The following is a 72,089-nucleotide window of genomic DNA, read 5'->3' as shown; positions in this document are numbered from 1 at the left end:
GGCAAACAACATTTCACACAATCAATCCATGTGCATGAGCCTGAACTCAATTCCATCTCCCCATTCACCCACAATTCTCATTGAGCCATGGCAGCTCTGGTCTTTGTCAGGGCCATTTCACTACCTTTCCCTTTGACATCACAAGACATCATACATACTGTCTATGTGTGGTCCTCTGCACTTTCAAGGTCTGTTCATTTTCTCGGCTTAAGGCGCAGCCATGCACACACTGATCTTACCATTACCAATAAAAGTATTTTGCTTTGCTTGAAAAGGAAAGAAAATCACGAGATGAATTCGAAGTGTGCTGAAAGATGTGAAAACCTGCACTTGAAAAGATTTAAAGTAATGATATATTGATGTACTTCTACAGCTACTGTGTTGTACAACTCTCATAAATCAAAACATCAGATATGTTTTGCTCTGGGGGGGGGGGGGGGGGACTTCACGCTGCCTCTTATGCTGCCTCCCCATGACCTCGTCGTCCTGGTTGCAGTTTTACTGGACAACTGTACACAACATCATAACTGGCATCAGGGACAAGGATAATTAAAGTCCAACCGCCTTGACAAATGTACAAAAGGTTTATATAGTGAGGAAAACTCCCTCAAAGTGCAAAGTAGATGGAGAGCGAATTAATTTCAGGCTTCATAACCTTGTTGGACATTCCATGAACAAGGGGATTATTCCAAAGTAAAAAGGGAAAGCAAAGCAAGACGGCGTTTCTAAGAGGAGCTTAGAGCACAGCGGGATCATCGGGGCTGGCCACTGACCTTGAGCTGCCATTTGAGGGACAAGTCCATGATGCTACTTTTACAGCCAAACCCCCCTTCCCCTCTCCACCTCTGCCTGTAATTGCATGGCTTATAGTCATTTTCAGGCACAGGACATTTTATGACAGCCGTGGCTATGATTGTAGAGCAGGCCAGGGACGGCAGTAGAATGGCTGAATACGTGAAACAAGGCGCAAGCTGACCCTGAACCAGCAACCAGACTATTGGCTCAGCCATGTGAGGCAAGATCATGGCATGAGAGGTGCAAGTGTGGGTTAATCTCAGGTGTTGTGAGCAGGTTTTAATATAGATGGTCAGCAAGGATGCGATAGGGGATAATTGCTTCTGGGGATGTCACAGATGGTGCTGGTTGATCTGTTAACTATGGCCAAGCCAGAGGTCTGTCAAGGACATTTTTAGGTTTAGGATCTCCTTATCTCATCCTCACAATGTCAATCAGAACTAGTCTTGACATATGACTTTATGTCTAGTTCATACCATTTATTGTATTTTCTTTGCTGAGCATTGATACAATATAAATATACAGGACTGTCTCAGAAAATTAGAATATTGTGATAAAGTTCTTTATTTTCTGTAATGCAATTAAAAAAACAAAAGTGTCATGCATTCTGGATTCATTACAAATCAACTGAAATATTGCAAGCCTTTTATTCTTTTAATATTTAATATTTTTTTAATTGCATTACAGAAAATAAAGAACTTTATCACAATATTCTAATTTTCTGAGACAGTCCTGTATATATTTTGAAATGGCTGATAATTAAACCAACGGGGAAAAAAACATCTTGTTCAATAACAAATCTCATAGAATAGCGACACATTTGAATAGGGTTCCCATAATAATCGGATCGTTCTTTCTCTAATTGAATGATTATAAACAACAGTAATTCTAGACAATATATGATATATGATATGATATATAAAAATCACAGCAGCGGTGCACATCAGAACATTAATAAAAATAATTATAAAACACAAAACTAAATACTAAAAACTAAATACTAATACTAAATATACAGGGGGAAAACAAAGTAAAGTGCTGAGTAAAGTAAAGTGCCAAGTTTGCCAGGATCTCCAGCGATCTACTGCAGTTTGTTGTGCAGCCTGACAGCAGCAGGAAGGAAGGACTTGTGGTCCCTCTCCCTCAGACACCGGGGAGGAATCAGCCGGTGGCTGAAGGAGCTGTGCAGAGCTGCGAGAGTGTCCTGCATGGGGTGGGAGGCGTGGTTCATCAGGGACGAGAGCTTTGCCATCATCCTCCCATCCCCCACCACCTCCACAGTATCCAGAGGACACCCCAGCACGCTGTCCAAAAGCTGAAATTAACCTAGTCAAAAAAGAAGGTGCAGACTAAACTGTACAGACTAAATTGAGCGTATCTCTCAGATATCACATTAAAATATTTACCAAAGTTATCAGTCTCATATTGCCGGTAACACTTACACACGTATTGTGCATGATAGTTAACGTTGGCATACGGACAGTAACATCACAGCCACAAGAAAACTGTCTGTTGGAAGTTCTTCAGCGTGAAGAGTGTAAGTTAAGTGTAAGCTTAAGAGCAACGGTGTTATATGATGTGGAACTGTCGTATCATCTCGCCAGCCGGAGGATGATGGTGGAATTGATGATGAAGAAAGAATCGCTCGAGAGACACCGCACTTTAAGAGTATTTAGTTTATTCTCAAAGGTACAGGTCAGAAACAGACGTCCGGACCGTCTGGAGATTCTCAGGATGCCGAATTGAGAGAAGTCTGACATTCATGTCTTCAGCTTCTCGTTATATACCCAACAGGCAGGAGACACTCATTGATCCGGCCCTCGGGGTCCAATCAACAGACAGCCTCTCAGGCAGGTTTTTGTTTACACACCAGGTTGTTGTTTTGGACTTTCAGAGGTTCAACCCCAACTCGAGGCATGTCATATGATTCTTAATCCTTGAGCGCTGACTTGTAGTTTTCAGACACTCTGACATTAAAGAGGAGATGAAATTACACTACAGAACAATTAAAGTTATCAGACCATTAAATATATTGGAATTAATTCCCACGCATGTTTCTCAGAGTAATGACAGAAGAATTATGCTCTATCCCGATGTGTTTAAATAGAATCCTGTGAAGGTCGTTTTTGTCTAGAAACGTGAATAAAGTTTTTTTTATAAAATAGATTTATGACCTGACTTCTTGACACTAGCAGCTTATAATAGATAATTAAAACTGCCAATGCCAATAGTATTTACAATAATATGCAATACGTTATTTCATAATCATTTGAATTGTGTTTTTAATGAAAATAATCAAGATGGATGAAAGTTAAAACAAACTTTATACACAGACGCTGGTGAAAAATAGAGCCTTGCTGTCAAATACATTACTTAAAAAGAAAATGGTTGACATAATTGACAAGTCAGACTTTTAAATCTGCTCATCTATAAATAACATTTGATTTGTTTAATTTTTTGTGAATAAAGTTTTCATATTTGATATTTTACGGATACATTTTTAACATACATGAATATAACCTAGTTATACCAATTAACATCAAACACTAAAACGCTACAATTATTCAAACAACAAATTACATCGGGGACCCACTCAAATGACCAGTCCCTGGAACTTTCTTCATTGAAAACCAATCAACATCAGTGTAGTTTACTGGATCTCATCTGGAGGATCCATCCTGTATCAATACTGCTTTCCAGGGAGTCCTTGGAACTAAACAAGCACGCCCTTTGCATTCCACTACTTTGATATCGCAGTATTGCTCTATAAATTAGATATAATCGTTCATGTTATGGTGATTTATTTTTTCATTTTCTTTTGTCAATGATCATAATCCTTTTATCCAGTTTAGTAAATGATGCGACTTAACTGCAGTTCATCGACCATGATTTCTCTCAATTGTACATGATTTATATTTTAATTATGGCATGATATAACTTCAGTGAAAATCTATATATACGTGTATGCAGAAACACTTTGTTCCTGTCTAAAATAGTGTTATTGTTAAAGCTTTTTCACATACATTTTTCCAGATGCTATCATACCTACTCAAAGCTAAACCAAGAAGAGACAAGCATGCACACAGAAACAGAGACAGAAAGCAAGAGTGACAGCGAGCAGCAGCAGAATGATGAAGGTCTATGCTTGCCTCTCATCAGAGCTATTACAAGCGGCCGCCCTGTCAGAACTCGCCCCAGATGAGGTCTCTCTAGGCGGAGAGAGAGCTGTCATAACAGGACGCCTGGAGGGCCGTTGGATTGGACAGACAACTCTGAGAGGTGTTAGACGCACACACAGGATGCCTGTGAGAGGTCCTGGTTAGAGCCACCGAGTACAGATCTGTTGACAGACAGGCATCAGTCAGAGGCCTTTATCTTTCTCTCTCTCTCTGCCTTTCCCCCCTTTCTCTCTGGTTCTGTTCTTCCTCTGAGGGAGCCCGGGGAGGGAGCAAACACTGACAGTTTTACTTAAATATTTATGCTGACAGGAAAAAAAATACAAGAATGTTATCGCCAACAACACATGCTCTGTCTCAGCCACTCACATGAAACATTTGCTTCCTACATCCCCTCCACCTTCTCTCAGAGCTAATAAAAAAGGTGTGCGCACCAGTGAAAGGGTAGACAACCCCAAATGTATGTAGCTGCTTTCATTGGGGGCTGTGAATATTAACATGTCAAGGCAGGAATCAAGACTCAACATTTTAGAACACACCTCTTTTGATCCATCCTCCTACCCTGTGAAATGACCTGCACCGCGCTCCTCTTATGCCCTGTTTTTCACTCTTTGAGTCCATTTGGCTGTCCACTTACACAACACAGATGGGCTGGCGTTACAGTGCACTGGCCCCGGGGACATGTGTGCAAGAATGAGACAGCACTATAAACAAATGTCACATCTCATGTGATGCACATCCCATTAAAAAGGAGGCTGGACAGCTTCTCCAATCAACAGATCACCTTTTCAAACGGCCCTTTGTTCTCGACCCCCAGCAGCTGGCAGCAATTAGCTGCCAGGACAGGACGCAGTCGTCCAGCTTGCCCGTCGGTCCATGATGATGAAGCATGGGCGTGGAATCACAAGCACCAGAAGCTTTAAATTAGATCCGATAGGCTGTGGATTACTCCATAATCGTCATTCCCAAAGCAGGGCAACGAACATGTTTAAATTACGCTTCAGAGGGTTTTTCTGTACACCATCGTAGTACCATATAAGTCTTCATACACAACTGTTTTTTGCATTGTGAAGTTGGCACAGGAAAGGTGATGAGTTCAGTTTACCCAGTGGACTGCAAATCTCCCCTTGAAAAGTCTTGTTGCTGACAGCAATAATAAATTGCAATCTGACTAATCAATTGTATACCAGCTTGAACCCCTTAAGTCCTTAAGAATGAGAGGCTGGGGAAAATCAATTTGCAATTTACATCTGGCTGATGAGTGTTAAAAACACTGAGAAAAAGACAGCTCCGAGAATCCAAGTATAATTACATCCTAGCCAGTGCAGCGGTGTGGCCCGAACATCATTATGCCTTTGATAAGCAATGGCACTGATTAGAAACTCCCGTCATTCATGCGCACAGCTCACTACACTGCCAGGTGTCACACAGGGGAAATCATTTGTGTCGCATCAACACGCAGCAATTGTGTGATGACAACCTTTTAGTGGCCTGGCGCCCTAGAAACTTGGCTACCTGGAGGAAACAAATGGTGCCGATGGGAAGAGGACACCATTGAGGTTAAGGAGCATATTGAGCCGGGACGGTGTCTCAAGTGCCAGAGGCTGCTGCCATGTTGGGCTGAAATCAGATCTGTTGAAGTGTCAAGGGAGCACCGGACTGTGAGATTTTAATTTTATTCCCATGGACAGAACAGGATATGGAGTGCAGGAATTATTTCCATCCTCTGTCACTCACTTCTCTCAAAAACACACATGCAACACATAAAGAGGGTCCCAACACATTCATACAAAGAGCGCAGCTAGAGCCAGAACCGAAAGTCATAATGAAAAACAGAAGCAGAGGGAGGTGAATGAATAGCCGCGGATTGAACTATGTTTTGTTTTCCAGTGGAGACAGAGAGAAGAGGCAGAAAAAGGAGCAGACTCGAAGGGTTAAACGTTGGCAAAAAAGCGGGGAGGGGACAAAAGGTCTATTGTAAGGGCCAGAAGTGTCCCCGGAAAGGAGGGGAGAGAAAAGAAAGCCACCACTGGCTGGTCCCCGGTTCCCATTGTAGGTGAAGGGGAGTGCATCCACGCATGACAGATGTCCCTGGCCATTGTTTCCCCCTGCAGCCTCCTCTCTGCCTCCTGCTTCGGCGCTGGAATTCCATGAGACGGCCTCAGCCTGTGAGAGTCGCTCCACACGCCTCGACTCCCGCTCCACCTTCCCCACCGCCATCCTGGCGGTGTGCTGCGGGGGAATAAAGGTGGGGATGGGGCTACACTCCTCAGGAGAAGCTCACAGTGTGGTGCCAGGAAAGTTATCGTGACTCAACGCTGCAGTTCCCACAGGCCTGACACTGATGGTGCTGCACTGTCTAAGACGGGCGCGTACACAGACACGTAGTCATCACTGGATGCAGAGCAGCTGGATGTGTGCACACACACACAAACAAATTCACTTGTCCAAGTCACAAGGACCAGAACATGAAATCTGACATTCACAAACTTGGAAATCAAATTTTTTTTAAAGATCAATTGCATGTGTAATCTGAATGGCTTCAAAAAAATAGCAATCACATTTTATTTTGGCCCCAGGACTGTGACGCAAAAGCAATTACTAAAGTGTTAAGTGAAGCGCAGGTGAAAGCTTTTGCAACATAAAGAGTTGAGGTAAGCTGTTTTTACAAAGCACTGACGTTTTGCATTCCCCATTCAGCGGCCCACCATGTGGCAGACCTACAGAGGCGGCTTGTCGGGCTGTCAGTCACAGCAATAGTGTGCCAGTGGGAAGTGAGCGCAACAATGGCCGTGTCTGGTTAATGGGTGAGAGAAATCCAGACAATCCTTCATTTCTATACCTTACAACCACACTGTCTGTTTTCTGTCCTATTCTTCTCTTCGTAGGAACCACATTCGACCAACACTCGCTCACTCAGTCTCTAATCAGTTACCCTACCCCCGCTCTCCTGTTAACATTCATTTCAAACACACACACACTCCACACACATACACACACACACACACACACACACACCACACACTCGCATTCCAATGCTTAAGTATGACAATACCAGAGAGAGAGATCTCTAAACAGAGTGGAAAATCAGGTTGAAAGCAATGAATGTTTACCAGGTGGATCAATGGCTGGCTGTTAAATAATTTGGTGAATCATAACAGAGAGCTGAAGAGTAGCTGCTGCTCCAACACGCAGTAACTGCTCCACTGAACCTCAAGCTAAACACTGCATTGGTACAAAACTTCCAACTTTGCCACGAGTAGCAGAAACTTTCAGATCGTTATGATCAATGCAATTTAAGGCCGAGTCGTCGATATTTCAGCTAATAGAAAGCTATCCATAGAATGTTTTCTGACCATGCAATAAATAAAATAGTCCTGAATATTGTCTCTTTTTATTAAGAAACTAAGTACAAAATCATCAGCTATTCTGATAAATGTGAGTAAGTATGTGCTTTTTAACAATTACACAAAGTAAATTGGGTATCACAATATCTCTAGATGTTTCATCACAATATAATTACGTTAAAAGACAATGAATGATATTGAATTATAACGACACATATGAGCACAATAGTCTTCACCTATGACAGAGAGACACTGAACTGATTTAACACATCATAGTCAGTTTACAGGTTTTAGGGATTTATTCTGCATATGTGAAGTTGTATAAAGCATTTGGTGGCTCCAGAAAACACAATATGAAATCTGACGAATTGCCTCAAGTGATGTCTTAAACCCCCATGTCAGCCGGGGTTGAGCACTACATGTTTGAAGATGATAAATCTGTGGGTGTGGAGTTAGAAATAAGTCAGGTCATGAGACCTCTGTAATCCTCATCTCTGCTTGAGGCTAGACGCTACATTAGCCACTATTAGCATAACACACACAAATCTTCCACTGAACGTTTGCCAGTCGAGTTGTATTATGGGTTATGTGGTGCTGGGTTTTGACAATGAAGTTTCTCTATTAACTCTATAAACAGTGACATACAGTTTCAGTCTTCAGTATGTTTGTTCTTGTTTGATAGCACTAGCAGAGAGATGACAGGAAATAAGGGACGAGAGAGAGGAGGAGAAGCATGCAGCAAAGGTCCCCGGGCTGAACTTTAACCGGAGACACTCCAATATATTGTGCTGTGGAGATGCTGGTGGTTATACAATGAGATTGTGTGCTTTGTTGTTGGTTAATGTGTCTGAACAATTCCATGGTCAGGTATGTAAAAGACATGAAAATTACTCATTAACCTGTTGAAATGTATGAAAGTCAGACTTGCAGAATGTATTGCCGAATTCTAAAAGAGTGGATATTTCATATGGATCAGAAAACTCAATGCACACCAACTTAAAACACAAGCAAATAATATTAATACAATGTCACCACTTTGACAACACTATAAGTTGCATTCTTTTGCTTGTGCTTTCTTAACCCTTGTGTTGCCTTCGGGTCAATTTGACCCGATTCAATGTTTCACCCTCCTGTCGCCTTGGGGTCAATATGACCCGATTCAATGTTTAACCCTCCTGTTACCTTTATATTTCCTAACATATTTTACCCTTGAGGTCAATATGACCCCAGCTATTAAAATCTCCAGGAAATTATTAGAATTAATATTGTTTTCCAAGTTTAAGTGTGAGGTACTTTATGTTTGTTTGTTGACTCCCGAAAGAACACCGACATTAAACATTGAATCGGGTCAAATTGACCCGAAGGCGACAGGAGGGTTAAATATTGAATCGGGTCAAAATGACCCGAAGGCAACACAAGGGTTAAAAGCACACCCACCCTCCCACCCACTTCAGTCACGATTCAAAATCAACCCTCTCTTTCTTTTCATGTTAACAACTAGGGCAGAACTATGAATGGATTCCAGGATATACTGTCTGGAAATGTGTGCCATTATTCCCATATTTAAACACTATTACATACTTCCTCTTTCTCTATGATGGATAGCTTTCACTCAGCCTTTGAATGAAGTCCTTCAGAACAACAATATATACCTTTGACTTGGTTAGACAGACTAGTTCTGATTAAGCATCAACCCGACCCGTAGTCAGAGGTGACGTCTAAAGACAGACTACATTCAAGTATTTTACTTTAACACATTAATCTGTGTTTAATAGTTTTGTATGTACGTGACAGTGATTCTTCACCTCTACCCTAATTGCAAAAAACAGATCTGCTTGTGTCCGTCCTGTAGCTACGTTGTCTAACATTTTATCCCGGGGGCTTTTTTTCTTTTCTTTTTTAAAGCTCAACTATTTACCTTTAGCTGTCACATTTGGTTCCACATAAGTGCATAACTGAAACACTCTGTATAATATGCGGGATTGCAGGTTAATGTCAACGGAGAAGCAACATTAGTGTCCTACATGGTTCTCACCTCATCCTGTTAAAAGCCACGCCTGGTGTCACAGCTGAAATGCTCAGAGCCAAAACACAAGGGAAGGACCTGCCCACGAAGAGTATGTATTCTTCCTAACTACCCTCCATAACCTGGTGGGCCTGACCTTCAAACCAGTGGTGAAAAAACGCATGACATATGGCCTAGCCTGCCCGTCCACAGGACGACCCTGGATCGGGCCAGCAGACCCCTGGGTAAAGTCAAATGAATGCATGTAAACATTTAGCCCCCTGCGCACTGTGCCGTGATCCCCTGCATGGGCTTAGGTGACCCCAGTCAACATCAATCAGAGAGGACACAATGGGAAGAGGCACACGGAGCAAAAAAACGGGGTCAACCACACTTTAAATAAGCAGACATATATGGCATTGTGGAAGCAGATCGGTCCAGTTCTCCTGATCTTGGGGTAAACTGGGCACTCCGCAAGCGGCAATTATGAGGAACCCTCAATGCATGAGCTTTAGAGATGAGTGGATAATCTACTTGGGCGGATTTAAGACTAATCTGCCATTTCTGTTGTCCAAATCAAATCACAATAGGATACATATAGGGCTTATGAGCTGATATTATGATTTCAAAATATGGACAGCAGAAGGGCGACTCACAGAATGGCCAGGGGAGTTTAGCAGGGATTTGGCAGGAGTATGACATAACAACAAAATGAAGTGCTTTTTGAGAATTGCTATATATAGCCCAAATGGTCTACAAGAGCCCAGTACTGTCACAAATTCCCCACCTTCCTAGCTAAATTCATCCTGCTTACATGTTTAATTAACTCTCCTGTCATTCCAGATCCTGTCATCCTCACCTGATTGTCCCTCATTCCCTTCACCTGGTCCTCACGCCCTTCTCACCTGCAGCCCATCCCCTCATTAGTCCCTCATTCCCTTCACCTGGTCCTCACGCCCTTCTCACCTGCAGCCCATCCCCTCATTAGTCTCTCACTATTTAGCTCCCTCACTTCCACTTGTCCTCTGCCAGATTGTCTTGTGTGTCACCGCCAAACCTTCCAGCGTTATTAGAGTTTATTCCTGACCTTCCTGTTACGACCCTGTTTGCCTGTTAACCCGACTCAAGATTTTGCCTGCCCCTTTTTGGATTTGTTGCCCTGTTGGACTGACTACCTGGTTTTGACCCTGCCTGAAACATACAGTAAACTGCCTCCTCCTGCATTCCTGTGTTTGTCGTGCTTTTGGGTTCCAGTACCTGTAACCCTTACAAGTACAAAATATACTTTGAAAATCCATAACCTCTGTTTTACAGCTTAGCTAAACTCCGTCTCCCAGGAAAATACATAAGTAAACAGAGGAATGACAAGGGAATGACTGTTTTGACATCTGCAGAGACGGCATTAGACAGCACAGTGGAAATGCAAGAGTCACGTCTTCACCTCTGTAACATGCTGCAGTTATGTTGTCATGCTGAGGTTTCAATCCACCACTGCGGCAGAGCAACACGCCACAGAGCTACTGACAGCTAGCCAACACTAACTCCTGTGATCCTGTCTGACTGTCAGCGGGAGCAGGGACTCTGTGAAAGCAAGCGCTGCGTCTGTATGGATATCAACACATGAAATCATATGCATTCCCACACGTGTGAACAAAATGTACACAAACGGCACGTTAGATGTTGTGTGTCCTCTGATGCGAGTGGCTGTCAGTTCAAATCTCTCGCTCAGACAGCCCTGGCCCCTCATTTCATTACCACTCCTCTCTGCCAGACACTTACAATCCCATTACCTTCTACAACTCAGCTCAGGCCCGAGCCAGAGCCTCCCTACACAGACACAAACACATTGATCCAACATCTGAACCAGCAAATAGCAAGGGCAGACCCGAGACATCCCAGATTCACAACCACACAATCAATAGGAAAGGAAGTGCAAACGTCTTCAAAGCTAATTCAAACGAGTTATAACCACACACCTTTTCGAAGAGGATTTTACCTCTGTCTTTGAGTACTTCCAAAAGCGCAATAAAAATGTAATGCATTATTATTATTATTATTATGATGAACTGCCTAATGCAGAACATTTTATTTCTTATATTTTTGGAGTGAATGACACAGAATTAACTATTCTTACTCTTTCCCCACTCCCGTCATGACAGGCAGATGTTTTCAAACATTCAAATCATAAAAGACAATATAAAAATTAATTATCTTCAAATTCAGTGAGGTGAACATTCAGACTGTTCTGAAATACCATCCCTTAATCTTCGCCCAAAGGAAATGACATGAGGCGATGAAACGGTATGATGCGATGACTTGGTGTGTGAGGTTTGAGACCACAGTTGTCCACAAGCATTCTTCAAAACTGCTGTAAATAGACTTCCTCAGCTGCACCACCACCATATCCACTTGAGCTGACTGCTAACACCACACACTCCACCACCTGACTCCATGCTGCAGAGCGTTGTTGAGTATTTAAGTTAGATGGAAGAAATAAATCAAGTCCCTCCAGTTCCGGTCTAAGAAGGCACGAGACCATCCATTTCCATTTGCAGGGAAATTAAAGAAAGAGGACAAGAGATGGAGTAAATGAAAAGGGACAATAACATTTGGTGGGGGCGCAGTGCATGGAAACAGATAATGCACAGAGAGAAAATCCCCGACAAACGTTGTGCTGTGTTCTTGCAGGCTTCCTTACGTCTCTTCCTCCTCCCCACCCCCGCTGCCGGCCTTGCTTTCTCCATCAATCGAGGCCATGCCCCGAGTGCGCTCGCTGGAGCACAAGGCCCTTCAAGAATGGAGCCTATTCAACAGCCTGCCTCCAGATGCTCGCCAAAACAGTCCTTCAGGCTACAGCCGGCAGCAGAAAAGGGGAGAGAGCAGGAAAGGGAGATAGGAATCTGATAGCCTATCATTACCAGCCCAAATAAATGGAAGGAAAATCTCAGGCTAAACCACTGCTCTCAGTCGCGATGTTTATAGGTGAGAGCCTTATTGTTTTGTCTCCCGTGGCGTTTCAAAGACCTGCTTTGCCTCGCCAGAGAAGGTGTTTATTGTTGCAGATAAATCGTCTAATGTGTAGCATCCACTGTGATCCACAGACCCTCAAACCCCAAGTGAGGCATCATTCCATATATGAGCACTGCGTTTCTCTTCGATGTAAATTAATCTTACATCGTAACATACACCATGTTGATTCTTTGTCTTTTCTTTCAGATATTAAGAATAATGAGAAAAGGCAACTTTTTTGAATGATTGACTGTCTCTTTGTGTCTCGCGACTGTGGTTAGCATCTGAAACAATATTTTCCCAGGAAATTAACCTAATGAACAGGATCAAGCACAACATAACCCTAAACTCACTGGGACAGTCCGATGCGGCATCAAAGCTCTCCAACGCTCCTTTTATGTGATGTGATGTAAAGGAGTGCCCCTGTGTAAAAGAAAAGGCACGGATCGATGCAATATTAATGTATCAATCAGCACCAAGTTATTAAGCAGCAGCTGACAGAACATCAGTTCAGTCCATGTAAGCATGACCCTCGGCTATATGATCCCAGCACTGAACTCCCTATCTTCTGTTAGAGATAATATATATATTTATATATATATATATAAAACGAATATAGACTCAAACATTTATATCCCTCCTCTCCGGGGATAAAGCCGGAGGAGAATAGCAAGTGTGAGTTGAGAGGTCAGTGTGTGTATGTGTGTATTCCTGCAAGGATCCAGCACATTCCTTTTTAATACTACATGGCTGCACCATCCCAACATGCAACCAGCTTCTTTAACAGACCAAACGGACCAAATACTTGCCTCTTCCATCAGCGCCTTTATCTCATTATGTCAGGCATCTGAAAGTCTTTGTACCTTTTAGGCTGCAGATACAAGAGCAGTTTGGCACATGGGATTGATTGAAAAGTGGAAAGGATTGTCAAAAATATCCTCAATGGATACATTTGTTGGTTTCTTTTTAACAACAGTAAATGTAATGTTGAAATGTATCAATGTGTGTGTCTAATCCATCTGCAGCTACCTTCATAATGTGAAAATATAAATGACATAATTAAATAATAATTAGGATTTGCCAGGTTGTTACAATTGCTATGGTTTTATTCGAAAAAAGGGTTAAGCAACTCTACACTGGAGTCACTTTGAAAGGCTCCCCACCATGATGGGAGACCTCACTGCAGTGCTGTGATGACGTCTGACACCTAGTGGCCAATGCTTAGAAGTACGCCACATTTTAAGCAAGAATGGAAAATATCTATGATGTATTTCTATCAAATAAATAAAAAGGTGACTATCTTTCGCCATAATTTTATCTTGGGCGTGTAGCGTATTGCCACCATCTCCTGGTGTCGGTCACCAGACAGCAGTGCCGTGACTAGATCTGAACAACTGTTAATCATTTAACTTTAACAAGACCAAGTTGATAGTTGCAGTTGAATGGAAAACTAATTGAATGGAAAACTAAATCTTCAAGTTGAATAGTAAGTAAGTAAGTAAGTAAAAGTTTATTTATATAGCGCCCTTCGCAGTACGAATACACAGAGTGCTTTACAATAAAAACAGTAAAAACAGTACAACATCATCAATATCATCATGTTAAGAATAGCAGCAAGGTGCAGAAGCCAGTGCTACATTACAAATTGCGGGTGTATTACCTCCAGTACACAAGACTTTTGAGCAGTCACAAATGCAGTAGAAGAAACCAACAAACAGTAAATTAAACATAGAGAGCAGAAAACCGATAACACACAGAAACCTAACCCAGAAATGCCTGTTTGTAGAGATGTGTTTTTAGCTGATTTCTGAAGCTATTTTCGGACTGAGCTGCTCTCAACACCTGCGGAAGTGTGTTCCACAGGCGTGGGGCCACTGCAGCAAAGGACCGATCGCCTTTTGTTTTTAATCGTGTGCGCGGCACTGCCAGGAGCCCCTGGTCAGCTGACCGTAAGGACCGGCTGGGGGTGTGCTGTATGATGAGGTCATGTATATAACTGGGGGCGAGGCCGTGTATGGACTTAAAGGTAAAGAGAAGTACTTTGTACTGGATTGGTAACCAGTGTAGGGCAGCCAGTATAGGGGTAATGTGACACGATTTCTTTGACCTGGTGAGTAATCTGGCAGCTGCATTTTGAACCAGTTGGAGGCGGTTTATGGATGCCTGGTTTAGACAGGTGAACAGTGAGTTGCAATAATCCAGTCTGGAGGATACAAAGGCATGTATAGCCATTTCCATCTCAGAGTGGGCGATGATGGAACGCAATTTCGCGATGTTTCGCAGGTGGAAAAAGCAATTGCGACTCAGAGTCATGACGTGTTTATCCAGCAGCATTGCCTGGTCAAAATGAATACCGAGGTTTTTAATGGTTGGGTGGACATTATTTTTGAGAGGGCCCAGATGTTCTAGTACCCTAGCTGTGGTGCCATCGGAGGCGATGACCAACACCTCGGTCTTGGTTGCATTTAACTGCAGGAGGTTGTTAGCCATCCAACCCCCAATGGCGGCTAAACACTCCATCAGGATGCTGAGGACTGCATATGCTCCGGTTTAAAAGAGCAAAGCAGCTGGATGTCGTCAGCATAAAGGTGGTATGTGATGCCAGAGAATGTTCTGATCAGCTGACCCAATGGGATCAGGTATAGGGCAAAGAGTAACGGGGCCAGCACCGAGCCTTGTGGTACCCCGCAGTGCAGAGGGGCGGAGTCGGATTTATATGGACCAGCTGACACTGAGAAATGTCTCTCACTGAGGTAAGAGGCAAACCATTTTAGTGCTAGACCTGACACCCCAACCCAGTTCTTTAGCCTATCTAGGAGATTACTATGGTCGACTGTGTCAAAAGCTGCACTCAGGTCTAGCAGGACCAGAACAGAACTTTTGCCACAGTCGGAGGCCATCAAGATGTCATTAGATACTCCAAGAAGGGCAGACTCGGTGGAGTGTTTCTTACGGAAACCGGATTGAAACTTGTCACCAATGTTGTGTGTGGCCAGGTAGAGGTTAAGTTGGTTAGCTACAACTTTCTCCAGTACCTTTGAAATAAAAGGTAGCTTAGATATGGGCCTGTAGTTTAGGGGAGAGGAGGGGTCCAGGTTAGGCTTTTTGAGGAGAGGTTGGACAGCCGCCTGCTTAAAATAAGAAGGCACCACACCCGTGACCAGAGACATGTTTATAATTTTGACCAGACTGGGGGCAACAGAAGAGATAGCTTCTTTTAGCAGGGAGGTGGGCAGGATGTCTAGGGGACTAGAGGAGGTCTTCATGGTATTTACTACCTCCAACACCTCCTCCAGCTCAACAGGTGAGAAGTTGCTCATTGATGGTACGGAAACTGGACTGGGGACCGGGGGGCAGGGGGAGGGGGTGATGTTGACTCTAACATCTGCAATCTTGTTTACAAAAAACAACAGGAAGGTGTTACATTCCTTGTCTGAAGACACAGGAATCGATGGAAGAGGGCGAGCCACGATTTTGCTGATGGTGTTAAATAACACTTTGGGGTTGTTTTTGCTGGAGATAATGAGGTTTTTAAAGTAAGCAGCCCTAGTAGTTTCCACCAGAGTGTTAAAATCAGCTGTGAGATCTTTATAGAAGAGTCGATGGACTTCTAGGTTAGCAGCTCTCCACCGTCTCTCAGCTCTGCGCCGTTGTAGCCTGAGCGCATAGTCAGGTGTAGCAACTGCCCTCACAGGCTAACTCAGGATAACTATGAACATTGGAGAAAGTATATATTATCGAGGAAATTACCTTTCATCATGGCTCAAGTCACACAAACCAGAGATAATTTGCAAAGATCAAAAGTAGTACACATTAAAAAGATGTGGAAAGAATAACCCCATGGTATGCACTCAAGAAACCACAAGAAGTAGGTCATTTCAACTTTCTGAAACTTTTCTTTGGACTAAACTGTATTTTGTTTACAATTTCAAACACGTACCCAGTCAAACCAAACCATGATGAGATGCAATAGAATACAAAGTAAAAGCATACATATTATACAAACATTATACAGACTCTCTCTCTCTCTCTCTCCTTATGAATTCACGCCCCATTAATGCACATTACTAACTTTGCTTCTTCTCCGGAGTCTTTCTAGCCTCACAGGTTGGCCCTTGGTGGTATCTGGTCCTGCCTGACACCTACTATCAATAGTATTATTATTAGTTGCATTGCTATTAGTATTGCCAATACCCTTACTAATTATTATTCTACTATATCCACTTTTGCTGTTATTTTTGGTAGTTGTAACTTTTTCATCATGCCTACTACATTCATTACATGAATGCTTTCTGTCATATGACCATTCGGTCCATCCTGATCCTCCTCTGTTGCTCTCCCGAAGGTTTATCGTGTTCTCCCTGTAAATGTTTTGTTGGGGGGGATTCCTGAACCGATGTGAGGGTCAAAGGTCAGACGATGTCGTATGTGTACAGATTATAAAGCCTTCTGAGGCACACGTATCATGAGTGTGCGCTATACAAAACAAATTGAATTGAATTGCTTGTAGACTTGCGAAGGGAGTGCACGGTAAAGCATGGGAACAACGTGCGTTGGTTAGCCTGCCGACAGCGGTAGCCTACTTACGCTTCAGCTCGGTTGAGGGATGGTTTTGAGGGTCTGGAGAGCGGCAACATCACAATACAAGCACGTTCAGCTTTCTAATTGTTCACTGATCAACAGGACCGAACAGTGACTATTTTTTTGCTCCATCCCAATGCGCGCAGACCGGCGTCGGAGCTCTGCAGCGGAACAATCGATCGGCGTATTGAGCACCCCTGCATTCAAGCATTAAATAGCCGAGAGGTTTTTTCAGCGTGAGGAATTCGATGTGTGGCGGGAGTGCGTGAGATAAGACCGAAATGCGTGAGTCTCACGCTCAATGCGTGAGACTTGAGAGCCCTGCTCTTCATCGGGAATCATTTCATCAGGTCCCAGAGCGCGCGGCGCGGCGCGGTCCTCCGAGGACCAACACCATGTTTAGTTCACGATGAGAGTCAAAGTAAAGACTATCACATGTCTCATTGGATGAGATGGCACCAAAACATGTTTAAAAAGCATCAACGATATAACCACCGCTATACCGTCCCACGGTCTGTTGTCTTTTCCGGGTTTCTTTTGCACTCATCACCAATTATTCGTGTAAAACCTTCGTGACAAACTTATAAACTACAAGAGTTTACAATATGCAATTGTGAATGTAAACATTTGAAATGTAGGACATATTATAATTACTTTATAATCTCTGACTTGTTGTGTTAACCTGGTTGTTAATGTTGCTTATCGGGTAAAATATTGGTAACATGTGTCAATACACTTTTTCTTTAGAGACAATAAATGCCACACTGCCTGTTAGATAGGTAGGCCTACAGGTGAGCTGGTGCTGGTGAAGAAGAAATGGCCTCTGCTTTATTAACCTATTCCCCCTGTCAGGAAAAGGCCTGACTCAATGTATTCAGTATTTCAATGATAGGAAGAAAGAAATCAAACCATTCCTATTCTGATCTAAAATCGCACAAGGCCGCCTGCTGGTTTCTGTCACCAGCATCACAGGTGAGGCTGAGCGGAGGTTCTTACATTAGGCCGATCCCGGGCTTCCCTTGAGGAGCTTCATGTGTTGTCCTTTGTACCAGAATATCAAATAGTCAAATCACTGTGACATCTCCTCTTCTCAAAAGTTCATCCAAATATTAGTCTGAAGACACTGCAGCTGAATACCCTCAAAGGCCTTGGTTTAAACAAACAAAAAAAGTGAACAATATTTTAGGATTCATTGTGTTGACATTAGACAACAGAACAAAATGTCTTCACACCTGCTACCGTCTGAAGAAGGGAGAGTGACTCTGACATTTGAACTCTCCAGAGAGCACATATCAAACGTCATATGGTTCAGATCAGCTATGATTCACACCACCCTAATGAGGAAGAGTGTCATCAGATGTGGGAGGTGACCTACAGAAGATGTCACAGTGGTACACCTGCTGTCTTTATAAAATGACAGTACTTGCTGTTTACTCCACTCTCAGTCTGTCTTCACAGTGTAGAAGGGTTTGTCTGTGGCTTCATTAATAGTTCACTGCATGTGCGATTACAGCACTTCATCCAACACGTGTCACTGTCAAAGTTCCCGAAGGTGAGTTTTTATTTTCTTAAGAAATGCAATGTTTTCCTATTTGATTTAGGAGGCTAAACAGTGTGTTTGTGCTCTTGCTTATGTGTTGAGTAGGAGACCTGAGGATGAGCCTACACTTGTGGTATATGTTGGTCCTGTTTCTCTGTCCGAGCACGAAAGAGATGGTTGTCGACAAAACCAGACCAACAAGGTGTGTATTCAGTATCTTTCTGTATTGCTATATTGTAGTTGCTGACATGTTCAGACTTTTAGCAGCACCTTTTAGTATTTATATGATTTTGTAAACTAGAGACATTCTGTAGTAAATATTTGACAGAAAATGACAGCTCCAATACATTTACTGTGGCCATTGTTACTGGAAGAATAACTAAATCAATATACTCTTGTCATAGATATTTTGCCTGAAGTCTGTGAAATCTGTATATGTAATATGCGATGTCAGGTTTAGCGCTGACATCAACTGAAAAAAATAACTTAACTCATCAACACCACTTTTTTTAGATGGCATTCTTACCAGATGGAAAAAGGACGAAACCTCAAAAGGCATTCAGAAGGGACGTTCAGCAGCGACTTCACCCACTATCTTGATAAGATTAAGGCAAACGATTTTATTGAGTGGCTGGCGAGCAGAAAACGAGAAGGGTGAGCTGAAAAGCAACATTTATACCATTAGGTATACTATCAATCAGCTACACGTTTTGAGGAGCCACCTTACCAGTATAGTGCAGAGGGACTCAACATCTGCTTTTCCATTAAAGTAAAAAGTCAGTACTTTAGATGGGATGCATGTTTCTTTTTTTTTAACTTCATTTCCTTAATCTTTACCTGCAGGTGTCAAGAAGAACTGCTCTGCCTTGCAGCAGAAGTTTGAAACATGTGTTGAATGCTTGATCCTGCTTTACGTCATCCAGCAGCAAAAGAGAAGATGAATCCTCCGTAACATAGCAATTCTTCAGTTTTTATTCCATCTATTCTTAAATAAAAATGACATTTCACTCTTTGCTGTTCCCAAATAAGCAATAAAGTGAAGAAAAGTGATCAAGATGTAAACAAATTTTAAATCTAATCTTGCATGTTATTTAGAAATGCCCATCTACGGAAAAATGCAGTTCAGATACCGACACCTGGTTTTATTTATTTGTTTGCCTTATATTTAGATTTTATATGCAGTATGAACAAACTAAAATGCAAGATGAAAAAAAATGTACTTAAAATTATATAAATGTCTTTTTTATGATTATTCATGTTTTTGATGTTGTGATGCTCACAAATGTATTATAAAATGATTAAATGCTATTCAAATTAAATGAAAAGATGGGGCAGCATTTAGTAATCTGTATAGTAAAGGATACTTCATACATACAGGGGGCTGACCAGAGGTGGGTGCTGTTGTTCAGCAAATCAGAAGAACCCGCCAGCCAGTGTACAGTCCGTGTTTGGTTTCAGACGGAAAATGAAAAAACCACGTGATTTCCGTATTCCGTATTTGGAATGAAACAAAAAAAAACTAGAACGGGCACTCGGTAGAGCGCATACCTTCGCATATCACAAGATTGGGCATTGAATTATGAACATTTTGGCATTAGTTGCATGCCAATTGGACAAAAATGTATCGTGCTATGGTAAAAAAAAGATGTTGACCTTTCCATGACCTTGACCTTGACCTTTGACCCGATTGATCCCAAAATCTAATCAAATGGTCCCCGGATAATAACCAATCATCCCACCAAATTCCATGTGATTCAAGAAGATTTGACCTGTTGATGACCTTTGACCTTGACCTTTGACCCGATCGATCCCAAAATCTAATCAACTGGTCCCCGGATAATAAACAATCATCCCACCAAATGTCATGCGATTCGGTTCAATACTTTTTGAGTTCTGCGAAAGATTTTGACCTATTCATGACCTTTGACCCGATCGATCCCAAAATCTAATCAACTGGTCCCCGGATAATAAACAATCATCCCACCAAATTTCATGCGATTCGGTTCAATACTTTTTGAGTTTTGCGAATAACACGCATACAAATAAATAAATAAATACACGGCGATCAAAACATAACCTTCCGGCATTTTCAATGCGAAGGTAAAAACTAACAAAACGTACACGGACCGAGGTGGTATTCCGTTTTTCCGTTTTTGGTTTCAGACGGAAAACGAAAAAACCACGTGATTTCCGTATTCCGTATTTGGAATGAAACAAAAAAACAAACTAACAAAACGTACACGGACCCATCTCAGTGTGTCAGGCTGGTTGGGGAATCTAAAAAGAAAAAGGCAGTGTGTGGGTGTAAAGGCATCTGTTGGTTTATGTTTGCAGTGCAGACTGCATACATGCACTTTGTTCACACACATGTACGTCCTTGCACAATATGGTTATGCAATAAAGCAAGCAAAAAACACAGTAAGTAATGGAGTTCATGTTTACAAAAAAGGAGAGCTGATTTTAGGTAGGTGGAGAGAACCTGTGGGCCATTTCCGGTGTGGTGGTGGTAGTGGATAGGTCGGGGGGTTGCTTATGTGTCTCATTGATAAATGGAGGGAGGGGGGGGGCATGATTGAGAGCTCCCTCTTTTGGGCTTCAGATTGAGATCTGGGGAGGGAGAAAGGGAGGGAACACCAGCAGAGCACATGAACACAACCCTCTGATCTCAGAGAAGGGTTCAAAAGAGAGCAGATAGGAGGAAACCCCCTTTCACTGCTGGCTATTTGCACTTACTGTCTGACATTTACCAACAGGACTGCAGCAAAACGGGACGGAGCATCCGAGCGTTGTGTAGCGATGGACGAAGAGTCCTTGTGAATGATGTAAAGCTCTCACGAGCGATTAAAGGACTCTAATAATAGTCAGTGTCGCTATCGTGTGTATAAAAAGCCTTAAAAGCTAATACTGGCAACGGAAAACGGTGTCACGTTTCAGCGTTATATTTAGCCACGTTCAGATCTACCCAGAGAACCCACACGCTCTGTGGCGACACGCGCTTCAGAAGGAAGGGAGGTGTTGCCAGGTCCGCGGTTTTCCCGCGGAATTGGGCTACTTTTGAAGTGTTGCCGCGGGTTGAATTTTTTGTCCGCTGGTTCGGGTAGACCTATTTTGCATGCAAATTACATGAATATCTTTAAATAAAAATCCATATTTTAAATGAAATACTTTATTTATACCCAAATCCTACCAAACTGACTCCAGATCAGCACGTACACACATTTTATTTATGATAATATACTGTATCTAATTACACAAGGCCATTTTAGGACCTAGGTGAAATAACTGTTATGGGAAAACTGCTTTTAATGCTGGCATACTAAACATTTGGTGTTACTTTGTAGATGTGGCAGCTGTCCCCAATCTGGCCTCGGCTGCTGGCTGGTTGACAATCAGTCAGCTGCTCTGACTGATTGTCAACCAGCCAGCAGCCGGATATGCTGCTTGTATAAAAGGGCAGCAGAGCTGGAGGGACGGGAGAAGGGAGCAGAGGCACAGTGTTGCGGTCTGCTCGGTGTGTGTTTGGTTAAATAAAAGATGTCATCGAAAGAAACCTCTAGGTGCCTGGCTGATCCTTGGTGCTGGTGGGGGAAAGCCCGGGACCACCTGCAGCACCTGAGCATCTCCTCTGCAGTTGCACCGGCTGACCCACGCTCAGATGCCGTTAACGAGCCTAAATTGTGGTGTGATTAAAACAAATAAAAAATAACAATACTTTGAGCGTGGGAGCCGGTCTCCCAGGCAGCTGTGCATGGGCTCAAACTGATGGCGGCACTGGGCCAAACTGGGAGTGTGCCGCTCACTCAGCCTCGATTGCTGCATTAATTTATCTGCACTGCAGTGCTCCACCACCTTCCCATTCTCCTTTCTTTACCTCCCCTCCCGAGTCTCTCTCTCTCTCTCTCTCTCTCTCTACACCTCACGGCACTTTCACACTGAAGCATGGCAGCGAAACGATTTGGAGAGGGTGTCTCTAGTCAATAAGAAGCAGGTTCCTATTGTCGAGATGATAGAAAGCAGAAAGACACATAAATATCATACACAAGTGAAGTCAAAAGAAGTCCATGGGGCATGAGGGAGAAGGAGCTTTGGGAGAGAACATTGTGTAGTGAAACAAAAAGGGAAAGGCATGGTGGTCTATAGAGCATTTGTCTGAAAACAACTCCATGCATCATTTACACACAACTCCACTTACTCCAAAAAGGGTTTCTTATCCTATTTACCGAGAAGCACAAACAGATCAAAATGGCCCAACATGGCTATTCCAGTCCTGTTCTTGTGAGGTTGAGTGTGACAACATGTAATATCATACCTCCAGGCTATTCACTGTACAGTAGACCACACACAAGAACATCACAGTCCAGATGGACTGCATGATGATGGGGCTTTAGTCCATCTTCTGCCTGGGAGGAGGATGTTAACACGGGTCTCTGAACAAATTCAATAAGGCCATTACATTTGGAAGGCTGCCTTTCATGACCCTGTTACCACAGTGCTACTCAGTTCTATTTCACAGGATGTTTTGTAATCCACTTGTTTCCACATACAGAACCACAACAGTACAATAATCTGCACAATATGGTGACCACTCATTAAACGGTACACAATTAAATGTATATAAGTCGAAAGCAAGGTAGATATTGTAAATGGAAAACCAACAAACAGGTTGTAACTGGAAGGCTGCTTTATTGGTAATAAAAAGGTTTGTGCTCAAATGAAGACAATCTTTCATATTTATCTTACCAAGAGTCCAAGTGGTAGTGCAACACACCATCATGTTTTACTGTATATCCTCTTTTATCATGGTGTCAAATGAAAACAACAGTTTGAAAAGCAATTTTCAATTTTTCAGCAAAAAGAATAAAAGCCCATAATAAATCATGCTAAAAAAAGAATGAGTCCTAATAATCAAATATAAAAAAATAAATTTCAGATGGAGTCAGAAACATTGAAGAACAAGAACAGAAATATAGAAGGCAAGCTGCTTTTTCACAAGCCAAGTGGGTGACACACATAGCACTAAGAACAGGACATTTTTGAGTTAGCTGATTTTCTGTTAACATCACACACTGTTGAATATCAAGACCAAGTGGGGTGTCTGGATGATCCTCCGGCAGTATTTCTAACTCGACATCCCTGATAAATGTTGTGCTCGCCCCCAAACCTCCACGTTCCACAGTTTGGACAGTTTAGTGCCTTTCATTTTTTCTCAGTGTGAAATTGACATCCAAATTGGCAGAAAAAGCAGAAAAAAAGGCACATGACAGTGAGTGGAACACTGGAAACAAACTATTCAACAAAAGAAACGTGAGGACGAGAAGCAAGTACGTGGTTCTGTGCATGTTGCGCTGTAATGGCACTGGTGTGTGGGAGTGGGAAGAAGGCCCTGGGGGTAGGAACCGTCTCAAGGAAGAGTTCACTGGTAAAGTTGATGGGCAATGAGGAGTCAACTGTGTGTGTGTTTCTGTCCGTGATTGTGGGTGTGTCCTGTATACTCAGTGAAGGTGAGAGATATGACAGTCAGTGAGAAATGTGCTGGTAACATTGTCCTTTCATCATGATCAGGCTACAATCCATGGCAAGCAGTTCCAGTAACTTCAGACATAAGCTATTCCCAAACATAGAAGAATGCTGGAAACAACCACTTTTAGACATCCACTGAACGTGTTACACATAAATCAAATGTGACAAACAGTGTCCTTCTGTTTCATGTATATACATATAGACATATATGTATGTATATATTTTTTGTATTATATAATATCTATATTTCATTAAATTTTCATCAACAAAGTGAAAAGTGTCTCAAAAAATCCAAAAGGTAACAAATGTGACAAAGGGCATAGCTGGGAGCCATTCTATATTATTGTTATTATTCTTTTTGTTTTTATTATTAGTCGTAACAATTTTAAAATTCCTTATTTACAAAAAAACACAACAAAGCATGCCTATAAAATAAAATAATATAATACAATATTTATAGTTTCTCTCAAAAAGTTCATTCTTTTTCAGCAATTGTGCCATTTACATCATTGCCTGCACTGTACATATATATGTTTTTTGTGTTTTCTTTTTGCCTTTTTTTTTGGTGTGAATGTATCATTGAAAAACATTACATCCAAGATGAACATGGACAAATTGTCATTGACATAACTCACTCCTCCTGTGGTTCTCATTGGGAATGTATTTGGTTTCAGTGTGCAGCAGCCAAACTTTAGAGACCTCATATTGTAAACAGATCTCAGTTATTGTTACAGACAGGGGCTTCTGGTACAGGCAGTGTTAAACACACCAAATGGCATTATTGGTGTGACGAAGGATGGAAGATGTATGTCTAGTCATCCACTTATAAATAGGACCATCACTCCTGTGTAGAAAAACATTTGCAGGAACACCTAAGGAGGCAGTTGTGTCTCGTCTACCACTTGACCTTAAGCCTCAGGTTTTTTTATGAAAAACACCCACAGAGCTTACTATACAACGTAGCTGTGTCGATGTGAGGCCTGCTGATGGATAATCTTGGCATGTGTTTGGATTTCTCCCTTCATCTCCGGCTAATCATTTTTGAAGCGGGTGACAGTACTTGAAAGCCTGCAAGTATGTGAAAAGATGTTGCGAGTCTGGGTCCAACACCACACAGTGTTTAAGAGGTCCCACAAAAGCACAATGATACACTGACAAACATGGGACTTCCAGCACTCCGACTTTAGCGCTGTTCTCTTCTTCTCCTCTTCTGTTTCCTGTTGTCATGGCAGTCAGTCTAAAACCCTGAAGGGAGGGGCTCTACCTTTCTATTGGTCCACATTTGAGTTATTCATCATCTAACCACCTCCCTGAAATATCAGAAAAAAATCCCTTTGATTCCACAGTCCACACCACAAGCCCTTCGTAGCCATCCTTCCATACATGCTAGGCACGACAAGGCATGTCCATGTGACACTTCTCTGCTAACTCTGCTGTTGCAGATGGTCAGTGTCTCTCTCACTGATCAAATCCTTTTCTGAGGCCGATTGCATCACAAGTATATCAGAGAAAGACTTCAAGGCTTTTTGTCTAAAGCTGGCAACTGAAATGGTCTGAAAAACACTACCTAAAACATCATTCACTGGGAAATTCTGATGTGGGTCTGACAGAGTATAAAAGAGGAATTTAAAATGAATGAATCATCTATCTAAATACAGTTAGGTTTTTCCACTAGCCACTAACAAATCAACAAAAATAGTATCAAAACAAACAAAAAAAACACATTTCTGTCCTTTCTCATAGAACTACAGCAGAAGAGGGGCTACCTATTGACACTTGAGCACACTAGACCCTCACTGGTGCCAGTTATAGATTCCTTGGCGTGAAACATCACCTGCTCTCATTGACGAAACAGGGACCACAGAGAAGTAAGGAAAGTGACTGTATGACGGATGTAAACAAAGAGGTATAAGCCCCAGATTTGGAACAGGGTAACTGTCGTGGCCCTCCAAATCTGTGCATCCTCATTGTGAGGATATCCTGCTTCCTACTCATACACTCCACACTTTCTAAACTAGATTCAGAGCAGCAAAAAAAAACGTATCTAGTTTGTGTTGTTGGCCGATCCCGACTGTGACTCTGCCTCTGAGTGCTCACACCCTTCAATCACCAAATATTTTAATGAAGGCATGTCTTAAAAGATTCGCCAATTGAAAAGCAAAACTAATGAAGGACAATATCATACGACTATCATTCCCCCAATAGTCTATGAATCATTATCTTCATCTTCAAATGTACTTGATTCCACAGTGGACAGCCTCGGACTAGTCGAGCCACTGCAGTGGTCTGAGAATCCGTGTCTTGTTGGACTTTGAATACTCATTCATCTTTCTGATCAAAACATTTCTTCATGCAAGTCATGTCTATGCATTGATCGAGTACAATAGTTATTATTCATCTGTAACTCGGCTCTGTAACTACCTCAGCCCAAGTCAAAACCATGAATAATGACCACTACCCAGTCAGTGTGAAAGCCTACGTTGAACGTGTCCTTTACAATGTCAGGAGAATAACAAAGAGGATATGAAAAGACTAGTGACATGGGATGAATGTTATCTTTTTTTGCTGCTCAAATAATGTAAAGATGCAAATATACTCAGGACAAACAAACAAACATCTGTTGTCAACAGTTCTGGGTTTCCCCTTCCTTCCTAGCTAGTGTTTTACCATCCTAGCTAAAACTTGCTTGGTTGATGATAGTTTTCTTCTTAATCAAGATGGTAAACTGTGCTACAGACTCTCTTTTAGACTGGTAATACAGTTCTAGTGGGATCTGTATGATCCAGTCCCGTAGCATTTGAGTTTTGCTGCGGGGTTCCACACTCGGTGGTGGCAGGGATTTTGCAATTCTTCGATCATATAACAGAGATTTCGATGCCTTGGCAGTTGGTCCGCAAAGAAATGTGTGTCATTGGCCAGCACACTGTGAGTCATTTTATATAAACTTAGTCATGATGCAGAAAAGTTCCGTGGTAAACTGATTGTGTTTGGTTCAGCTGTGTTTTACGACATGAGAGACCACATTGCCTCAGTAGTATTGAGTCTGTAAACATATTTTTAGTATCCATTTTTTTTCTTACTTGCAAATCACTTTTTCTACATTAGTCGGGTTTGGGCTCAGAGTCTCATCTCCTTCTGTTGTATTGGATTTTGAGAGTCACTGAACCTTAACACTTGGATTCCCACTCATCTTTTTGGTTTTTGTCCTTGTCTTTCCTGGCCCACTCGTCCTTTTTTTCGTCCTGCTTTTCCTTGTCAGATTTGGTCACACTGTCGTAGGAGGGGAGAGAGGCTGTGGATGGTGTGCTCTCCTTCTTCTCTTGGTTGGTCCCGCCATTCTCAAACCTATTGTTAGAAAAAATGTGACGCCTGTAGATGATGCCGTGCCGGATGAGGTGGATGCGGTAGGCATTCTGTATAGTTCTGGCAGAGACATCCTCCTGTTTGCGGCGAAGAGTGGTGGTGATGGGTTCATACGACACCTTGGAAGGGTTGGCTGCAACAAAACGCTCCTCCATCTGTTGTCTCAGCATGTCTAACTCACCACTGTCACCCAGCACTCGCTTTGTGAAGGCAAACAGGATGTCCAGGCAGTGAATACGATCGCCGCTCACCATGGGCAGGTCCATGGCAATTAGTTCTATCGTGTTGGGCTTGGGCACACGGAGTGGGTGCTCCAGTGCGTCTGCAAAGTCAGACAGCTTGGCAAAAGTAATGAACTGAGAGGCAGTAGGGTCAAACTTCTCCCAGATCTCGTAGAAGGTCTCAAAGTCGTCCTCACTGAGTGGATCAGCACTTTCCTCTGTGGCCACACTGAAGTTCTCCAGGATGATGGCAATGTACATGTTGACCACGATCAGGAAAGAAATGATGATATACATGACAAAAAAGAAGATTCCCACTGAGGGGTTACCACAGTCGCCCTTCACGGGTGTACCGGGGTTCTCAAAACGGGGGTTGCAGTCTGGTGGGTAGTTCATGATGGGCAGCAGCAAGCCGTCCCACCCAGCGGATGTGGTGATCATGAACAGAATGATCATGCTGTTGCCAAAGGTCTCAAAGTTGTACAAGTCGTCAATTCCGGCTCCATGTTTTACGTAGCCAAAGTTAGACATACCGAAGATGGAAAAGATGAACATGACCAGGAAGAGCAATAGGCCAATGTTGAAGAGGGCTGGCAGTGACATCATCAGAGCAAAAAGTAAAGTCCGGATGCCCTTGGCTCCTTTGATTAGACGGAGGATACGGCCGATACGAGCCAACCTGATCACCCTGAAGAGTGTTGGTGACACAAAGTACTTCTCAATTATATCAGCCAGGAACATGCCTGAGAGGGAAACAAAGAAAAATAGACAGAGGAAAGGAAGAGAATGCCATCAGAAAATAACAGACTTTTTATTCGTTCATTTCTTTCTTATTGCTTCGTGTCCTCCACCTTCCTCACTTACCGACAATAGACAGAATGACGACCACCACGTCGAAGATATTCCAACCATTAGTGAAGTAATAGTGGCGAAGGGCAAAAAGCTTGAGCAAGAACTCTGTGGTGAAGACTACAATAAAGATGAAGTTGACCCAGTAGAGGACGTTGTCCGTTTCGTCTGACTGATCGTCCGTTTCAACCATCATGGTAACCATGTTGAGGCAGATGAGAATCATGATGGAGATGTCAAAGACCTGCTGCTGCACAAAGTCAAACACCATGCCCTGGATCATGTTCTACGAAGAAAGACAACACAGAGGGATGAAGTTCAGATTTACTGAGATTTCATACTTTCATACTACCCAGAGAGGGAAAAACATACCTGTGGTCGAGGAATAGGTTTTTGTGGCTTTTTGGACCCCAGTTTTTTCATGGCATTGTAGTACTTTTTCTGTTCCTCTGTCATGAATATATCCTGACCTCCAAAGTGAAGGGATAAACAAAGATGTAGTTATAATCACATTCTGACACTAAAACTTAAACCCCGAAAGCAAAATAGAAGTTAAGGAGCAAAACGTGTCTTATCTTTTTCTTCTGCTGGTTGAAGTTGTCAATGATCACACCAATGAAGAGGTTGAGGGTGAAGAAGGACCCAAATATGATGAAAACCACAAAGTAGATGTACATGTAGATGTTGACTTCATAGTCGGGCTGGTCTTCCACCTAGGAGGGAGGCACAATGTTGAAGCAAGTGTGATTTATAAACCACATTTTAAGAAACAATTTGACATTACATTACATATCGTTCTTTCTTGATTTAGATGAAAATATCGATATCATTCGCATATCCACACAGTAAATATGAAGCTTTCAACAGCAGCACCTCCTAAGTTTACGAATTAATATCAATTTGCTTATTCTGTAGTAAAATCAAAAGGTCCTTGTTGAGAAATAAACTCTTGCTTAAGGTCAGAGTCGAGTCGAGTCTTATGCTAAGTTAAGTTAGCTTGCTGCTGGCGGTAACTTCATACTCTTCTCATCTAGCTTTCATCAAGAAATGTAAAAATTATATTTCCCAGATTGTCAAACTCTTCCTTTAAGACCTGTGTGTTCACAGTTTGGCGTACAGTGAGATACATAAGCATTACAATATGTATTGAAGAAGCAATGAATATACCTCTCTGGAGTCCACAGCCGCGTACATGATGTCCATCCAACCTTTGAATGTAGCCTTTTAAAAGAGAGACATTACTAAATCAAATTGTAAAAATGCTAAATTGTAAATTGTAAATCAAAGAAACTCAAACCAAAACTGATGCATGTCCTGTAGTACAGCTTGTGCATGGAAAGAAACAAGTACATGAAGGAAAGGGCATGGAGAAACACCAAACAAGTCTCAGAGTGCTGTGAAAGCAAATGGAGTTTGAAGCAACAACAGACCCTCAGGTGAAGCACAGAATGAAAAGAGAAAACAGAAAAGTGCATCGTAAGATGAGAAAACCACGTCAGCATGAAATAAGAACTGGAGACAGAAAGAGAGCAGAGGAGGAGTGACACTCTCACCACTTGCAGCAGGGCCAGGTAGCCGGCTCCCACATTGTCAAAGTTGATCTTGACATTCTTCCACCTGACCTCGGTGAAGTTTTGATTCATGAGAGCCACACACTGGGTCTTGTTGTTGACCACGTCGACGGAAAAGTATTCCTCTGATGTCTGATTGAAACAGTAGTAGTACTTGCCCGCAAACAAGTTGACCCCCATGATACTGAAAATTAGCCAAAAGATGAGGCAAACCAGCAACACATTCATAATGGAAGGGATGGCACCCACCAAGGCGTTGACTACCACCTAGACCAGACCAGGGAAGACAAGATATGACATGAAAACCAGGAAACAAACGCAGCTCTTTCAACCCCCGCGATAGGACACTACATACTGTTATGGCGTTACACTGAGTCCATTAAAAAATTGTTAAGCTTGTGTTACATGTGGTGTTGGGAGTAGCAGTGCAATCCTATTGTGATTTAATGTCGTCAAAAATAATCAATGCACACTTCTGTGACAAACATACTGAAGTGTCGGAAATCAATGGGAGGGAGAGCTGCACGAGCCCATTTCTAATTCGAGCAGCACTGATGTGACTGAGATGCTCTTTGATCTGTAGAAGCATGCAGCTAAGTGCTCAATCACTCAATCACACACACACACACACACACTTGATCCAAGGAAAATACAATATGTAAAAAATCTATGAGGATCAAATGTGTACAATGTAAAAAATAAATAATTTATTTGAACATTTTGTGATTTCAGAATTACAGCCACAACACAGACTACTATTTTATGTTTTAGATGTGTTAGAATAGTACAATTATATTATATTGTACATGACATGTATGCAATTGACATGTAGTGTGTGGTACTAAATTAAGACATTGTTGTTGAAAATCATATGAATGAAACATATTAGAAGAAAAACAGAGAGAGTTCATGTCGTGAAAATTATTGGAGCTATTGGACAACATATTTAATCCAAATATTGTTGTTCATAAGGTCACACACACATACATTAAACACACACTGTTGTGTGTACATAGTGTTTGTTTAAAACTGCACCTCTCCTAATAATCACAAAACTGTTAAATGCTGCTTTTAGTATTTCCTTTATGTATATTTCTGAAATAAATGTAAATCCCCAAATAACATGAAATAACAATGGGAGCATTTGACAATGATTTGAGAAATACAGTTTAGGATGTAATATTTGGAGGAAATAGATGGGTATGTTTCTACATATTTACTTAATAAAGCTAGAATGTCAGTAAAATATTAAGTGTTAAGTGTTTGCCATACCACTATGAAGTGTCCACTCTTACCACCCCAACCTAAAACAGTCAATATTCTTAATCTTACTGACCCGTTCGCATAACTAAGTTAAACAATATAACACTAGCAGTCAAATATACATGTATAATAGTTCCCACCACCACCCCAAACTCTAGACCTTTCTAAATGTATGATAGCCAGTAATAAGCTCAGCACATAGTGAGCCGCTCACTGCCAGTGTTAGGCAGGCGAGCAGCAGCTCTCAGGCAGACAGCTGAGCATGCATGTGTTTGCAGACTCGTTTGATGGAGCCATATTCCCTCCTCATTACATACAGACAGGGAGGAGCTCCGGAGCAGGATTTTCTCGGCATGTACACAACCTAGTAAACTAGTAGAAATATTGTGCCCGATGTAAAATGCTGAAAGAAAATGTCTTGAAGATGATTTTTTCCAAATACAATTATAAGCCCAGTGTTGCCATTGCACATGCAAAGAAAATGACTCTTTGCTCAATCTGAGATACAATTGAACCGCTTTCAGAAATTCTGTGTTAAAATTATAAGGCCATGCTGTGGGGAAAGCATTCTCAGAAAGAGGGAAAATGGCTTTCAAAAATGCATAATGTGCATCAGCAGTTATAGTACATGCGTGTGACATGGCATTGTGCAATCTCAAGAACCGTTCAACTCAATATATAAATGAATAGAGAAATATGTGGATAGAGATGGCGACTAAATAACATTTAAAGCTTTGCTTGCTTGAGCGTCTGACGAGCTATTCTGATATTTACATGGTTTGTAAGGGTGTCTGACAAATACTCTTATATAAAAAGAGTTGGCCTGCTCATTGTGAGAAAGGCCCATTGAAAACTAATAACTTTATTAGCTGGCATAGATAAAACCAACAAAATCATTGTCATCTCAAAATCTTTTGTGCACCCTAAATGTCAGCAGGTTCGTCAGGAAAGAGGGGATTTACTGTAAATGGGTAAAGATGGCTGGAGATGTTGTCATTCCCGTACAATGCATTGTTCATACAAGTAAGACCGAGATTACAAAGCAGCATTATGAGAAAGAGAGCAGCGTTTGTAGTCAGAGCAGCCAATTAGCATTGCATGCTGAGCAGTGTCATGTGTTCTCTCGGCCCTGTTGAGTTGCGTTGACCTCTGCAATGCGTCGCGCCGTAACACTCAACCAGCGGGTCAAAAGTTTTCATCATTCTAACTCTCCAGAATCTCTCTCATACGGTGTCATCTCTCCATTCATGCAATTCCCAATTCATTTATTTATTGCGTTGAAATAAAACGTTCCATTTTCAGTTCAAACAAGATGGTAACTCAATTGATGAACATAGACATTATAGTAGAAAATTGTTACAGCAGGATTAAATTCTTCTATTTGTTTCTCTTTGCGTGACTGCGCCACCCTCACCTCTCTTACCACTTAAACCCAGTGAATGGGGTTATTCATAGGGGCACTGGTATTGGCATTAATACACTCTATTAATACAATTGTGCCATAATATTCAACCCCAAAAATGACCTAAAAATTAAGTTATATTTCCTATCCCATAATTAACTTTAAACCTATAAAATGTCAGTGAGACATTCATGACACCATCCATAAAGCCTATCCAGGGCCTAAAAGCTTTTACGTGAGCAACAGCATCACATTTTAGTCACTGGATATCTAGTATGAATGAGACTCAATACATTTACAATCAGTCCACCCACTACATCATTACACAGGCCTCTTCTCCTGCTGGTCTGTAATTTTTGGGACGTACTAAAGCGGGGCAACAAATTAGAGGGTTGAAAGTTTTGTCCGAACGCTGTTGTCCAATTCAACCTATGGGCCACCACCCACCCAGAACTCAAAGTCAGAGTTTGACTGGGCCTGTTGTTGCCTTCCAGTTTAACTTCCTGTGGGAGTGCAAGGCAACAGGCAGCCAGGGCCTGCTGTATGCACGACAGTATGTGATGCCATGACATGACAGCATTAATGCCTTGAGTGAAATGGCAGCCTAGCAAATTTGCTTAGCTTCTGACTGCATTCCAATAGGAAGTACTTCATATGGATGAATGTTTCAGTACGTTACACCAATAACCTGCACTCAAAATGGACTGTTAACAGATCCATCGGTCAGATGGTACGACCCAAAGGGCTGCATGTGGCAGAAGCTCAACAAATAGCCACAAGACTGTGAGTGTGTGGTTTCTGTCTCCGTCCCTGATGTAGAAATATCCTGGACAAGCAGAAGACTGTGGTGACCATCCAGCGGTCCGGCCCAGCCGTTCCGTGTTGAGGTGAAGTGAGTAGTGGAGGGATAACAGGGTGCGGAAGAAGAGGAGGGGGAAGGGTGGGGAGGTGTGCTACACATGTGGGACTGAGGAGGATGTGTGGAGGGACTGAGGTCAAGAGAAGAAGCTCAAACTAGAAGACTAGGCAACAAGTCCAAGAGTTATGCGTTTTAAAAAGTAGAGAGAGAAAGACACAGGGGGGACTACGGGCGACAACAACCAGTTGCAACCTGTTGCTACCACCAGTCACGAAGATAACCAATCAGTTATTTAAGGAAGTGACAGCTGAAGCAACCAGAGGCATTTCAGCTCTGTAAACCACATCTATTACGAGTGGGTCAGATTTTTCTGAGTGGTTGTTTAGCAGCCGTCCTGCAAGCAGAGTTATGGTGTGACTGGTTGGGCAGAGGTCTTGGTGTCCTGCTGGTTGCTGCTGGTTGTTCTCGATGCCGGATGCATTGGGATATGATGTGAGCTGGGAGGGGAGGGTTGGGGTTGGGATTATGGGAGCAGCGGGGGATGGCATGTGTCGGGGAAGGGGGGTCTAAATGAAAAGCAGTGGTTGAGATCCAGGCCAAATGAAGAGCTAACTGATTAGAAAAGCTCTATGAAATGGCGTGTACGTTTGGTTTGCGCTGACCAATTTCGCATTCACTTTGGCCAATCAAGGAGAAACAAAGTAAGATGGAGTAACCAGAATTTCTAGTTTTGTCATTTATGTGATGAGGCAGCTTTGTGGAAAAAAAACATAATCAATTTCAGTATATATTTTTGGGTTTAAGAAATTCAATTGAAATGTATGGCATACATCTTTACTGTTACTTTACTCAGTCTCTCAGCTGCATCATGACTTGTTCTTTCGCTCTCAGAAAGGCATGGTACAGGATTGCGCATAGAAAGGTGACTTATTGGCTTTCATTTCCTCGTGGGAACCCCCTCCCCCAAATTTGGAGATATCTTTCCTTTTAATTTGTTTTTTAGATCAGTTCTAGCATGCTTTAAACTGTTGAATGGGCATGCGGAAGGATCAGCTGCTTAGCTTTGGATCTTACCCTCATCCCTTCAAAACGTGACAAGGCTCTGAGGGGTCTCAAGGCCCTTAGTGTCCTGAGTGATTTAATGGGCCCTAGATCGGAGTAGCCCAGCGCATTAGCTACAAGGCTGACTATAGACACCTACACAAAAACAGAGAAGCAAAAGAGGTTCCAAACTGTTAGAAGTGAGAATATTCACGAGGGAAGAGAGACGGCCCTGTCATAGGCGGAGAGTTGCTTGACATACACACATAAATCTATGCATGTATATGCATGTATAATATTGCATTTATACATGTATATACACTGAGGAGAAGGTAAATGTTTAGTATAGGTCTTATGTGTGTCGTGTTTTTAGTAGCAGTGCGCCATAGGGATTGTTTGTCTGTTATTTGGGGAGAAGTTGACGAGAAGTAAAAAGTCCTTTGTACCTGCAAGGAAATTGTGGTTGAGAGAGAAAGAGAGGAGATAGAGACATAAGACTCAAATAGAGGGTACATTAGGCAGAAAGGAGTGCTACTTGATTTAGTAAAATTACAAGTAACTGGGACCGGGAAAGCTGAGGAAGAGGAGTTGGGGAGGAAAGTGAGGAGAGAGGTTAACCTGTAGAAGCTGATAACAACCCAACGGACTTGAGAGTCTTACCCTTGCCCCTCTAACATTGTCTCTCCATGTCGCTCTTGGGTTGAGGCATAAAATCCCATATAATCTAAGACAGACAAACTAATGGAACCTCAGAGAAAGAATACAAGTAAACATTTACAAGTGTGTCATTGTGCCATTTTCTTTCTCGGACATCAAACCAAATGGTCACACAGCATTTAGAGTCAAATAGGAAAGCCACAGTCACATGAACTACACACAAGAAACAGGGATGGAGATTCAGGGCAGACCGGATATAGTTATTAGCACTGGATGGCACTGAAAGGACAAAAATACAGAGTTGAGTTACAAACAGTTAACAGTAACAGCACACAACCTCAAAGAAACTGGTGCAGCCCCTCTCCCATCCGGCTGCAGCTGCAGAGGCATTGCTGCAGCCGAAGAACACTTCATAGTGTGTTATCATTAGTTAAAAACAATCACTTAGTCCTTACATTATGTCATTCATTCGCAAAACTGTGGACTAGCATTCGCAGCAACATAGCAAATATGCAGTACTCTTACTGCCATAATAAATCACTTAAAACTTATGAGTTAAGGTACGAACACAAATACAGAATTGCATTGTGAACAATAGAGGAAGTGGACAATGGGAATTGCGTTCAATAAGCTGCCCTAATGTCCTTGAAGGGGATGGTAAAAGTGCAGGAAGGTCTTCGCCTTGAAGTCACCCTAGATGTGTTAGGCCGGCGGTTACAGACTGTCTGCTGCGCAGGGAAGCTTTGTAATGGAGGATTATTTGGCTGAAAGCAGATTAATCTAGATGCAGAATTTAACAGTGGGCAGTTATATTAGAATCAGTTCATATGCAGAGAAATGTGCTTGTTCAAGAATCAGTGCATGAGCACAGGAAATGTATCCTTAGGATGTCTTTACAAAAAAGTCTGCAATCCCAGTCTGGATGCTGGAGGGCTGAAACAGGGGGAGTACCAGTTTCTTACAAATAAGGAAAAATATCAACAGTGAACACGTGAGCACCTCCAACCAGCCACCGACACCAACTGGTCAAACTCACCGCAAGAAGTACACGACATCCAAAGCTTACCAAAGTCATGGAGGGAGGTTTGTAACAGGCAAAATCTTCATTTTGACTGATGTCATTAGCCACATGAATTAAAAGAGACCAACTTTTCAACTACTTAAGGGTGGAATGCATCAAAACTATGGAAAGAAAGGCAGAAAATGTGGCAGCATGGATTTGGACTTGTTACTGTAGATGTGAATGTTTGTCGGGTCCAGGATGTCCTGGACAGGGTTTTGGATTAGATGCTGTTAAAATTGTAAGTACTTGCACGCTTATTTCAATCAATAACCTAGCCTCTCGAATACATCTGTAGCTGTGCTGGTGGGAGACAGTAAAATAAAGATTTTGCCTTGATCTACACTAAAATGTTTGGGGTAATTGTCACCTTCAGCCTGACCCCTTGGAGAGCCCCCTTAGGGAGGCGTGGCCTCTGGCCCCGCGCTGGGCCAGCTGTGTGGTCGTGACCTCAGCGCCTCAACGTCCTTCTCACAGAGTTCTGCAAGGCAAGGCCAATGACATCTGGGGCTGTGATCCCATGATGACGACAGCACAAACCAAACAGAAATAAACCAAACTAAAATGAAAAGGAAAAACACAACAAAACAATGATAATAATCTGGGTGAAAAAGAAAGATGTATGGAGTATGATACCTATCAATCACGCTCACATTGACACACTTTGGTATCACTATTAAGCTAGAATGACCTATTCTGGCTATTTTGACAAGTTAAACAGCCTGTATAAGATGTATATGAATTATTCCATCTATAATATGAGTTATTATTCCTATAATGTAAGCAAAATATTGAAAATATACTTCTAAATATCTGGTTGTGTTTTCCAGTAACTCTGCTGTAAACTGAAGAACACACTTTCTGACATTAAGGAAGGCATTTTTTACCTTGAGTTAATTTATTGTCAGCTATTACATTCTTATTTTTTTTATTTTCATGGGTTGCTTTAACTATGTTTTCATCGGTTTTATTTGTTTTCACTATATGTGTGGCACTCTGAGATTCTTTGAAGGAAGAGTGCGATAAAAATGAAATGCATTATTATTATTATTATTATTATTACATGTCTTGCCCTGTGTCATAATCAAATGGGTAACAGAAAGATACATAAACGCAAGGGCAATGAGGAGGAACACACTCACACAAAGAGTCAAGCACATCCACAATCAGGCCGGTCTAATGATGGTGCCCCCCCCCCCCTTACCATGGCAATGGTTGAACCTCACAACACAGGGCGCCAGAGGCAGTCAGGCCACAACACAACCCAGACTCATCAAGCACAAGTACCGCTCTATTGGGAGGGGGAGCGCTAGTGAAGACCAAACTTACCGCCGGCCGCCTGTCACCCACCATCATTACATCTCAGCATAATGTCACCACATACCTGAGGTTACACTTTCAAGAGGGAATGAAAGGAGAACAGGGAAAGGGGGGAGGAGGCCAGGAGGGTTGTCACTCCCTGTCACATGTTCACGCGATGCCCTGTCCCAAGTGTTGGGCTTGACAACACACCTACAGGCAGCGATTCTACTTATGCAGTAACCACAATCAGTAAAGGGTGTGTGTGTGTTTTATCTGCTCAATGCTCTATGTGTGCTGTATGTGTCAGCTGTGACAATATGGCTTAAAAATAGCTGTCTAGTGAAGTCTGGAGGAAGTCTAAACTAATGTGTTACCGAAAGCCTTAAAAACCTTAAAATACACAAATATGTATGTGTGAATAGAGAAAATGAAGTGTACATTGTCTATGGTACATAATAAATAAATGCATGTTTTTCGCATGGAGTCTGGGATAAAGGAGCTTATAATACATCAACATGGCAACCTCTGGCCAACGATAGGAGTCCATTCACGGGTAACAGCTGAGGAGTTGGACACTGCGGAGAGCCGGTTAGTTCAAGGAGAAAGACAGAAATCAGGGAAAATCCTATTCCATCCCAATTCCCATTTATGTCAAATGTAGATGCGTTAAGCTTATAGCTACGAGGATGGTCCTTTCATTGTTTCCACACATTAGGGTATTATTGGAATAACCTCACAGTCGAAGGTTATGTTGTCTTAACCCTTGTGTTGCCTTTGGGTCATTTTGACCCGATTCAATATTTAAATATTGAATCGGGTCAAAATGACCCGAAGGCAACAGGAGGGTTAAAATAGTCCAAATAAGATTACAACGTGATGATATACATATCTAACTATCAAAGAATAGGTGGAAGAATTTTTCCCGTTCTAATCTTTCACTTTTGAATGACATAAGGAGCAGAGAAGTACAGAGAGAGAGAGGACATACCAAACATCTCACAGGTCAAACATCTCACAGGTCTGAGACACAGGCAAAGATGCATCTTTAACACGCTCCATTGTTCTGAGCATGACTTGAATATGGTTGTAATCAATGAGCTTGGTTATTAATTGACTCATTCTAATTATATATATAATTGTTGTACATATTCAAGCATCTCAGAGTGATAAACCAAGTATTTAAAAAGGATTGTTGCTTGATGGAGTTGTAAAAGGTGAAATAGACAGACTGCAGTTCAGGCTCATTTGGTTCATGAGTGAACCAAAACAAGAGGCTTCTTATGAAACAACATGCCCTTTACCTAATGCATGCCATTAAGCAGAGATTCAATTATTAACCTGTCCGCTCAGATTAACCATACCCAACAGGCATTGACAATACTCATTATTATAAAAACATCACACCCTGTGTCCACATAGTGAATGTAGTGCATCTGACATGGTTATTACCACTCTAACAAAGCTAATTTAATATTATTATTATTATTATTACAGCCTAAATTAGCCTTAGCTCTGCTGCTTGATAGATAATAATAATGAGTTTATCTTCATACCAGTATGTTGCACCAGTGTGTGGTGGAAGACCAAATAACTGCTCTTCTTCTTCTCTAATCTACTTCACACAATAGAGGAAACAAGAGCTGGACTTACATCCACAATGAAGAAATCCAGCCAGCACCAGGCATTGGTGAAATACTTGACAAAACCGTAGGCGACCCATTTCAGCAACATCTCCAGGATGAAGATGTAGGTGAAAACCCTGTCAGCATATTCCAAAATGATCCGAATGGTCTTCCTCTGCTCGATGTACACATCCTCAAAGGCCTGGAGAGGAACAGGAAACTTGTCAGCCACGACAAAGACGTAAACATTACACCTTATGATATGATTCTACAAATAAAATTGGATGCAGCACTAAAGCCTGCTTATGATATGATTCTACAAATAAAATTGGATGCAGCACTAAAGCCTGCTAAATGCTGATCACTAATCAGGGTTCTTACACATTTTGACCAATGGATTTCTATGACTTTTCCATAACTTTTCCAGGACTTTAAACCAAATTTCCACGACCAAACTGAAATCTCGGTATAAACATGAACAATTTAGAGAATTTTGTATTAAAAAAATGAGAATTCCAAAGCATACAGTTTACCTTAAATGAAACAAATGAATGAGACAATAGTTTGATTAAAAGAATAAACATTTCTATTCATGTTTATTCCTTTAAACACTTATATAAATGTTTATTCTTTATGTGCAAATCCATCTGTTTATATTAATTATTTCAAACTCGGCGTAAATGAACATGTGAATATACCAACATTTCCATGACTTTTCCAAAACTTTTATGATTTAAGTTTTTTTCCATGACTTTCCCAGGCCTGGAAATGCCCATTTTAAAATTCCATGCTTTTCCAGGTTTTCCATGACCGTACGAACCCTGACTAATGGTAATTTACTGAATAAACAAATAAAAAAATTGTATAGAAATGGACTGAAGTGAGATGAACCAAGTGAAAGATGATTATAATGAGAGAAACTAGATAGGTAATGAACTGTAATTGATATCGCAATACTCAGCCTACCATCAAATGTTTTAATTTGTAATATTATATCACAAATTAAATATGGTGAAAATATCGTATTGTGGGGTCTCTGGTGATTCCCACCTCTAAAAGCACATGTAGATTTGGAGCAGTCTTTACTCTTTAGTAGCATTTCACACCCCACAGGACTAGACCCCCGGTTTGATAAATGATAGAGTCCATTGATCACAGAAGCGTCTGGCCCCTCCCCCAACTGCTTCTGCTCTGAAACTGCCTTTCTGTCCATACACACTCATGCCTGTGAAGTGCCTCCATTTTTAAAGAATCATCTTTAATCAATCTTTATCCAGTTTGGATTTTATTTTGCTCTATGTTTAATTGTTTTAATAAAACAGACCTGTAGAAGGTTTTCTTACCAGGGCACCGCTACTGAGGAGGATCATGAAGATGATGAGGCTCTCAAACCAATTATGCTCCACAATCAGGAAGCAGGTTTTTCGCAGGAACCACCAATGCTTCCACCAGCCCGTAGTAATATCAACTTCACAGCACTTAAATTTGGCGACACATCCTGAGGACACACAGGAGGAGAAACAGCATTTGATACGGTTCAGTTACAGTCCTGTGTTTAGAATTCAAATGCATGTCTTTAAATGGATATGTGGGTTTTGAGGAATTAAGAGATAAGAGTGTCCATGGGTGAGCGATCCTTCATAAGATTGATTTACCTCATGTTGTTTTACCTAACATTGATTTACTTAACATTGTTTTACTTAACATTGTTTTACCTAATGTTGTTTTACCAAAAGTTGATTTACCAAACATTGTTTTACTTAACGTTGTTTTACCTAATGTTGTTTTACCTAATGTTGTTTTACATAATGTTGATTTACTAAACAGTGTTTTACCTAGCGTTGTTTAACTTAATGTTGTTTAACCTAATGTTATTTAACCTCACTATGTTGTACTTGTTATGTTAAGCGATTGTGCTAAAAGATTGGTTGTTGTTATTTTCTAACTTTCACCAAGTAGTTTTGTTGTGTGAACCTAATGAATTGTTTGACAATGTTTGACAGTCATTAGGCATTTATTTGTCCAGAAACGTTAATATTCAATGTATCTCGGGATGGCAACAGGAGCAGTGGTCTCACCATCTGTCCAACACGCCTCTGGGTCCAGGAATTCCTCCACCGGCTCCACCACCACCACCTCCTCCACGTCTGGCCTCATGTCAACAGTGCTGCCCTCCGATGAACTGGTGTCATCCAGCTGCAGAGATGCAGACATGGGAGCACACATACGCACACAGATCCAGACACACAAAGAAACAAAAGAACACCATTTCAGTGATTCAGAAACATACCAGTTGTGCATGAGGAGCAGTCCGGACCTGTCATGTTACCCTGTTGCCAATTTGTGTAGACTTGGTTAGACATTATAACAGTGGTCCCCAAACTACGGCCCGCCTCCACATTTGGCCCCCTGAACAATAACAGAGACGCATTCTGATTTATTTATTTTAGTCTGGCCACGCAAATCCTAGACTAGCCCCTGTCAAATAGAACGGAATAATGGCGAAAAGGTTCGGTAAGATCCCGGAAAGGGTTATTAATATTTGGTTATGTGTGGCTTTCTGGAAAACAATAAATGTCGACATTTAGGTATCCCTGCGATCGTCACACTTTTTCTGTTACAAACTGACCCCTTCATCAGAAGGGAAAAGTTATGTGGCCCTCACAGGAAAAAAGTTTTGGGACCCCTGCATTATAACAATCTTGAAAATCCCATGTCATTCAAATGTACACTGAAATGGAATATGAAATGGCATATCATCTGCTCTGAAAGTCTTCTTATGCATTTTATCAAAAGCCATACATCAGCAGATATCTATTTAATGCTCACTGCCTGCCTGCTCCAGCCACTCTAGATGAATGTTGAGTGATGGAGTTTTGTTAGTGTCTGAACAGTGTGGAGTAGCCAACCACAGCCATGGCTTTACTGTCCTTGAGCTGTGTTGTTAATTATGCTGCAGATTTCAGTCTGAATACTTGTGTGATAAACTATTAGAAGCGGATGGTATAATGTAATCCTCGAACTGACCTCTTTGCTGTTCTCATTTTCCGACTCGCTGCTGAAGTCCTCTGTGTTGAGGTTTTCAAAATCAGATTCTCCAACAGCTATGGGCACGCAGACGGTCAGGTTTGGGTTGTGGATGAACGACATGTGTTCCTCATCGATCATATACTTGCCCACACTGCTACCAATACCGCTGGTAGTGCCGTTACCATTCTTGGCATAGTCCAGGTCACGGTTGATGTCCACCCCGGTGTGGTTAGCAATGCAGTTCAGCTTCTTGTCATACATGTCATCGAAATGCTTCTGCTCGTCTTCCATCTGTGGTTTCTTTAGCAGACGGGCCATCAATATCCTCATCTTTGCTTTTATCCATGCAATGCCTATCTTGATACGCTTGACGGATATCTGCAGGTTGTTGGGCTCACCGTCGTCATCTGTCGCAGCCAAGTTGTCAGCACTGAATGAGCTCAGCAGCAAGGCAAGAAACAGGTTCAACACCTTTGGACACAAAATGAGAAATCAGTAACTTGATTTTGAGTGCACATTTTTCATTCTCTGACCACATTATAATTATTTAAAGATGGGTTTGAGAGCCGCCAGTCAACTGTTTCTCTAAAAGAATAAATGCACACCTTAAAGTCTGGACACTCACCACCAGGTTACCGATAACCATGACCATCAAGAAGACAAGGAGGCACATGCCCTGACCCGCCACCTCCATGCAGTCCCACATGGTCTCAATCCATTCACCACACAGCACCCGGAAGACGATCAGGAAGGAGTGGAAGAAGTCGTTCATGTGCCAGCGGGGCAACTCACACTCAAGAGAAATTTTACACACGCAGTCTTTGTAGCTCTTGCCAAACAGCTGCATGCCCACCACAGCAAAGATGAAGACGATGATGGCCAGCACCAGGGTCAGGTTCCCCAAGGCTCCCACAGAGTTACCAATGATCTTGATCAGCATGTTGAGGGTAGGCCATGACTTGGCCAGCTTAAACACTCTCAGCTAAAGGGGGCGGGTGAAAAGAGTACACGTCACAATGAATTCGTCACAAAAGAATTTAGCTTTGCTAACTTGCTGCTTCACTTCGTGAAGTAAAAACTGTACGAACATACAGGTACAAGTTGCCTGCAAGCACAAACAGTGACTCAAGTCAAGTATACTCTGAGCAACAACATGTGCATATTCCAAAGGCTGAAATGATAACTCCACATGCTTATTTATTTACAGAGGAACTAATATGAACATTTACCAATCGGAATGAGCGCAGCACAGACAGGCCCTCGACGTCAGCCAGAGCCAGCTCCACTAAACTCAGCGTCACAATAAAACCATCAAAACAGTTCCAGGCCTCCTGGAAGTAGTAATATGGATCCATAGCCACAAGCTTGAAGAGCATCTCCCCTGCAAAGATCCCAGTGAATACCTGGCAGGTAGGAAAGGGAACATATTTAAACAATTGGATTTGGCTCAACACCACATTTCAGAAGAGATGTGAAAATATGAAACATGATGGTCGGAGACATTTGTGATATTGTGATCCAGTATCTGAGTTGTGTGCATTATGTTAAAGAACACACACTACCTTGCACTGAGATTAGTGTCATTTGTGAAACATCCTGTTTTAGGACACTGGCACAACATATATTAACAACTGTGGTACTGGAAAGTAAACAATCATGGTGCCACAGCTGAGATTTACTCAATGTTAAAGTGAAAATGGCCAGGTTGTGTTATCCAAGCCATGATTCAGGCACCGTTTAAGAGGAGCTCATCAAGCTCCATGAAATATGAATGCAGGCCTCCCACTAGTCAGCAAACCAGCAGAGAGGCAGACTGGTCCCACTGAAACAAACAGCAGCTCAACACCAACACAGGAGAGGAAGAGAGATGGCATGTGTGTGTGAAGAAATGAGGAATGCATGGATACAAGAAAACAGCAGGGGGTCTGAGAATGTTTTCTTCCCGTCCTTTCAACTCTGAATCAGCGAGGAAAGAGCTGCCAATTACGGCCCTATAAATAACAGCTCCCTATGAGCTGCAAAGAAGCAGAGGAGATTTTTAACCGGTGAATCAGAACAAAAAGAACAAAAAGATGTGCTCCTCACCAGATTGCCTACGGACAGCATGTCTTCAAAGTCGGTGGTCATGGGGTAGTGCTCCATGGCCATGAAGAGAGTGTTGAGCACGATACAGATGGTGATGGCTAAGTCCACGAAGGGGTCCATGACAATCAGGTTCATAATCTCCTTGATCTTAATCCACTTGGGGGAGCACTCCCAGATCAGGAATGTGTTAGAAAACTTATACCAGCACGGCGGACAGTTTCGCTGAGAATCCTCCAGTTCTGAAGACATACACATACACATCAAAACCAAACATACTTGCGTGCTTGAGCATTCCACATGCAATGGCACCAAATGATAGTCAAAATTGTATGCATTGTATGTATCTGGTACTGTTGGATATGCAAAGCAGATAAGCAGGAAATTCAAGTCAAACTAATCAACCCATGAGAGCAGCCTTAGTTAAAGAATAATGAAAGAGAAGGTTAAAGCGGGGTTAAAGTGGCAGTACCCTCCACTAGTGTGTTGGTAATGACGCTCATGACACTGTTGGCCCGCTCTTTCCGCCCAAAGGAGGTATTGAGCTGGTCCACAGACACCATCAGGGAGCCCGACAGCTTCTTCTTCACCTCAACCTCAGTAGTCGGCTGTCAGGGCGAGAGGAAGAATCAAGCACCCATGGAGAGGACATGAACACCATCCATCATCACCACCGGTGGCCGGCGGAGGGAAGTGCACAACAGCATTGGCAGGAAAAAGGAGTTGATGATCAGATTGTTGGGTTAGGGGCAGGTTTCAATCTTTTCTATATCAATGCTGGTTTCAAGGAAGATGTGTTTATGCTGTCAATGCATGCAGGTCTCAGCCAAAGTGGGAGCAGTGGTCTCGGGCTACTTGACCTAATTGTGTTTTCATGTAATTAGCTCATCCCGATTAAATAATGAATGGATTGTGCGGTATTGTGCAGGAGAACTGCCTCTGCATGAATGCATTTTCAGTCCTGACATGCAATAATGGAGGCTTTGCTGCCATTGCAATACAATCATTAGGTTATTCATGAAAAAAAGGTCTCCCAAATCTGGCCATTATAATGATACTTGCAAATTGATGCCACTGTATTTTCCTACTTTGAAACCATATAACTTATATTGCAACCATCAAGTCAAGAGCACTGTAAAAAGATCTTATGGAGGCGCATAGTTCAGATCCATCCAGTTGTCATGCATGAGCATGCTCAAAGTCAAAGAGAAGGAGAGGACATTACAGACACCATAGCCATTGTTATACTGTCTATGTCATGCTTGTTTCTAATTATTGATTTAAATCAACCATCCTAAGTAAAATGAGGCAAAACTAATTCATTAATGTTGACCAGGGAGATTTTGGAAAACAGAGAAAGGTAAAGACAGACTCCTTTTTCATTAATTATGTATGATTACGGTCGGAGAGGAAGGTGGGTGTTACGTGTGTATCTGCTTTGGGGTATTAACAGTAGGGATGGGTATCGTTTGGGTTTTTATCGATACCGGTGCTAAACCGGTACTTTTAAAACGATACCGGTGCTTAAACGGTGCCTGAACCGATACTTTTTTTTTTAAACACACAATGAGGACATTAAAAACTTCTTCGGCCATATTCCCTGTAGAAGCCGTTATCATGGAGCACCGACACACAACGGATATCAGACTGTTAACATACACAATATATATTCTCCATTATATGATGTGATATGTATCGTCATGTGCAGCCCTTATAGGGTTAATCCTGTCACTGTGTTGATGGGCAAAGAGAACAACCAATCAGAGGGACTGAAGATGACACGTGACAAATAAAGTTTTGCTTCTGACAGCGAGAGTTACACTGAAACAAAGTGATGCCCCACGGTCTTTATTCCTCCGTCATTATATTCCCGGTAACACCGGGTATACAGCCGGGATCGCTGTACATCAACATATCTGCTAGCAGACTGTCACGCTCGTAGCTCGTAGCTTGCGCTAGCTACGAGCTAGCTACGAGCTAGCGCTAGCTACGAGCTAGCTTAAGCATGGTTATAATGGCTAATTTATTATTTCTTGGGCTACTTTTATGAATGCAAGACTTGCAATCAACGTTCCGGTACTAATCTGAGTTCAGGCTGCTCGTCATCATCGGTCTCCCCGTGTTCAGGGGACCGGTGACGGTCTCCCCGCCGCGCCCAGCCTGACGCTGGTGTGCTCCACACGGGCTCACAGTCACACACGGCGCAGCCTCCGCTGTCAAAGTTAAATATGAGAGGCTCGTAACCTGCTGACAGGGCGGAGTCACCAGAGAAGTTCACAACAATAGTTTTTTTCAATTTCAATCGGCTCAGGCACCGGAAAGAAGCACCGGAATGTGCGTTGCGTTTCGGTTCGGGTAATACCGGATGTATTGGAACCGGTACCATATTGGCACCGGGTTTCGGTACCCAACCCTAATTAACAGTGTTTAAGTGAAGCAGATTACATGTCTGTGGCTCTATAGAGCTGCTCCCCTCTGTTTCCTCTGCCTGCTACTGTAGATCTACAGGCTAACATAGGACCTGGATGCCTGGAGGAGGAACACATCAACACACTAGAGCATGTTAACTCATCATTATATGCTGTTTGTTCACAGAAATGGTGGCTCATTATAAGAGTGTGTTAAACAGGGACTTGATGACATGCCACACAGGAAGTTCTGGATTATATTAATCAGGCTTTGATGTTTGTGCCAAAATCGAATGTAACAAAGCATGAAGGATAATAGTATGAGGTCTGTTTCATTAGTGCCTGGGAGTAGTAAGTGTGAGTAGGGTGCATGTGTGAATAGGTAATTTGATATGAACATTCAAAACATTAACATTCATTGTTCAAATCAAACAACACAATTGCCTGGAAGTCACTGATAGACCCAGTTTCACTGGCTATAGTATATTCACTATCAAACAGCTATTTCTCCATCCTTTGTCTCCTGTCGGAGGGCAGCATACATTGCTGGGGGAGGGGAGGCGCGAGCGCTTAGCCAAGAGATACATACGGACTTGCAAAAATGACAGAGTAGAGGATAGAGGGCAAGAAAGAAAAGGAACGGACGAGGGGGGCCATGCCTAGTCAGGGCTACTTGTTGGCTTCCTTACACTGTCGTCAGTAGCTGCCTTATATATGTTCACCTCAGGCAGAAGGCGTCCACCGGGCCCAGGGCCGATGAGCGACACCACGCCGTTGCAATCCACCGTGCTGTTCCTCTTCCCGTGAAAGCCACCGTAGCTGTTCCGCCGGTAAGGGCTGAACAGGGAGCCCCGCCGCTCCTCGAACTCCTCCACCGTGCTGTGTTCATCATCGGCAAACTCGTTCTCTGAGTCTTTACCGCGACCCTTGAAACTGAAGATGCTGCTCTTACTGTTCTGGCGGGACAGGAAAGGCGAGCCGGGTATGCTGAGGAGGGACTGGGGGTAGAAGAAGGATGTGGAGAGGAGACTTGTAGGTGTTTCTCAATTACAATTGATCGCACCATCATTTTGATGTGGTTTGTCTTCAGTTGTGGAGGTCGTGATAAAAGGCAACATTTATGAGTTGTGGGGAATGTCAGGCAACCAGGAGGCATAATCTGCTGCAGCAATCATGTGACTTAATAAACAAGAGGGAAATACATAATTAGGTCAGGTATATCCTACACTGTCAAGGTCACACACAGGGCAGAGACACAGGAGCTGAAACAACATGGAGAGGAACATGAGTTGTGACAACCTCAATCTGGGCTGCTGCTAGAATTGATCCAAACATTATTATACACACGCAGAGTATGCGAGCTGAATTGAAATCACCTTTTTTTACAACAATCTTCTGATAATAGGGCCGTTGTGCCTTGTCTTATTTTGTGAATCTTGCACTGTAAACCCTATTATAAGAGCCAATGGAGCCCAAGTGGGGCCGAAGCAAAGCTGCATGATTGCTCTCTTTGAAACATTCATGTAATCACTGTGAATAATTCAGACCTGGACATGTGTTTCTTTATCTATGGCCACTGAATGCTCCTCTATATGAGAGTTTGTGCAACACCACACTGTACAATAGCAGCACTCTCAATCTAAAATATTCCTCACCTGACAGTCAAAAAGTACACAGACACATTTAAAGCTACATTTCTTTCACTGACATTTCTTTTGTATTCGTAAAGATAAAAAGCATCTCTATTCCAATTCTGTGGCTCTGATGTTATGGTGGTATCTTCTTTGGTTTCTTTTTGTATTTGGCACTAGTAATTATCACTGAGCCTCAATCTGCATAAAGGGGCAGTTCATCTAAGTTATGAGAGGAATCGAGACAGTAAGCGAGATACTTTCACTTATATTTGCTGTGAGATTTCTGCCAGCAACCGCAGAAAAATGCCATGTGTGAAACCTAAAGCATTAAAACACACACTGAGTTTTTTCCGACTGACCCTTCATATGATGCTGAATTGATCCAGACACATGATGCTTGCTTTCCTCACCTGGTTCATAATGGAAGACTTTCGACCCAGACGATTATCAGGGAAACGGAAACGGCTCCTCTTGCTGCCGTCATCTGACTCTGACTTGACAAACTTCTCGCTGTCGCCTTTCTCCTTCTCCTGCTCTTTCTGCCGCCACTTCTTCTTTCGATTGCGACGCTCTTTTGCACTCTTGGAGCTGAGCTTTGACATCTCAGAGGAACTGCATGACAGACGGCCTCCACCATCATCCTCCACTGCGTCCTCCGACACTGTGCCCGCAGAGGTTGCCATGGCAGCCGTCTGCAAAGAAACAAACCCACGAAGGAAGTCAGAACGATGATATAACACGACGAAGGAATCATGCGGCGCTCAATTCTGCAGAGGGCTGACCTGGGCGTCTTCCTGCTGTCTCTTGAGCTGCTCCAGCATGGCCTTGAATTCCTCCTCTTTCCGCAGGCTTTCTTCCATGGTGGCCTGGTTCTGCTCCTCGTAGGCCATGGCCACCACAGCCAAGATCAGATTGACCAAGTAGAAGGAGCCCACAAAGATCACCAGCACAAAGAAGATCATGTAGGTCTTTCCTGCCGCCCTCAGGGTCTGTTGGGAGGCAGCGGAGCAGATGTGAAGGCAGAGGGGATAGAACAGCGGAGACATTCATGACATCTGAACCGAACACTCCGAGTCAAAGCACATCTTTCACAGTGACTCATCATAAATAAACAGCCAGCTGTTGGTGAGGATAAGAGAAAGGGCACAACGGCTTGATTGGAAGTTTCTGGGTGCAAAAAAACAGGTCAGCGTAAACGTCTGTGACTTCTGCTTGTTTCTGGTACATGACTGATAATATGCTGAAATGTGTTCTAGTATCGTCTGGTACAGTGACAACTCGATAGGAAACCATCTGTTCTTGGTCCGCACAGGAATCGCCGTATACCCTGTGCTCGTTAAGGTTCTCAGCATGAGCCCTAGGTTGTGCTCTTCATCAGGGAGAGCCATGAGATATGCATTTTGACCTCGTTTTCCATGCACACTGTGCCAGCCAGTGCACAGCCAAACAATTTATATGGACTAGGGTGCTATTCCCAGTGGAGACCGTAAGTGAGGAGCCGGAGCTGCAGAGTCAGAACTAATGAGATTCTGGAAAAATCTTGAAAATATTTGTTCTATTATTGTTGGATGATGTTAGCCTTCATTTCAATGCAGGTTTAAGATCATTAATTTAAATTTAAATAGAAATGTTCCTCATTTAGTTTTATTCCCAAAAGTATTTAATATGTCCTTAGTGAAACAGAAGGACACCTAATTTGAATTATATCATTCATCAGCCTCCTCTGGTTCCCCTTTCTAAAGGCACACCATTGTCATCAGAGAGCAGAGCACTCCTGGTATAGTAAAGTGATATTGTGGTTTATATGTAGTGCTGTGAAGTGTATCACACAACATTTCCAAGAGAAGTCAAAATGATTGTTTTTCAGTCAAACACCAAATCCCATGTGGGCAGGTAAAAAAATCCTCAATTGATAAGATTTCGGCAAAATCTTTGATAAACATTCAACATCCTTCCTGAACACTGCTGCATAATAATAATTCTAAATATACACTAATCAATCGCAGTGAGAGCCTGTAGTTGGGAGCTGAATGTTAACGATACAAGCAAATATAGAAGTATGAGCTGCAATGCTCCCATCAGGTCTCCTCTCCCCCATTGGTCATCCTGTAATCCTGAGCTGTAAATAGTTCATACTTCCTTCCTTTCTGTATGTGGAGGTGTGTCCACAGACTTTGTGTGGAACAGGCTGACAGACAGGATAGAAGCAGCCTGACTACGTATGCAGAGGTGATGAATCGAAGTGGGAACAAGGAAAAAACTAGAGGCAGAATGATCCACCATTTTATGTCTGAAAGGTGGAGTTCCATCTTTCACATAAACATTTTGCAGGACAACACACATTAGAATGAAGAATCAGTGGAGGGCTGAGCGTGGATCAGTCTTTTCTGCAGGGAAACCCAAGACTCATGAGATATCCACTACCTTGCTCTATACAACAGGGCTATAATGAGGACTGAGAACTCCTTACAATTTTCATTATTGATAATACAGGAATAAGAGTGTGTTCTAAATTGATCAATATGTCCAAAGATAATAAAAAAGACATGACAAGTTCTGAGAACCCAATGTGACGTCCTCAAATAGCTTGAATGGAACGTCTAAGAATAGAGGGTTTTGTTTGTTGTCCAGATTGTACAGATTGTGTGGTTTTGGGAATTGTAATTTAATTATTGTGTTTGTAAAGAGTCTAAAGATGAAAGATACTGAATTGTCAGTGATACAAAGCAAAGATGAAGCAAAAGCAGCTAATTTCCCATTTGAGGAGCTGAAAATATTTGCAACAACAACAAAAATCTAATAATCAGCAAATCATTTCAGCATCACTATGCAAGATGACTGCTTGAAGGCAGTGGTATTTGAGAATGCTAAACTTGTTGACACATCAGCTTTACCAGCATGTAAAGGTTTTCCCAGAAGTCCTGTGTCATGAGTCGGAAGAGAGTCAGGAAGGCCCAGCCGAAGCTGTCAAAGCTGGTGTAGCCGTAGTTTGGATTCCTCCCCGCTTTCATGCATGTGTAGCCCTCCGGGCAGCGGCTGGGGGTGGTGAAAGAGGAAAAAGAGAGAGCGAGAACGGGGCACCCGGCCCGAAAATGACTCAGTACTATTTACTTATGATGTACTCTGACTTCAGGCAGAGAGAAGAGCCACAGCAGGTCTTTGTGAGGATCCGCAGCATTCCGAAGAGGAGAGAGAAGGCAACTCACCCAGAGTCGGAGCTGTTCCCACAGAGAAGAGCATCCAACTGGCCGGGCTGGAAGTAGAAATTGGCTGGAGAATAAAGAAACAGCCATAATGAGTCATTCTAACGCAGCCACAGTTGTTTATTCTGCAACTGTCCGTAAATTCATTCAGAATAATTTTCGAATTGAGTTTTTCATTTTCTATTTTCTATTAATTTAATTTTCTATTATTTTTAAACCAATTATTGTTGTACACCCAGTGCCAAAATGACATTGTTTTATAGTTTGAGCATATGGGCTGACTCATATTCTAAGATTGCTGACAGCTCACCACCGGTGAAGCCTGGTCTCTACTTACTGTCGTTCATGATGTACTCTTTCCAGTCGAAGCTCTTGGTGGTGTTGATTGGCCAGATTACACACTTGTGGCGCAGGTTGCCCATGAAGAGCTGGAGACCGATGAGGGCGAAGACGCTCAGGCAGAAGACAGTCAGGATCATCACATCCGAAAGCTTCTTCACAGACTGGATCAAAGCGCCCACAATGGTCTTCAGGCCTGGAGGACAAATCACACGATGCTGATGCCACAGGTCAGAATATTTGGAGTATCTACTTCTACTAAAAATCTGCTTTTGAAACTAATACTGATAATATGTTAATCACTTTTCAGGATCTATGACTGGGAAATATCCAGTTTTGACTGGATGGAGGTAAAATGCTGGAAGTAGCAAAACTGTACTCCTCTCATATTCAACTTTATGAAATATATGTTTATAACATTAGTGAATATTTAATGGAATTTAATATATTAATGTGAATGTGTTACTATATTGACTTCATATGCTGACCATCTGAACAAAGGTTAGGATTTATATGAATTAACCTTAAGATTTTAAAATGTTTTACAGATAGCTATTAATACATTTTGGACAAACTGACAGATTACAAACATAACATCTGTAGAAACAAAACAAACAGGAAATATTTAGGAGCCTTCCCACTCTTTTCTGATTTATCCAGCCAGAAAATATTGTGAAAGATATCAAATCCAAAATAATTTTAAACGGAAGAAATGTTCATTTCATTGCCAATGATGGACAAAGTGAACAAGAGGGGGAAGACTGTAGAAAAGTGGGAGGAAATCCATAAGGAAGAGAGCACAGCAGCACAAAGAGGGGCCATGAGAAGGACAGAGGCACAGGCGGGGGGGCTGGAAACCACATGCAGGTCCTTTAAACTCCAAGGCTGAACAGGATCTATTCAATGCCAGTGTGGGCACTTTCTTGAAGTATATAAGGTGTAAGGTGTATAAGGTGTCATTGGGAAAGCACTGACTCCCCATGCCATGACCCTGGAGTCTGCCTCATTCACACCTTCGCTAAGACAAAATAGTTTTACCTTCTGGAACAGGCATCCTGGCTCTGGCAGTGTTTGCATGGTCCACAAGGAACTCAAACGGGGTCTCGAAAGGTACAGTGGGCTTCACCAGCTGTACGTACTGTAACTTCTTGTAAAATATAGTCTACATTTTTCATAAAGGATTACAGATTTGGACAATCGAAGAAAAAATGTAATTAGATTGGGAGAGTCAATTAAAAGCATTTATATCACAACAACTTGTCTTAGTAAGTACATGACAAGATTTCATCGAGCAAAATAAATAAATAAAAGTATGTTCAAATATTAATTGGGGTATTATATTAATGCCCACATAACCTTTTTTATTTCATGCCCTCCACTGCACATGAACTATTCTGAGATTAACTAAAACTACCTGATAAAAGCTAAATGTTGTCCACTGCAGTGCTATAGTCCATCATCAATTATTGGAACAGTTAAAGGAATAGTTCAACATTTTGAGAAATGTGCATATTCACCTTCTGGCAGAGAATTAGATGAGAAGATTGTTACCACTCAGTCTGTTCAATATTTCTCTGCAGCCAGTAGTTGGTTAGCTTAGCATTAAGACTGGAAACAGTTAGCCTGGCTCTGCCCAAAGGCAACTAATTCAGAATAACAGCATCCCTAAAGCTCGCTAAATAATATGATATATATTGTTTGTATGTAATTCGTTAAAAATCAGCATAAAGGTTTTACAGGACGCTATGTGTTGTTTCCATGATATAATCCAGCATCTTTACAATTTAGTATTTGTACAAATTCAACAAACTAGATGTTTATGATTAAATCTTAGATAGGCTATCCCCCAAGTCGTTGTGCTAAGCTAAGCTAACTGGCAGCTCTCTATAGCTTCATATAAATCATCCAGAAATGAGTGGTATCGATCTTTTTATCAAACTATGTGCTAGAAAGCAATTAAACATATATAAAAAAATAAACCTATTCCTTTAAATAAAGTTCAATCCAAATGCCGTCCCCTTTTTGTTTGCACTTAAAGGATTTCCTTTTTCATATTTCCAAATGAATATGTTGTGAAAAAAAGCAATCCACAATTCTTTTGAGTAAGCAAGACATCTGTTCCACATCCTCCATCAATAGATAGGTAGATGTGTGGTCAGTGTCACTCAAAAAGGTCAATAGGTCATTCAACAATCCCATCTGCTTCCCCAACCTCTGCAATGTCAGCACACAGTTTATTGTTCTGTGTCGTATATCATTCAAGTAGGTTGTAAAAAAGGGAGAAAGGGAAATAAAATCAATAATCAAACTAAAAAACAAAGAGAAGGCAAATCAAACTGTCAATGCCATTTGTCAGCCACGCTCTTGGTTGGCTAATATTGTAAAAGCAAGTGACTGAAAAGCATCATGCAGCATAAGAGATATGTTCACAAGCTAGGCTTGGCAGTCTTCATTCATAAATAATTGGTGTATTCTGCAGGATCTCTCTAAGAGCTATGCCATTTCTCATATGAACATCAACATACAGTTTACAAGGTTTATCTTTTCATATCTTTTTCCAAAAAACATGGAATCCTTTTTTTACAATCACATCACTAGTTTTAAATGTGCAACAAAATGATTCATGTCTTAATTTAACTTCATTTAGGTGATAGGAGAAGCTGAAGGTTTTCTGGCAAATTTGAGAAGCTATGATCTATTCTTAGCTGATAAGTATACCATGTACTGTATATCCACCTAATTTTCAACAAATCTCTTTGCTACAGAACAGGCATTTGCTTATTCTTCAGAATGGCGGAAATAAGTGAGTTAAAGCTATTTCTGAAGACACACAGCTGCCTGGGAAACGGCCTCATGATGAGAAGAAGCGAGTGCAGACACTGTGGAGGCCTGGAGGAGACTGCAAAGCCTATCAAAAATGTATTAGTACCATTTTTGATAATTTTGGAGAAAAAATAAATACAAAAATGGTTGTCTCCAATTCTTTTGCTGTTGCTTAAATCATAATTGTAATCATAATAATAGTGAGTAGAAAAGAAAGGGTGAGAGGGTCAGCCTTCGTGTTTAAACTGAGTCTCACCTGGAATGACAGAGATAGTTTTCAATACTCGGAGAACTCTGAATGTTCTCAGCGCAGATACATTGCCCAGGTCCACAAACTCTGTTATATATCTGAAATAGGGGAAGGATCACACACAGAACAAACACGATGACAATAACCACACACGCCAAGAGCACAACACCACCGAACCAGGAGGAAACGACGCCACTCACAGAGCCTGTCCACTGAGGAGAAGGGTGGAAGGTAAAAGGAAAGAAAGACACACACACCTAACACCAACCCTGCCCAACCGTCCCCCGCCCCATCCTGTCTTACCTGGAATTACAGAAATAGTTTTCAATGCCCTCAACACCCTGAACGTGCGCAGAGCTGAGACATTGCCTAGGTTTACAAACTCTGTTATATACCTGCAGGATCAAACCACAGTTACAACAGCTTGTTATTTACATGAAGGTCTGAGGTGGAAAGGTACATTCACACACAGATGGGCATTGTGACGGCAGTACAAACAATGGAGACGCATTCTAGATGGTGCTGAGCATTAATAGGAATGTATGTTGTCATGTAGAAGCAGGTGCATCTGTATTATAAATACTGGGTGGTATATAGTCGACGGGAAACTCTGGGCCTTAAATTAAATGTTGCAAAAAGGTGAATGAGAGGGAGAGTTTGATGACGAAGATGAATCGGGTGTCAGTGTGGGTGTTGTCAGGGAGACCGCAGAGTGTCGAATGGAAACCTTCAATTCCCAAAGAGAAAATCTCAGATCCATGGGGGAAACACAGGAGATGGGTTATCAGACCGAAAGGAGAAAGTAAGACAGACGGAAAGATGAACAATCATCTGGAGCACTGAAAGCTCAATTTCTTAACCCACCCTGTTTTTAACAACAGAAATGGCAATATATGTGCACATTATTACATTTCTATAATCCACTGACAGTCTGAATAACAAAGGAAATACTTACGCCATCGAAATGACCATGAAATCCAGCCAGTTCCATGGATCTCTGAGGAATGTAAAGCCGTCTATACAGAATCCTCGTGCTGTGATCTTTACAAGAGACTCAAATGTATAAATTCCTGTGAATGTGTACCTGCAAAGAGAAAAGTGTTGACAGAATCAGTTCACCAAGTGGAATCAAAGCTCCTTCTCATCTATAAGGCTGCACCCTTGTTAGCTGTTTACAAAAAGGGATAGATACAGGATACATTTAGGATAACAAAGTCAGGTAGATTGTTACATGTATTATTTTTAACTAAATAACTTGTTGGCTTTGCAGAAACTATGAATTGCCATGATGGTTTCTGTCGCGTGAACATTGGGCTAGATCCAGTTTGTGCCTCTCATACTTTACCATTACTTTCTGGCCTTTTCAAAGATAGCTGGGGTTTTTTCTTTTTAATATCAGATACTCCGATTCAAGGTTATGATAAGATGAGGCACAACACATAGGAGAGCAGTTGGCATGCATGTAATGTGTTGGGTGAATATATTAAAAGTGTACTTACTCAACTTGTTTTGACCACTCGGGAGGATCACTAAACGTCATGAATATACAGTTTGTCAAAATAGTACACATAATGATCATGCTGAAAAGAGTGAGGAGTATGTTAAGGAAAATATGGACAATAAAAAGCAATCACAAACATCATAAATCTCATCTAACATGCACATATCTACAGTAGCTACAGTATGCATCTAATGTGATTTCTGTGGTCCAGTGAACCTCAACATCCCTCAGCACAAAGTGTTAATGTCATAAAACTTTCACATAGCACTTAACAGGAGGTGGTTTGGTTTGCTCGCTACCACATCGGCCATTCTTTTACCCATGAAACATTTAAATGGTATGTCTTTAGTAAAAATATAATGGCATGAACAAAGCAATAAGATGTTTTAAAGCTGCAAGGATTTCAGTGCAGAGGGAAGCAAGAAAAGCTCAGTTGGCTTTAGGCCGACATGAAGCCAGAGGTTGTTAATACCTGTGTGTGTGGCTAAGAATAGCAGGACTTTGGTAAATAGAGGGGCAAAGCAATATGTATAGAGTATAAAAGGGTTTGGTTTTTGTTATTAGTATTTCTGCTTCCCCAAACAGTCACAAACGGAAAATATCTATATTGCAACCAAATGTATAATTATCATAGTGGCAGGTGGAGAAAGTGAATATGCTGTAAGAATTTACTGAAACAAATGTGTCACTACATTATACATCTTTGGTATGTTATACTTCCACAACTGTAAAGTTATTGTTCTAAAGGATGTTTTGATGTCATTTTCATAATTAACGAGACCTATTCAGCTGAAATGAAGTCATCTTTTAAAATAAAGATAATGCATCAAATAAATATGAGATTGTGATTTTGCTATCGTTTGGTGTTTTTTGTATCAACATCCTGGTCCTCTTCTCTCTTTTGTTCTTTTTCTTTCGTCTAAATTTAGAATTTGTTTGTGTATTTGAAAAAAACGTCCCTTTCCAAGAATATGGCTGAAGTCTAGCGTTGATTCATCCGTTTCTTCCTCGTCCTGGATATTTGTCACATAACGGATGCTAACTGTTGTGACTGTGATGAAATTAGATAAGCTGTCACTCATTTAACTTTAGCCATGGGAGCTGTAAAGCCTGACAATAGCATTATTGACTTTCAAAAACCATAATTTTCTATAATCTGCTATTAGTTCCTACCTAACCTCAAACCAATTGTCTGTGTCCTCTCCTGTGGTTCGAGTCACAGGAAACATCCCTTGCAGTATGAGCAGGACAGAACATATCATCATGAATAATACACACGAGCAGGAAACTCTTTTGTCTTTGCCGTTAAGACACCATTTCAAAGGATATGCATGTATCAAAATTTTAATAGCTACTCGCCTAACCGGATTTAAAGGATGTATGAAGTACAAGGCAGATGTGGCACTAAAACGGAAGATTGTCTTCCCTCTATTTAGCACTATAAATGTCTGTGGGGAGAGAGAGAGAGGGGAGAGAGAAGGGAGAGAGGGAGAGAGAGAAAATATTAGTCACTTAACACTCAGATCAAAATACACATTTCAGCAAATACACAAAAGTATAGATCTCTAAAACATGAACCAAAAGCAACTGAATTTGATTAAAAAACATTATGTCAACCTTTTTATGTATGTCAAGCTTCTTCTCTGCATCCATATATGTCAGTATACATAACTCATATAAATGTGTCGATAATATGTAAAAGATAATCCATGCATTTGCTCCTCATCATGTATGGGACAGAATGCATTTTCATATTATAGCGTGGAAATGGCTGCCAGGATGTTTCTGATGTTGTCCCAGTCACTCGGCGCCATCCTGCACATCACACCGTTGGTGGTTTCAAGCGAAGCCAAAACAGGAAGGGCGGACATGCCTCTTTGTGTGGATAACCTCGTAATTGTTTAAATAAAACATGTCAATTTGCATGAAACGTTAATGAGACTCTGTGATATGGGCCCTTGTGTTTTTAACAAGGCAACCCTCACTACATTTAGCTACCAACTCACTGCTGAAGGCTGGAGACAGAGGAGTGAAACGAGAGAAGAGGAGGATGAGGAGGACTGTGAAGGGAGACGTACAGTAAGAGGCCTCATGGTGGTCACATGACTGCTTGTCATTTGTGCACTTTTAACATGAATTAGGTGCATGTGTTACATGTTGTTAACAGGAAAGCTAAACATCTTAAGAGAGGAGAATGTAACCGCAGAGAGGAAGCTTTCTTCCCGGAGGACGAGAATCAGAATTTCTCACATGACCTCCCAGATATTAATTTGACGACTCAGAACAAGCCAGTACAAGCCAGATATTACTCTCTAGTTACTATTAAAGGTCAGAGCAGCAGCCTCTCCCTCGTGCTCATACTCTCGTATATACTGGAAACATTCCCAGTCTACACCATGGGCACCCATATTGACACACATGGATGTGTCCTAGTTGCTGGTGGCATGACATTATTGTTAAATAAAATCATTTCACACATATGTTGTGTACATATGCATGACAAATATGTACTGTATATAAACTCATGCACAAGCACACACATGACCCTGACATGTGCACACAAACCAGAATGCACAAAGCTAGAAAATGAACAAGCAAGGTTGACATCCACACACATACACATGACCGCTATATAGATATGCCGGGAGTCTTTTTTTGCAACGCATGACTAAACTGCTGCAAAGCTCCTGACAATGTTATAATCCAGAGCTGAGCAAAGAGGAGAGCGGAGGAGAGGAGAGGCAGAAAACGGGGGAGATGAAGAGCGCGTGAAGCAGGCAGGCAGGCAACAACTGTGGCAGCAGCAGGTGGAGGACAAAAGCAGGGCGGAGGCAGCCAGAGCGAGGGAGCTGGGCAGAAGACGGGTGGGTGGGGGGATGGGCGGGAGACAGAGATGGAGAGAGAGAGAGAGAGAGAGAGAGAGAGAGAGAGAGAGAGAGAGAGGCTTCAACACAGAGGCTCCAGCCACCAGGCTGCAGCATCTGCATCCATGAGGGGCCACAGCAGTGATTCAAAGAGCCCCCCTCTTTCCACCCGTGTGGTAAATGGTAAACGGACTGCATTTAATGGCCCCAGAGTCTCCCACTCACACACACACACACACACATGACTACAGATATGGCATAGGGCTCAGCTGCTGCGCTCCGGGCCAACCTGCTCATGTTTTCCACGTCACTGCTACTTTACATCTAAAAGGCCTGGTATCTTGGTGGGGGAAATATGACTTCCTACGGATCTGGACACATGCTAATATGTCCCCTCCACTGTGATCTACATATTATATGTTCTTTTACACTAAACATATGTTATCATTAGTATACCAGTATACTCCACAGTCACCTTTATCATTTGAGATATTATGAGCATAATTGTTCATCTTTAATCCACACAAAGGAGAACAGATGAGCACATATTGCTTATCCTCCGATACACGTACACAGGTTTGTTGGGGGAAAGCATTTACGTCTCTGATTTTACTCGTGCACATTCCGCAAAGCGAAAAAGTTGTTGCACCTGCAGGTCTTCCACCAGCAAAAAGCCATTTCAGTGAGCCCGGCTGCAGCAAGAAGGAGAGCATGTGTGCTCATGCATCCCTGCACATGTCGTCCATTTCAATGCTGTCCTCACGTCATCTCCCTCCCCCCTCCCCTCTATCTCTCGTTACCTTCTCCTTGAAAAAGATCCGTCTCACCAGCCCAGTACATTGACACAGGGCTCAACCTGGCATGATCCTGCCCCGAACCACCAACGGGGAGGGTGAAATGCTCTCCTATACAGTTATTACCCCGCCCTCCCCTACGAGAAATGCATCCAGAGCCGGCCCGCCACATCTCAGTGACAAAGACACACAGAGCAACATTCTCCCATCAAGGTCACCACCTGATCTGACGTCAAGCTGCCAGAACCAAAAAAGCATCGGCTCCCTTTGGCATTAGAGACTAGATGGAGAGCCGTCGTGAGATCTGCCTGAAGCGGAGCGCTGACAGGACTGCTGGTGAAGGCAAGCGACGCAGAGACGAGGAGTCAGACACAAGATGCATGACTCGCATTTATCGGTGACAGTAGTGCATGGACGTTTATGGAGAAAAAGACGAGTTGTGTGTCAAGTCAGGGAGTTTTACGACAGTGCCTTAGAAATGTTCACCGCATGTCATCTGAATCGTGTCTTCTCCTTGTGAACTGGAGAGTTACAGAACAGTCGGCGTGCACGGTGTGAAGACAGGGAGGTATGAGACGGAAGCAGATGGAGAGACAGATACTGTGTACCTGAATGACACACACACACACACACACACACACACACACACACACACAGTATCTAAACACAGACATTGAGCTGATGACGATGACGGACTAGATTATCACAAGCTTGAATTTCAGGTAGGACTTTATTTTAATGTACACTGTGTGGACAGGATCTAAGTTATACCACAGTAGTAGTGCAGCAGTATTTAAAATAATATGATTTGAGAAACCAATTTTTGTTACATAATTCTTTGATAAAAATAGATCCCAGATGATGTTACCATTGTAGGAGATGTTTGGCCTTACTCAGTCCCGTTTATAAACACTCCCCAAACGTCTTCCAAGTAGGAAAACATAATTACATTCTGCAATCTAATCATGAAATTAAAATAACTGTAAACACAGCACACACGTAAGCCAGCCGTCACCAACCAAACAACGTCTCGACTTCGTCTGAGTAAATTCCAGCAGTAAAGTATGACTCACCTCTCCGTCATGAGGCGACTCATCTACCGACCATTGTGTGAGAAATGAATTAGCATGTTGGGACTCGACTGATATCGTAGAACGCCTGTCTATCTGCGTAAGCATCAACATTGGTATGCTGATCAATTTGGGGAAATGATCACCAGGACCACATAACAACCATCTTGATCTTTATATGTACTAAATAATATTCTTCTGAGGCTATCTGTCAAGATGCCACACAAGCAAATAAGTAACTATGACTAATGAAACAGAAATTACCAAATCTGAAAAAGCACACCTCAACTGAGTATCAAAATTCAGAAAGGCGCGAGAGACGAGTTGTGATGTAATGCAATGTAGTACTAATCTGGCAATACAGAGCTAGAGGGACAAATAACATGATAAATAGGACAGGTATATTTGGAAAGAAATATAGATTTATTTTCGACAGCTATTTTTTCAGTGATCAAAGTTCTTAAAAGATAACCGTAAAAGAAAAGGTAAAAAGGGCTTATTTAAACAATAAATAGACAAGACTTTGAATCTGACGAGACATTAGATGCCAGCTTTTGATACTCTTACTACATTTTGGATTCGACCAGAAAAAGTACTGAGGTTTGACACCCAGTCCTAGGCAGAAACATCCTTTGGTTTAAACAGCTCTGCGACATGTGGGTGGATGACATCACTACACATGACTTGTGTGTGTTTGCAAACTTACTTTCTGAGAGTTCAGGTAGAATGGGTCCAGCTCCTCCAGTGGGACCGCCACCAGTCCCTTGGGGATGTCCCCATAGATGTAGGGCAGGCTCTTCCCAGCCTCCAGGTCGGTGTTGGGCTTGGGCTTGTTCTCGTCATCATCATCGCGGTAGCTGCTGTCCTGCTTGGGTGGCTTCTTGTTCTTCTCCTCATTGATACGCAGCTCAATATTCACCAACGATTCCAAAGTAAACTGCTTTAAGCTATTAGGTCCTGGCGTTGCATTAACGGTTGCAGCCATGTTTTCATCCTGCAGCTACCTGGTCTTTAGGCGTGTACCATCCACAGTAGCAGCTCTGCAGGAGGTGCAGACAAGAGGAAAAGTTAACCACAACATTTGGACATGGACATGGACTATTATTACTTGTGATGTTGAACAAGTGAACACTATAATCTAAATGTTGCTATAAAATTTAACTTTTCGGCCATAATCCTAGACTTTTTCTTCGAACATAGGAAGATATTTGGAACACGTGACCAAATGCTTGGGCAGGTCCCAGACACCCAAAGGTATGCATGTTTACGAAAACACGTTTCCAGATTGAGTCAGAAGTTGTGACGTTAAAGGTCTGTCATGTCCTCCCCCTGGTTTTGGTATAGTAAATAAATGGTTATTGATAACCTATGGTACTACAGCAAAAGTGTCTGGCTGAATGCTCTATCCTTGCCATATTATGTATTTATAATAATACCATTTATCAAATTGCTTGGTTTTCATTTATCCTAATGAATATTGATAAGAAAAGACAGGCGATAAATAGAAGCCCAGAGCAAAAGGAGGAGACATCCTGTTGGGTAGAACATCATGATAGTGTTCTCTACAATGTTATTTGTCAATCCACAAAAAATGAGCAGCAGCCAATCAGTGGAATGTTTACTTCCATCCGTCTCTAACACTCGCCACCGAAGTATTCATAATGTTTTGCTCACTCTTTGAATAACTGGCTTCCAAAAGCGATGGTAATGATAGTGAAGTGGAATATCTCTTTCAAGACATTACTCTTTTTTTTTTAGCTCCCTCATCATACAGTCTCTTCCTCCCTTTAACTTTACCTGAGTTACGGTAAACAGAAAACAGAGACTTGTGTTGAATGTTTCGTTTACATCAACAGAGAAAACCCAGAACAATGATACATCCGATACATGAAAGGATAAATCTAACTGGTATCTTAAAATATGCTCAGTGACTTATATAATAACAATAAATGAATAGATAAATTAGATTTAAGAGTATACTGAGGTCATGGAAAGTGGATCGTAGTTTAGTTTATTAATATATTGTAGGTATATATTTATAATGTGTCAAATGATAAGCCAATACCCAGCACACTTAGATATAAAAGGGAATTGATGGTGACATGACAGCTGTTGAGGCTGCAGGACGTTTCAGGGTCAATACACTAATGTGAGGAAGAGGAGTTCAGTGGGAACACACCTGAACTTATTCATTGACTATTTTAAAGATAGCTGCTATTTGATGTTGTGCTACATTTTCAACATTATATTTCACTCTTAATCCCCTTGTCACCACACACACACACCTTTGTTTTTCAGTCTACGGTGGAGGAGGGAAAAGCGGCACGCAGCCTAAATAAGGACAACACTACATCCCCCCATATCTGAATCACAAGGCCTGTCGCTTTCCTGCTCCCCTCTGCACAACACAATATAATCAAACATGTAGAGCAGATATCACACAGCAAACACTCCTCTCTATATTTTGGTGGAGGACATACACACACACATGAAAACATGCAGCCCGGGAGCCAAGACGTCTGTTTTAAAATGGACCCCGGAACCTCGCAGTGTTTGAGCCTTCTGTTGCTCTGCTGGCGCTGTCCCTTTCAGCACCACACGAGCGCCCGCGCGCGCGCGCGCACACACACACACACACATACAGACACACACATGCACACACGAATGCATACATGCAGGGTTGATAGAGAGGGGAAACAATCCTCAGCGCTCGAACCGTAAACCCGTGTAACTGTGCCGCCTCGTAGCCCGTGCGCCGTTGCGGGGACGGTCCTCGTCTCGGTGTCTCCGGCTCGTGGGTTGCACATTGCCTCCATTCAGGTTTGGACGCGCAATAATTTCACGTGGCAAACCAGCACATGTTCTTAGCATGTTTTCCACTTCTCATTTTCAGAGGTGCCGTGAATAATTCAATTCAATTCAATTCAGTTTATTTGTATAGCCCAATTTCACAAATTACAAATTTGTCTCGGAGTGCTTTACAATCTGTACACATAGACATCCCTGCCCCAAAACCTCACATCGGACCAGGAGACGTGTTTACCGAACCTGCTGAATAGGAAGCAGGGCCCGTGGACACCGTTTCGCGCCTTTGTTTCTGAATCTATTCCATTGAGGAGAAAAGAGGAAAGTGAGAAGCGGGAGGCGCATGGAAGTGACTCCCACCAAATTGGCCAAAGCATTATTGCTGCAGTGGGTGGAAATATGGTCACGCTTGTGGTAAACGCAACGGTGGATTTGTCAGTCACAAGTGTGACGTCGATGTATCCAAATTAATCGAAGAACTGTGTCGCGATTTTTATTCAGATTTTTTTTTTTTTAAGCCAAATAAGATTTGTTTCTTCTTTTTTGTTGTTTAGATATTTGGTGCTTTTTTGCGAGTTGTCTTGAAGGATCTGCACCACACCCGCGAAGCCTGGTCGACTGTCAAATCACTACAGGCTCTATCTGTGCACATGAGATCCCAGAGAATGACGCGAACCCCCAGCATAAACACACACACACACACACACACACACAGTCTTACAAATGAGGTTAAACATGACAAATAAGACGAGTAGAGAACAGTCACGGTGCCACAATCACCTGGAGGAATGTACATGTCTTGGGTATTGATGGTGGAAGGAGGATCAGGCTATTCACAGAGCATCGAAGCCTTATGGTGTTTCAAGAGCGCCATCCTGTAATCCAGAGGGTAGACTATATAACATGTGTTTAAAGTGACCAACATTTGAAGAGGACAAACATCTTTCGTTGTGTCTTTTGGGGGTCTGGAGCCGTCACACGGCGCCCTACCTGCAGCCCAACCTACGAGACATGTTCTCTCTCGAAGCGACGCGACGCCTCAGACGCTCGACGAAATGGTTCCTCCGATAAATTCCTTCCGATCGACATCAACTGTTTGTTTGTATGTATTCGTGCTCTGGTCCGGCCGATAGATGCTCAGCACGCGCAGACACCCTCTTCCATCCAGCTCCAAAAAAAGAAGAAGATGCGGGGCAGTGTGCAGCTCTGCGACATTTACGCAAGGATACCGACAGTGGGCAAATTGTACCGTCACCTAAAACCATATGAACCGTTTTCTCAAAACGATTATGAATGAATGATACTCACTTTGTAAGCGTTACAATAAATCAGGAAAGCCGTTGCAGAAGTGCAGATGTGGAAAAGACTGGGGAGGAACTGCGGTCGTCGCCATATTGTTGCTGCTATCTTCCCCCTCAGCGCGAGCAGTTTCCTGCATAATTGATGACTCTCAGAATGTAAGGGAGTGTCGGCAAGTGCGTTTGGTGAAAACGTAAAGGTCATTTAGGCCTGCAGCCCGCACACCTGTGTGTGGTTCACACAATGCAGCTCATGGGGATGGGATTGAGTGCAGAAATACAAGTTTACGCTGACAAAACGCATCGCGTTGTGTTCAGTGAGGTGAGTTTAAAGACCACTTCAGTCACCTCTGTTCTGAATACACAATCATTCAGATCCTATAATATTTAGACTACTGTAAATAAGAATACACGTGTACTTAGTTAGATGCATTTATAACAATGATAAGTGGGTTAAAGATGTATTTTGGATTCCAAATGTTTAAACACGGGGTATTTCATCTCTAAGTAATTGCTAACTATGTTCATGTATAGCCCCTGCACCAGGCTGCTGTCTTCCTTACATGCTTATAACTAATTAATATACAAAAAGGCCACTTTTAATCTATTAAACCTGTCACCGGCCTTTTGTTATCATATGTGTGTCCGCGCGCGTACATGTGTACATTGACGAAAAGTCTGAATCAAAATGAACTGAAACATTTTTTTTAAATAATTTTCATTTTGTTGATTTTTCTGTTGGGATATTATCTGAGATACACTCAAAAAAACGATTCAAGCCCTTCTTAGAGGTGACACATTTAAATATTGTTTGATACATTTAAATAAATCAATTACAAAACGAAGATATTTATATTGAATGGGTGTAACACAAAATGTATGAATACTTTCATTTATTAGATTTATTTAGGTTACACTCACAAAAACGATTCAAGCACTTCTTCGAGGTGACACATTTAAATATTGTTTGATACATTTAAATAAATCAATTACAAAAATAGATATTTATATTTAATGGGTGTAACACAAAATTTATGAATTCTTTCATTTATTAGATTTATTTAGGTTAGATGGTGTGCATATAAACTCAAAATAAATGTGTTTCATTGAGGACTACCCTTTGCGCATGCGCCAGCTGAAAATCAGTTGTTTACAAGGTGAAGACACTTTCAGGGCTGTACGGTGGCGTAGTGGCAAGCACCGTCGCCTCAAAGCCAAAAGTCTGTGGGTTCATATCCCAGTCGGGGCTTTCCTTCTGTGTGGAGTTTGCATATTTTCTTTGTTAGTTAGTAAGTTTATATTTTGAGTTGGACAAACACAAATTAATTTAATTTAATGAATATCGTTATTTTATTTTAGATGTATTTGATACAAATGAGTTGGACTAACTTAATTACATTGTATTGCACTGATGTAATCAGGCACGTGCACAGACATTTTGGGGGGCAGGTGCTCAAACCAAAAAAAAAGGGCACCCAATGCCACAAAAAGAATTCTGACAGAGTTGAAGCATAAGCAGCAATACATTGATGATGCAATACATCCTCGACCTGCGTTTCCTCTGGGCAGCATCAGACTGCTTGCTTACATTTTCTTTATGAATAAAGATGAATTATTATATATAGCAACAGTACACGCGTTCTGATTGGCAAATGGGTCATCATGCCAGCCACATATTGCCCTCCTCGCTGGTCTGATACGGATCAGTATTGCCCTCTTACGTCATTTTCAAAATGAGCGATATTGATAGACATCAACAGACATCCCTCTGAACAATACCAGAGGCCTTATGATTTTTTTTTCAGTCTGGCCACGCAAATCCTAGACTAACCCCTGTTAAATAGAACGGAATAAGAATGCACTCTCTCTCTCTTCTCTCTCTTTCTTCTCTCTTCACTCTCTCTCCCTCTCTCTATTCTCTAAACATAACTAACGTCAGTAAACGGCTGCAAGGCTTTGAAATCACGGATTTCGTGAGTTTTTGTTTGTTTATTTTTTTAGGAAACGTCGGACCAGTACTTGTGACGTCATGTTTTCAGCAGCGCTAATGTTGTGGTTGATTTATCACAAAACAACGTCAGGGGACAAACACCGTCATGACCTGTTGGTCTGGTGCTGCCGGTCAGAGGAGAAGGAGGTGCAGCCGTTTGGTGGCGCGAGGAGCACTGCGCGGAGGAGGAAGTGGAGGAGAAGGAGGGAGGAGGGGGGGGCGGGGCACGAGAGATCGTGAGCGCCGCGGAGCATGTCGGGGCGAAGTTCTCAGATAAATGCCCCGTCGGATATTAAAACACATTTGGGGGGACTTGATGACAGAAAGAGTAACTTTTATTTTTAAATACTGATGAATAAAAAAAGTGGGCTCCAGCAAAAAGGGCACCTTTCTCATCCAGGGCAAAAGGGCTGGTGCTTGAGCACCACTAGGGGTCTATCTGTGCACGTGCCTGGATGTAATGCTAAATTTGAGTTGGAGTTGCATATAATTATTGGATGGAAAACCTGCCAACAATTTAATTGAGTTCATCCAATGAGTCATTTCTTTGAGTGTACAACACAATAGTTATATGGCTATTTATTTGTAATGTTGTATTTTGTCACAATCTACTACATCGTTGGTTTTTTTCATTGTAGACCTCACGCCACAGCGTCTTTTCCGTCGGCAGTCATAGGCTCATTAACAGATCTCGGGTCCCCCACTGACCTTCATGAACATATTTATTTGATTTATTTTATCTTATATGATGACTGTTGATTGTTTTTGATTGTTGTTGTTTTGTTTGTAGGCTATATCTAATGTGTACACACCAGCCGCCAAGTCAAATGCGTCGTGTGTCTAACTCACGTAGATAATAAATGTTTCTGATTCTGATTTCACCTTTGACCCACCTGCCATGACGTCATGGAGAGAACAGACGTTGTTTTTGTTCGCGGTGGAAACGCCGTGAAACTAAATGGAGTTCACGGCACTTGTGCTGCTGGTGGTCGCTCCGTGTTTCAGCGCGCTGGCTTCCCCGCGGGACAGTGAGTACAGCACCGGGGGGGGGGACGGGGACGGGGACGGGGGGGACGGGCGTCCCAAAGCTTGAGAAAGACATGTTACCGTGCTTCATTTAAAGGACATGTTCCGTGTGGCGGCCACAGAGCAGCCAACGTCACTGCGGCCCTGGTCGGGCCAAGTAGCTCGTTAACCCTCCGGAGAGGAGCCGTTGACCCTTTCTTCTTTTAACATTTAAAGTGACACAAATAAATAACATCCAAATATATAGGAACAATTGAATTCATTAGCAATAAAACAGCCTTGTTCTTGAGCTTTGCTTAACGGCCTACGTTGGCATGGTTACATGGTCACGTGACTGAGCCAGTTAGCTGATTGTAAAACAAGCGAAACACCAATCAGGAGCCGACATGGCGCCCTGTGCTCAGAGCCAAAGCCCTGGGGGCCGCTCCTCCAGCTCCTGCGCGTACACAGGAGTTTACTAAAGGTTAAACAAGAAATCATTTGGATCAAAAACTACATTTTGGTATGTAAAGCCGCTTTTATTAGAAGCGTATCACATCATCATAAGTTTCCACAACATTGTTACATTTTATAATTCCCTGACCAACCATATATACTATTTATAATGATATAAACAGAGAAAATCAGAGACTCATCACATTTGAGAAACTGTAACTGGACAAAGTAAAAACCAGGATATTTTAAATATTACATGAACATTTCTTTTGATTGTGTGTGTGAGGCTGTGGGCAGCGGTTCCTGGTCGCCCCTCCTGGTATGGCTCGTATAGTGGGGGGCCGGGAGGCCCCTGAGGGGGCTTGGCCCTGGCAGGTCAGCATCCAGATCCAGTCGAAGCACCATTGCGGCGGGACGATTGTCAGCAGCCTCAGTGTGCTCACTGCAGCTCACTGCTTCCACAGGTTCCTGTGAGTAACCCACTCTGGCTCACCTGCACTCAGTCACATTTAGTCAAAACTCGTTTAGCATTTGATATGGAAAGCTTTACTTCTCAGGTGAGTTAATGACATGTAAAAACATGTGAGACATGTTAAATTAACAGCATTTTCCAGCTAATAAGTATGTCTGGCACCGAACACTTGGATGTGTGACAAAACAACCTGAAACAACTGATAAACTCCAATGAAGCCGAGTCCTCTGTGACCAAGGTGCATGCTCACTGGTTTAAATATAACTATCTATTTAATATGTAAAGAGAAAATAGGCTTGAAGGTGATGATAACACATATTACAGACATATCTACAAGCCCTGGATGTAAACAGAGGTCCATATGAGCAGCTGTGTGATTGTGTCATTGTATTCTAGCCCGGTAGTGCAACCCTGTATCACAAAAATTACGTTCCCCCAGACCTAAAATGCAATTTGCAGTTACGTTTGACTCAAACGTATTTCTCTCCAAATTACGTTTGAATGAAACGTATTTCTCTCCAGATTACGTTTGTATTTGACGTATTATAATTACAAATACGTCTCTGATGAACGTATCTTTGCCGTTTGTTATCTCTCTTTTCTACAATGCTGTTGTGAATTGTAAAAAGCGTCCTCTAGTCTTATTTATTATTTTGTTATATATGTTGTTTCGCCTGCGTATTCTGACAGCAATAAGCATTGTAACGGATCATATGAATTGGCGTGAAGACTTACTGCTGGTGACTCTCCTTTATTTTCTTTTTTTAGGTGACAATACATTAATTAAAACTCGGCCACTATCACCACCTCATCACCACCGTAACAGAGTTAGTCCCATACGGGTCAAATCAACTATTAAACTTGTTATAAAATGCGCATCTGTCCGTAATCTATACCATAAAGTTCGCATTTTAACCTAAAAAAAGTGCGCTTCCTTTTAACCTTTCAAAATAAAAGTCCGATTTATCTGTTAAGCGGAAGTAGTATAAAACGTCTCTATTTATTCAAACAATACAATATAAAAGTCATACATACATCAAAATCAATAAGGAAAATGCTAAACAGTCAAACAACTCAAAACAATAAACCCTTCATGGTGTTATTTACAGGTGTGTTTACTTCTCATCAAACAAAAAGAGCAGGTACCCGGAAAAATTGGGGAAATAATTAGAGAATTGTTAATAAAACATGATTTACCCTACAACTTCCACTGATATGCATGCAAACTAATACATCGCTTCACACACACACACACACACACACACACAGGCAGAGACACACACATACTCACACACAGACACACTCTCACACGCACACACACACAGACAGACACACACTCACACACGCACACAGAATGACAGACACACACACACACAGAGACACACACTCACACACACACACGCACACACATGCATACTCTGCAGACTGACCCTTGACCTCCCAATTGTCTCTTAGATATAACCCTTCTGCTATATATTAAATATATTATATTTACCTAAATATAAGACTTTGAGGTCATGGGGGGAATCCCCTCCAAAACTTTCAGAAGAGAAAATTGTCACCGTGCCAATAACCCTTGTACAATCCTTAAAACCAGTCTTTTAGTAAATTTTCATACTTTCAATCAACTTAAAGATCTGGATTCTTTTCAGATCCATAGAGGGGCCTCTGAATATGAATACCCTAACGTTTTGGACCGATAGCTCTGAGTTAAGGGCCCCAAAAACAGGTCCAAAGGGTCAAATTGGGTAAACATGTCAGAGCTTAGCTTTCTTTTCCAGGTTGTAGCCACTCCCAAATGGGGTAGAATACATTTGAAATTGTTCATATAGTACAAACATGTAAGGAGTTGTTAACCTTTGAAGGAAGGAATTTTGTTTTTTCCGGGTTTTTAAACCCCTCCCAAGCAGGGATGCTAAATGCTATATGTGGCCAGCATACATGGTTGGGCCCCATTTGGGTGGGGCTACAACCTGCAAAAGAAAGCTAAGCTCTGAGATGTTTCGAAGAAAAAAAAGCTAAAATCAGCCCAAGCTCACAACAGGGTCTCAGATTTGTTAAACCACACACCCTCTTCAAGTCCTGGATTTCAGACAGCCAATTAACTCTTGTGGGTGTTTCGGAGGAAATTTCACCCCATCACCTCATTGTAGGCCCTGTCCTGAGTGTCTGTGTTCAATTTGTGATTTCCAGGACAAATATTTAGGAGATTATGGCCATTTTTGCACTTGTCAAAAAATATGCAAATTTAAGAGAATAAGGCCCAATTTGACCCTTTGGACCTGTTTTTGGGGCCCTTAACTCAGAGCTATCGGTCCAACGCCGTAGGGTATTCATATTCAGAGGCCCTTCTTTGAATCTGAAAAGAATCCAGATCTTTAAGTTGATTGAAAGTCTGAAAAATTTACTAAAAGACTGGTTTTAAGGATCGTATAAGGGTTATTGGCACGGTGACAATTTTCTCTTGTGAAAGTTTTGGAGGGGATTCCCCTCATGACCTCAAAGTATTACATTTAGGTCAATATAATATATCAAATATAAAGCAGTAGGTTTATATCTGAGAGACAATTTGGAGGTCAAGGGTCAGTCTGCAGAGTATGCATGTGTGTGCATCTGTATTTGTGTGTGTGTGTGTGTGTGATTCTGCCTGTGTTTGTATGTATGTGAGTGTCTGTATGTGTGTGTCTGAGTGTGTGTCTGTGTGTGAGTGTGTGTGTCTGTGTGTGTGTGTGTCTGTCATTTTGTGTGTGTGTGTGTGTGAGTGTGTGTCTGTCTGTGTGAGTGTGTGTCTGTCTGTGTGTGTGTGTGTGTGTAAGAGTGTGTGCGTATGAGAGTGTGTCTGCGTGTGAGTATGTGTGTGTCTCTGCCTGTGTGTGTGTGTA

The 72,089-nt window shown here is 42.0% G+C and overlaps 2 protein-coding genes and 1 long non-coding RNA gene across 11 annotated transcripts in view; 2 read left to right on the top strand and 1 right to left on the bottom strand.

The window, feature by feature from the left end:
- Nucleotides 1–18,327: 18,327 nt before the first annotated feature.
- On the top strand, nucleotides 18,328–19,702 carry LOC130199631 (uncharacterized). Its single transcript, XR_008832865.1, has 4 exons — nucleotides 18,328–18,465; nucleotides 18,559–18,655; nucleotides 18,967–19,107; nucleotides 19,297–19,702. It is a non-coding gene; the product is annotated as an uncharacterized LOC130199631 (long non-coding RNA).
- A 3,414-nt stretch (nucleotides 19,703–23,116) lies between these two features.
- scn8aa (sodium channel, voltage gated, type VIII, alpha subunit a) lies at nucleotides 23,117–62,166 on the bottom strand. 8 transcript variants are annotated; one of them, XM_056422682.1, is made up of 26 exons: nucleotides 61,888–62,166; nucleotides 57,783–57,901; nucleotides 56,452–56,541; nucleotides 55,908–56,036; nucleotides 55,256–55,347; nucleotides 51,878–52,075; nucleotides 51,544–51,607; nucleotides 51,232–51,373; nucleotides 49,120–49,326; nucleotides 48,748–49,029; nucleotides 47,393–47,701; nucleotides 44,768–44,903; nucleotides 44,299–44,537; nucleotides 43,443–43,616; nucleotides 42,839–43,195; nucleotides 42,211–42,684; nucleotides 41,262–41,379; nucleotides 40,527–40,681; nucleotides 39,212–39,385; nucleotides 34,576–34,698; nucleotides 29,960–30,244; nucleotides 29,574–29,627; nucleotides 28,982–29,119; nucleotides 28,779–28,883; nucleotides 28,422–28,692; nucleotides 23,117–28,300 (listed from the first exon to the last, which is right to left on the bottom strand). In XM_056422682.1, exons 1-26 carry the CDS (start codon nucleotides 62,164–62,166, stop codon nucleotides 27,141–27,143), a joined length of 5,874 nt encoding a protein of 1,957 aa, XP_056278657.1. In that variant the 3' UTR covers nucleotides 23,117–27,140. The 8 variants fall into 8 exon arrangements, with proteins under 8 accessions (XP_056278657.1, XP_056278659.1, XP_056278661.1 ...); XM_056422684.1 differs by having other exon boundaries at nucleotides 47,426–47,701; XM_056422686.1 differs by having other exon boundaries at nucleotides 47,474–47,701.
- Nucleotides 62,167–68,218: 6,052 nt separating this feature from the next.
- Nucleotides 68,219–72,089, top strand: part of LOC130199739 (transmembrane protease serine 11D) — an 8,011-nt gene continuing 4,140 nt past the window's right edge. For both annotated transcript variants that reach the window (XR_008832880.1, XM_056423469.1), the window contains exons 1-2: nucleotides 68,219–68,302; nucleotides 69,022–69,205. Coding sequence is in view for 1 of the 2 variants with exons in the window: in XM_056423469.1 (XP_056279444.1) it covers nucleotides 68,233–68,302; nucleotides 69,022–69,205 (254 nt within the window). In the remaining variant the exon portion in view is untranslated. The remainder of the gene's footprint in view (nucleotides 68,303–69,021; nucleotides 69,206–72,089) is intronic.

This window comes from Pseudoliparis swirei, chromosome 9, assembly GCF_029220125.1.
Source record: "Pseudoliparis swirei isolate HS2019 ecotype Mariana Trench chromosome 9, NWPU_hadal_v1, whole genome shotgun sequence".
NCBI classification, from domain to species: Eukaryota; Metazoa; Chordata; class Actinopteri; order Perciformes; family Liparidae; genus Pseudoliparis; species Pseudoliparis swirei.
Note: the sequence above shows the minus strand (reverse complement) of the source record. Positions and strands in the feature narration are given on the sequence as shown.

Coding starts and splice junctions, on each gene's coding strand:
- scn8aa (XM_056422682.1), bottom strand. CDS start 62,166: ATGGCTGCAACCGTTAATGCAACGCCAGGACCTAATAGCTTAAAGCAG. Junction 43,196..43,442: donor TGCTGCGCTCATTCCGATTG/GTAAATGTTCAT, acceptor CGCCCCCTTTAG/CTGAGAGTGTTTAAGCTGGC. Junction 39,386..40,526: donor TCCTCAGTAGCGGTGCCCTG/GTAAGAAAACCT, acceptor GTTCCTCTCCAG/GCCTTTGAGGATGTGTACAT.